Source organism: Sciurus carolinensis, chromosome 12 (assembly GCF_902686445.1).
Source record: "Sciurus carolinensis chromosome 12, mSciCar1.2, whole genome shotgun sequence".
Lineage (NCBI taxonomy): Eukaryota > Metazoa > Chordata > Mammalia > Rodentia > Sciuridae > Sciurus > Sciurus carolinensis.
Genome location: NC_062224.1, coordinates 51,622,526 through 51,689,109, shown reverse-complemented (window position 1 = coordinate 51,689,109; position 66,584 = coordinate 51,622,526). Strand labels below are relative to the sequence as shown.

General features: G+C 38.2%; 1 long non-coding RNA gene across 2 annotated transcripts; it reads left to right on the top strand.

Moving 5' to 3' along the window:
• Window positions 1-17,019: 17,019 nt before the first annotated feature.
• Window positions 17,020-53,253, top strand: LOC124961884 (uncharacterized). 2 transcript variants are annotated; one of them, XR_007104353.1, is made up of 7 exons: window positions 17,020-17,315; window positions 39,160-39,441; window positions 40,084-40,284; window positions 41,641-41,794; window positions 43,119-43,246; window positions 49,082-49,242; window positions 50,450-53,253. It is a non-coding gene; the product is annotated as an uncharacterized LOC124961884 (long non-coding RNA). The 2 variants fall into 2 exon arrangements; XR_007104354.1 differs by lacking the exon at window positions 49,082-49,242.
• The last annotated feature ends 13,331 nt before the right edge of the window (window positions 53,254-66,584 follow it).

Below are 66,584 nucleotides of genomic sequence, written 5' to 3'. Positions count from 1 at the left end.
AATTACATTCATGCAACTGAGAATAAAATAAAAACCAGCACAGGATTTTAAGGAGCACAGTATGAGATAGCATCGCTTGCTATGCCCTCACAGGGAACCTGATGCTTTCTCTCTCTCTCTCTCTCTCTCTCTCTCTCTTTCTCTCTCTCTCTCTCTCTCCATTTCTCCCTTCCTCCATACACATCACTTTTAGATTCTTAGTGATGTTGAAACGATAGGTGTTGGCGAGGATGTGGGGAAAAAGGTACACTCATACATTGCTGGTGTGGTTGCAAATTAGTGCAGCCACTCTGGAAAGCAGTGTGGAGATTCCTCAGAAAGCTTGGAATGGAACCACCATTTGACCCAGCTATCCCACTCCTTGGCCTATACCCAAAGGACTTAAAATCAGCATACTACAAAGATGCAGCCACATCAATGTTCATAGTTGCTCAATTCACAATAACCAGAATGTGGAACCAACCTAGATGTCCTTCAATTGATGAATGGATAAAGAAACTGTGGTATATTTATGCAATGGAATATTACTCAGTCATAAAGAATAATAAAATTATGGCATTTGCAGGCAAATGGATGAAATTGGAGAATATCATGCTAAGTGAGATAAGCCAATCTCAAAAAACCAAAGGAAGAATGATCTCGCTGATAAGCAGAGGATGACACCTAATGGGGGGCAAGGGGACAAGAATGGAGGAAGGAGGGACTGTATAGAGGGAAAAGAGGGATGGGAGGGTGGGGGGGAAGGGAAGAAATAGCAATGAATCAAATGATATTACCCTATGTAAATGTGTGTTTACACAAATGGTATGCCTTTACTCCATGTACAAACAGAGAATCAACATGTATCCCATTTGTTTACAATAAAAATAAATTTAAAAAATATCAACTTTTGGTATTATGCCAACATATGGTTTATAATTATCAATGATGCCCACACACACACACACACACACACACACACACACAGAATCACATAAATAGAAACTTGTATTGGTACTAAAAATTAGGGAAGTGTGTAGAAGCAAGACAGTCAACGACTAAGCAATTTACCCAAGATGGGGTCAGATTGCAACAGCCTCCGGAAAGAACACCACAGTAGTGAGAATGCTCTTGGGGTTATTAATGAAACCCTAAAGCCAGAGTAGGAAGGGTAGAACTCAGGAGGGAAGGCAGCACATCACTTGGCATCCAGTTCATTGCAGTGGATCAACACCACCTGGAGTTGGGCTACACCAACAGTAAAACTGCCAAGTATGCTTTCCCCTCTCATCATGGAGAGAAAGCACCACAGAATATACCAGGAATGGCCACATCTTGCAGGAATCTGGGCAACTGAAAAATACAACATAGGATAGAAATATGTCCCAGTGAAATGAGTCAATCACACTGAATGACAATATATCATGATGGGAGACTGAGGTTAGGAATGCTCACAGCGCGAGCAAACTTTCACTATACATAGTCAACAAGTTAATGTACCAATGAAAATTTATATTCATCAGTAATCCAACTCAAGCTGCAAAAGGGGTAAACTATGGCACTGTATTATAGGAGGAGAATCCTCTCTTCCTCCCAATAAGTAAACATCAGTCCTACATAGAGTTTCTCATGTTTGAGAGGTGGTAAGTGGGAAAAAATATTCACAAAACAAATTTGCAAACATTTCTGAAACTTAAAATTATGTGAAGTAAATTTATGACTGTATCTGCCACGTGCACTTAAAATTGTTAAGTGACAATATGTAATAAAAGAGACAAAAGAAAACCTTTACAACAATACACTGTGATTGGATTATAATTTGCTATATGGTAGGTAGAAACAAAATACTTGAAAAAACAGAAAGGTGATGGAAGGGTAAATATGCAATAGAAAAATTCTGTTAGCATCAGTAAAGAGCTGAGTTTCTGGTGAAGAAAATTAGTGAATGCCACAATGCAAAATATATTAATCTATACTACAGAAATTTGGGGAAAAGTTAAGAAAATAAAGAAAAAATTATAATTGAGGTGTATAATAAAACACATAAGTAAATGTTTCAAAAAATTAAAGCAAGAAAAATAAGCAGGCAAATAATTGGTTATAGTTGCTACAAAACTACAAACATAACTACAATTGTTAACATTTTCTCTTATATAAAGATGCAGTAATAACTATTCCATATATTTATTATTAAACTCTTAGGATAACATTAATTAAGACACTCATATAGCCATTTTATAAATGAAGAAAATGAGGCTTCAATAACAAAATAGAAATTTTTCTTCAACTGAAAATAATTGAATCAACACACTTAAAAAACTGAATCATCAAATATAAATGCACTATGAAAAACAATGAAATGGCCTTCAAAGAGAAAATTAACAAAGTTTTAAAAAGTGTGTGTATGTACATATACAGTCATATAAGAAAAATCAACATTTTTTCATGTCATTTTCATTTGTCAATGCTTCTCCTTTCTCTTTCTACTCCTCTCCTTCCTCTACTGTTTTTCTATTTTTAATTGATATATAATAATATGCATAAAAGTACTATTCATTGTGATATAGTCATATATATAGTATAATTTGGTTAATGGAAATCTATTTCTGATTATACACTAACTAATTATATGGCAAAAATAAAGGTGACATGGAAAACATCTATTAACTGCCAATAGCAGAGGCATCACCCTGAAAGAACAAATGCCAAACCCACTTCCAATGAAAAACAGTTATAAACATTACAGACATCTTTACCCTATGTACATGTATGATTACACGAAGGGTGTGAATCTACATTGTGCACAACCACAGAAACAAAAAGATGTATCCCATTTGTGTACAATGAATCAAAATGCAGTCTGTAAAAATAAAATAAATAAATAAATAAAAGATTAAATCAGCTTTCTTCATGGGGGAAAAACATTACTTGAAACAAACCAGGTTATCTCTGCCATTGTACCTGCTCCTGATCTGTAAAGGCTGTTAAGCTATTATAGATTGGGTATGTCAGTGTAAATTGCTGTATTCTTTGCACCTTAGTAGTGCTTGACATAAAGCAGCCTCTTATTGAGTATGTGAGTGAATATGAATGGGAAAAATCAATCAATAAGCCAATGTTGTTTTTTCTTGGTTTCTAGTATCCTAGTTTTCAGAACCGCTTTTTAACCTAAGTTGGGGGCAGTGTGAAATTTAAGGAAGAGTAATCTAACACTTTTTAGTTCAGCATTAAATCATATTTGTTGCTTTTCTAGTCCTGATACTGAACCTCAAATTCTCATCTTTGTCATTCTTTTGTATCCTTAGGAAAGGGAGTGATTCCTTCCTCTCCTACTCTACCTCTACCCTCTGGTTTCTTTTTTAAGGATTAAAGTATGCCCCAAACATAGAGACTGGGAAGTTTCCCTAAAACCTATAAATTGATATCCCACACTTGGTGCAACTTTTTGATTTCCTAATTCAACAAATGTCTTTTGGCAAACTCTTGGAATGGAATAATGTATGAGTCACGCTCTCATTCTCTTTGAAAGCTCACTTTATATTGGTGAAGATAACACTCAGATGAGTCATTTAAGTAAATAAGTGGTGAAGCTTTGTTGTCCAAAGGCAGCCTAAACTCAGCATAGCAGAGCAATAAAGGACATCAAATTAAAAAATGAGAAGAGACTGAAAGAGTTGATATAAAGGAGAAAGAAAACAATAACCAGTGGATGTTTTATTGACTTTCATAACTTTTATGTTGTCCTTATTTTATATTCTAAATTATATAACTTTATTTTAATTTATATTGGATGTGGGTTACAGATTAGCATTGTGCCCTCAATGAAAGGACTCTCTACAGATTTAACCTATTTCTAATATGTGCTATGTTAGAGACATGGGTAAGATGCCATGGGAGCATACAAGAAATAATTAAATCAACAGAGGCAGGTGACTGTAAGAGACAGGAAAAGGGAAGGCATTTCAGAGGGAACAGTGCCTCAGTTAAGTCTTAAAAGAAAATTAATCCGGGTAAGGCTTCAGAAGGTGGGAAGGTAAACCATCCCTTTGGTGGGATGCATCCATCACCTAGGGTTAGGTTCCCAATACTTCCTGCTAGCCTAGACCATCATCTGTTATCTCCCTGTTATCTATTTAATCTGTTGCACTGAGTCTTCACACTCAGTCTGATTCTGTCCTGTATTACTTAAGAGGTATAGCTAGCTCCAAGTCCCAGGCTTGATTACATCCCAACATTCAAGATTCATAGCCTGTATGTTCCATCCTGGTAAGACCAGTTTGCTCAAATTTCCTAGTTTTGCTCTTCCATCAATAATCACCTGTACTTCAGTTAGACATGGAATAATAATTGGCTTGCGCAATAACCATCTCAATACTTTATTCAAAAGTTATCTTCTGTAAGAAATCTTTCCTAATGGATAAAAACATGCATGGAAAGGACTTCCTTGTCATTTTTTAGAATGAACTTTCATAAACATAGATCTATTCCATGGAAATAGCCATCTGTATGGCAAGTCATAACTAAAGTCATTTTACTATGATGGCATCATCTCTGCTGACTGAATTCCATCTCTGCTTTGCAATGACCCTTATCATTTCAAACGCTTACCATGAAATGCCCACAGTGCACAGACACCAAGCTTCCTTGATTCTTTGTGTAGTTCGTATTTAGCCTTATTCCTTCATAACTTATCACTGGTGAAAACTTTTTCAGAGTGAGTGAGGTAGGAGAGCTGTAAAAGTTTTATTAAGACACACAACCACATTTATTCATTGTGAATTGCCTGTGACTGATTTCATGGTATGACAGCAGAGGTGAGTAGTTTGTGTCTCTAAGATGAAAGGACTCTCTACAGATTTAACCTATTTCTAATATGTGCTATGTTAGAGACATGGGTAAGATGCCATGTCTAAAACTAAAATGCTTTCTATCTGGCTCCCTAAGAAATCTTTGCCAGCTCCTGAATAAATCTTCCTTTGAGTTTCCTAGTCCAGCAAATATTGGGAGGGGGAGAGGAAACTCTGAAAGCTCCTGGCTTGAGTGATGTTCTCTTAGTACAAGGTACCTTCACTGTCACAGCTTCCCAATGCTACACTTCTCCTGGTTCTTGAGATAAGGGAAAGAAGGTCACAAGAAATACAAGTTCCATCAACAGAACTGCATACCCAGCAGAAGGATAAGAAAAGGAAATCACGACAGAAAAGTTGGGCTTAGTCACCCATTTTAATGAAAGTCCATCATAGAAATTCAAAATGAATTCTGAGTCACCCAACACTATTTGCTAAATGGGTGATAAAAAGTACCTGTTTCTGAAAGCCAAATTAATATCCGAAACACCACGTCTTCTTATATGAGAAAAAGCAAAGTACACCCTCCTTTAAAAGGTGTGACTGCCACAGATGTGTCTTTTAAAAATTCATTTTTCTGAACTTCAATGAACTTCATGGTTGGGTAACCTTTTAAAGTCCATACCAGTACTGAATGGCTGCATTTCCTGAGCTCAGAAAATGTTGTGGTGAGAGAAATAAAAATAATTACCATTACTACTTCTGCAATGACACTTTTTGGTTCTTGTTCTCAGATTGAACACAGGACCTCACACATGCTAAGCACATGTGCCACTTAGGAATAAGAATGCAGTAAGATTTCTAAACTGAACATAATGCAAAAGATCACCTATTTTCCCTTCTGAAATAAAATACACAAAAAGCAGCATGTATTAGAAATTTATTAAATCACATATCAGATCAGAAAAATACTCTCAAAAGAAGCTTAAACATAGTAATCTCAAAGTATAGTTAAAACATATTCTCAAACACATATGTAAAAAAACTTGAGACTGGGATTGTAGCTCAGTAATAGAGTGCTTGCCTTGCACATGGGAGGCATTGGGTTCAATTCTCAGTACCACATAAAAATAAATAAATAAAATAAAGGCATTATATCCATCTAAATCTAAACACACACACACACTATATATATATATATATATATTTTATATATATATATAAAAATTTGGATACTAATTGCTATAGAATTCAGTTACATAAACATTCACTTAGTGGTAACAGGACAAATTATAGAGATAAAAAGAAACATGACAGTAATTTTCAAAATCATAGAATCCAAAAAAATAATAATTTTTAATATATATAATAAAAACTCTATTTCACACTGAACTATCTAACTACAAACACAGAGGACATAATTTGGTAGCATACAATCAATCAATCCTGTGGTTAAAAGCAATTACTAGGGGCTGGGATCATGGTTCAATGGTAGGGCACTTCCCTCACATGTTTGAAGCACTGGGTTCAATCCTCAGTACTATATAAAATGAATAAAATAAAGTAACGGTATTGTACCTAACTACAATTAAAAAAACACTAATTAAAAAAAAGCAATTACTAGGCAGGCACCATGGCACACACCTATAATCTCAGCTACTAGGAGGCGAAGGCAGGAGGACTGCAAGTTTAAGGCCAGCCTCAATATAATTTTTGAAACCCTGTCTCAAAAATAGAGAAAAAGAACTGGAGATATAGCTCAGTGATGGAGTGCCCCTGAATTCAATCCCCAGTACTCTGAGGAAAAAAAAGGAAGAAAGAAAAGAAAGATTGTTTATGAGAGACTACTTTGCTTGACTATCTTTGTTTAAAAAAATATTAATACAGGGAAATTTTTCCAAAACCATGTAAGTGGTAAGTGTACAACCTTCAAAGAATGAGGTCAAGTTGAAATGTCTTAATATATATCTACTTATATTCTTTACAAAACAAATTAATTTTATAACTAAACATGAAACTAGATGAAAAATGGTTCTTGGAGAAAACTTAGCAAATTTCTTCCTAGAGATATTTTCACTTGTTCCCATCAGTAATCTACCCCATGAGAATTATCCAAATAAGAATATCAAACTTATACCATGTAGAAGAGTTCTTTGAAAGAGAAGAACAATGCTACATAGGAAGTCAATCTCCAGGCCATTCTGGTTCCTCTCTATGTCTTAGGAATTCTGGATGAAAGAAATGTCTTTATTTTTGGGCGAAGTGTTATAGAAAACAGTATATTTTGTTCCTTCATGCCATGTCATCTAGAAAGTATGCCCTACAGACATGCATACATAAAGCTACATAAGTTAGTCATATGTCAATATTTGAGTTGTTACAATCTATAGGCAAAACTAAGGAAGTTGGTCACTATGGAATGTCATGAAAATGACTTCAGGGAGGCAGGCATGACAGGTGTAGCCTTCACAATTTGCAGTTACTTCCCCATAGATTTTCTTATTCTTTCCATTTCCATTCTACTCTCTCCATAAAGATGTGGAGGAGAAAACACTGGGGCAAGAATGTGGTAATTAGAGCAGAAAAATCAAGAATAGTAAACAGAATAAGAAAGAAGGATGGCAATGAGCCCAGAAGTAGAGATCCAACAGAGTCAATTCTCAAGCCAACTAATTCCCAAGCAAATTCACATTCCATCACATCTTCCATCTCTCCCTCCATGGGTTTTCTTGATTATTAAACATAGGTAAGCCTTGATCATTCAAGACAAGGCACTCTATCGATCTCCAGTTTCTCCTTTCCTTGGCTGCCCTGGATTCTGGGTAGCCCTCTTCTTCACAAAATAAAGACATTTGTTGAATTGCTATGCGAGATTCTGTGATAGAAACTTTGAAGACAATAATTAAAAGTAATAATTGTTAATAATTGCATGCCACTTATGTGCCAGGCATTGTGCTAAAGGTTTGCTTGATAAATTAATTTCATTTAATCTTCAAGATACCCCCAGAAGTAAACATTATTATTATACATAAAAATTTTACTGTGACCTTGGATAAACATTCTAACAGCTTACCTAAGTAGGAGAAATGGGATTGGAACACAGCCTAGGACTAGAATCTGCTCTTAACCACTCTGAGGAGACCTGTCAGTTAAACACAGGGACTCAGCATTGCACTGTTCAAGGGGACACCTTTACACAAAATTTAATTTATGTTTGGGTAAACAGTCAATTGTAATATGTGCAATAGGTCCTTTGAGAGAAACAGTGTAGAGTTAGATGGCTAAAGAAGTTGTCTGAGAAAGAGGATATCTAACTATGAAAAGCATCCTATGAAAAAGAATATAACTTAATGGAGAAATAACAGAAGCAGTTGTGAGAAAACACGGACAGTCAGGAAAGCCGATAGCACTTCAGCATGGTGAAGGACAAAATCTGTAGGAGTAGAAAGGGGAGCAGGTCAGAAGCTAGAAAAGTAGAAAGGGTTGGAGGCAAGAGAAAGACCGTGAGATCCAAGGAATTTGGACTTTATTTAAACAGAGAAACCATTGAAGGCTTTATGAATAAAAAAATGATATGATCAGATATAGATTAAAGGGTTTCTCAATCTCAGGGCTATAGCCATTAGTACCAGATAAATCTTTGCTGGGGGATGGATGGAGTATCCTCTGCATTGTAGAATGCTTCACAGCATCTCTGGCCTCTGCCCTCTAGATGCCAGCTGCAGCCCTCCCCACACTGTGACAATCAAAAATGTCTTCTGACATTGTCAAATATCCTCTGGAGGACAACAGGGCCATGAAATGAGAACCACAGGAGATTAAGGAAACTGGAGACTAGGCAAACCCAAGGAGACTAGGTCCTGTGTGTGCTTCACAAGCTGACTCTTCTACAACTCAATGGAATGTTAAGCTCCAGTCAACACTCCTGAGTGTCCTAATGACAGTGAGTATTCTCTCTACCATGAAGTGGACTTCAGAGTCAGTGGAACACCTACATCTCTGAAATCCTTAACAACAATACCATCCCTCTGGACACAAGCTTCAGTGAATCCACTTGCTGTATATTCTCACTTTTTTTTTTTTTTGCAGTGCTGTGGATTGAACCCAGGGCCTTGTGCTTGTGAGGCAAGCACTCTGCCAACTAAGCTATATCCCCAGCCCCTCTCACTTATTCTTCATTGTCTTCAAAAACTTTAATCTTGGGGATGAGGAGATGGCTCAGTGGTAGACCACTTGCCTACCATATGAGGCCCGCCCTGGGTTGGATCCCGAGTATCACACACACACAGACACACAACCCCAAAAGAAAAAAAAAAAAATCTAAGGGACAAAGCATTTAAATCTTTTGATTCATTAACTTTCTCTTAATCTACTGATTCACTTATTTTTTTTAGCACATAACCTGTGGTATACTCCAGCAATATCAGTTTCTTTGCCCTCTATCGACTGACACCATGATGTCTCAAAGAATAAATTCTACATGTCCAGAAAAGAATTATCACCTTCCCTAAAACCTATTCCCTCTTTAGCATTTTGGCTCTTAGTACATTATCTCAGAATGCAAGTCAGAAACCCAAAGAAATCATCTATTCTACTTCCCCACATCCAATCAAATGGTAATTTCAATCAATCCTAAATATTCCTCATACCAATCTTTTCCCAGTCCCACTACCTGTTTTCAGTTTAGGTTCTTTTCTGATCACCTGGATGCTAATTTTAACTTTATTCAATCTCTTTTATACTCCGCCACCACCAAAGTAATATTTTATAAATACCTATCTGTTTATGACTTAACAATTCAAAGTTATTCAAAAGCATCCCCAGGGCGACATAAATGTTCTTGTTTGCATGTCTGGCCTTCTTTCTTCCTATCATTCTATCAACTTACACTTGAGGAAATAAACCATGTTCTCATGAATCTCCATGACTTCACATGTGTTGCTAGTGCACAGACTTCTCCTTTTGAAGCTGCTCCCTGAAGTAAATGCCCATGTTCTTCAAGTCTTGCCCCAAGAATTGTCTCCTGAGCTACCAAAGAGACCCTGCTAATGTTTCCCCTTTGCTCCTGCTGGTGTACATATCTCCAGTGGGGTCCCAAACATGAGCAGGATCTCTGGTGATGGCAAACACAGTGAACACTTTATATATGCCCTGGAGTATGCAAAATGCTTGACTTATATCATGCTTCCTTCTTACTCAGAAACTACTATATTATTCCTCACTTTACAGAGAAGATATAACTTTGAGAAACTAAGCCACTAAGTTCACAGGAAGTGGGATATCCAGGATAGTCTATGAAGCCCACTTCAACAACTGAGCTACAAGAATTATTTTGTATGTCTTATTCTATATAGTATACTATAAGCCAGTGGAGAACTGAGCCTTTCTTTTCATCTGTGTCCCTAGTAACTGGAAAGGTGGGATGGAAAGGGCAGGAAGAGAAGGAAAGAGGTGAAAAAAGGAAACATCAGTGAAAGAGTGCCACCCAGAACTCACTTTGCATGCTAGAGAACCTGGGTTGGTTGGGGGTGGTGGGGTGGTCCTGGTAAGGAATTTCATTAAATGGAAACTCAAAGACATCAATCATATGAAAGGAGTGGTGTCATGTTTCTTCTCCCCAAAAAGAAAATAAGAGGCAATCAAAAACTCGGTTCTGCCAAGTGCAGTGATCCATGCCTGTGATCCTACCTGTTAGGAAGGTAATTTAGCAAGACCCTATCTCATAAATAAAATAGAAAGGATTGGTGCTGTAGCTCAGTGGTAGAGCATCCTGGGTTCAATTCAATTCCCAATACAGGAAAAAAAAAAAAACCCACAAAAAACAAAGAAGAGGAGAGGAAATGCAACAACAAATTCTTGTGCCAGGTGGGTAATGCCTGCAGAAGAAAGGGGCAAGCTAAATGTAAACTAAACTAAACACAGAATACCCGGAACACTTTTGAGCAAGTGATTGTTACAAATATAAAATTCATTTGAACTTGATCTGAAAAATAACTCTTTTGAGTGTCATCTATGATATTGGAATAGTGAGAAGAAAACAGAATCAGAACACATTACCTGCCTCTGCAAAGCAATATTTAAAAGCAGTTCATGTTTCCCAACTTTTAGAATAAATGTATTGATAAAACATTAACCTTAAATGTATGCCCTAGGGCTGGGAATGTAACTTGCTGGTAAAGCTCTTGTTTATGATACAGGAAGTTCTTGGATCCATCCCTAGCACTGCCTCCACCCAATCCCCCCCACCCCCTGCCAGATAAAAAAGAGTATCTGTTAGAAACTGGAAGGCAGATGTGGCTCAGCTTCAGGAGAGCAAAAGATGAGGTATAATTGCATAAGGTAAGTGGGAGAGCAAGAGATATCATCCAAAGTTGATGGACAATAGCAAAAAACTATAGGCATATAATTAAAATTCAAAGAAAGATTGCTAAAGAGAAACTAAAGAAGCAATATCAACTGTATTATAAAGAACAGGGAGGGATTATAATGGGATTACAAAGAACATGGGTATAAGTGAGCTAAATCCTCACCTGTGACAGCCAGAAGGCAATGGCAATGCTAAGAATGGCATCAGCGAATGTAAATACCCCAGGTCCACAGGGTTACACAAGAGCAGGGAGCATAGGGAGTCACACTAAATGGAGCAGGGCTAGGGCAAGGAGCAGGGCCTGTGGCTTGTCATGCAGCTCACTTGCTCTTTAACCATGTGGATATAGGAATCAGGAATTTTTCTAAGTTCTTAAAATTAAAACCTAAAATAAAATGAGTCAATTTGAAGGAAGGTTTTCAGTTTAAATCTATTTTTGTCACCTCATTAACGCAGATCTTGGAAACCTACCTAATGGAATAGATTTAATACATGTTTATAAAGTGAATTCCAATAAATAAAATCTTAAATTTTACTAGTGGCTTCTATGCTGACATTAGAAGTATATTTCAAATAACAATCTTTTCTAATAACAAACATCACTGACATATACTTAACAAAATATTTCTGTATAAAATTATCACAACTTCCTAATTATTTAAATTGGAATAACTATTTAAATTTATCAATACATCATCCTCCAAATTTTTTTCAGTTGAATTCAAATTAAATATATCATAGATGATATGTAAATACCATAATTCTCATATGCCCATCTTGACTGACTTTCTACTATTCTTATGAAGGTGACTGGTAAGTAAAATGGCCAGAAACCACATACACATACGTCTACCACTTTGGCATCAGGATTCTAGATTCGCCCTTTATCTAACCTATACACCTTGCTGTTTCATCATTTGGGGTCATAAAATAGAAAATAAAACATACCATTATAGTTTACATGTTGTTAAAGTTTACTGAGTTTTTGTGATTTGGACATTATTTAATTTTTGTAGAATTTGTTCTAGCTCATGCTACTAATCTACCTTCTGCTCTTAGGCTCACAGTAATCAATTGATCTTTGTTTATTCTGTCAAAGTTGGATCATCCAGATAGCCATTGCCTTTTCCTCAAGGGAGCAATGGCGGCTTTCCTTAATGATGAAATTTGGAATTTATCAAATTTACAAAAGGGAAAATACCTTTATATCCTTTTTTATGTACTTGAGTTTCTGGCTTGAAATTTACCTTGTACTCTACTTACAAATTCTTTCATTATGATAATAAGAAACAAAAATTAACCATTAACTCTCCTCGAGTATGCCAGTGTTCCAAGTGTCTTGCAGGTATTTGTTTAAATGTTAAAACAATCTATGAGATTTAAGTAGTATTATCCCTGTTTCACAGTTGAAGAAATTAAAGGATAGCAAGTGGCAGAACCAGAGTCATACCCAGAAAGTCTCCCTCCTTTCAGAGTAGGAAATAAACCATAATATTATATGGAAGATGGTTTGGTTTTCTCTTTAATTGGACATTACACACATCGCCTTGAGAGGTTGTACACTTTACTCCTATGACAGTATCATTGCACAAAATGTTTCACAGTAGAACAGTTTTTTTTAAAATAAATATTGGTGCTAAGAAATTTTCATCAAATGAGGATGCATCTGGATTTTTTAAAAATAGAAGTCATTCAGTTGGGCATGGTGGTGCATTTCTGTAATCTCAGCTACTCTGGAAGCTAAGGCAGGATTGCAAGTTTGAGGTCAGTCTCAGCAACTTAAAAAAAAAAGGCTAGGGATGTAGATTAGTGGTAAGTACTCCTGGGTTCAACCCCTAGTACCATCAAAAAAGAAAAAAAGACATTATAGACAAATCTAGTGAATGAAGCCAGATCATTCCAGTTTTGGTGAAAGTAATTAGAAGTTTCTCTTTGAGAATGAGAAAGCAGTTCCAAAAACAAATGTCCAAAATTCTCTCAAGCAGGGTCAACTTCTCTTAAGAATTGTTTTTATTTCTAAGATGACTGTTTTAAATGCAGTCATGCTTTATATGTTTCAATGTGTTGTATAAAAAAATTCTTGTATGATAATTTTGTGTGAAGGAATTTATATACCTTTACATTTGTATCCACTGATCATTATACTTTACTTTAGTCAAATGTGTGCAGTTATATATGTTTGATGTGTGCAAAGGTCAGCCCCTTCTAGGAGTAATGACAGATTTATTTCAAAGGTTTAAAATAGTAATATTTAAGGCTTGGGGTGTAGATCAGTGGAAGACCACTTGCCAGCATGTTTAAGGCCCTGGGTTCAATCCCTAGCACTCCAAACAAAAAAAGAAAAAAAATTAATATGTAATGAGAGCACTAAATGTGTTGCATGTTAAGGAGCTTTTAGAACTCTTTCGTGTAGTAAATGTAGTAGTCTAAAATATTTTGATTTACCTATTTTTCTAATAAATTTTTTAGTTTCTTATTTAAAAAGTTATGTCCCACATCACAATTACCTAGGGTAACGTGAGATATGAACAGTAGAAAACACCATAGAGCTATTACGAATAATAGCCAGGCAAGGTGGCGTTCACCCACTCTTTGGGGCTCAGGGAGGCTAAGGCAGGAGGATCACAAGTTCAAAGTCAGCCTCAGCAAGTTAGGAAGGCCTTATGCAATTTATTGGGTCCCTGTATCAAAAAAAATATTAAAAATACTAGGGATGTGGCTCTATGGTTAGGTGCCCCTGGATTCAATTCCCAGTGCCCCCGAAAAAAAAAATACAATTAGTTAGCATGTTTTGAATCATACATGTTAGAATCTAGGCTGACTGTCCTGTGTTAATTCTCTCAAACCACCTCTACCCATGACAAGATGCTTTTAATCTATTTGACAAATCCCTGGATCAGGTTGAAATATGACATGTTTATATGAAATATTTTAAATTTTCCAAAATAAAAAATATATGCTATATACAGACAGTCTCCAACTCAACAATGGTTTATTTTAAGATTTTTCTACTTTATGATGTTGCCAAAGCAACAGGCATTCAGTAGAAAACATACTTTGAATTTTTACCTTTTCCTTGTCTAGCCATATGCAGTACAATACTGATATTCTCTTGTAATGGTGGGCAACAACAGCGAGATACAGCAAGATCATGAAGAGAAGCAACCAATACTCTATTGTACTGTACTGCGTTGCTAAATAGGATATTTGGTAGGTATTCAGTGCACTTTGTTTATGCTCTGTTTAAGGTAGAATGGTTTTATTGGAACGAAATCCCATCATAAGTCATGGAGCATCTATATGTACACACACACACACACACACACACACACACACAAATAGCAATTTCATTTATTTGTTTGGCAGTACTGGAGACAGCATCCAGGGATACTCTACCACTGAGCTACATCCTGTAAACTCTGTTTTTTGAGACAAGGCCTTGTTAAATTGCCCAGGTTGCTTCAAACTTATGATACTCCTGCCTCAGCATCCTTATCTCTGGGATTACAGGCATGAGCCACTGAACCCAGGGCAATTTCAGTAAAAGAAATATCTAGAGACTTTGCAGGGATGTGAATATGTGAATTAATGTTGTTTAGCTCATTCCTCTTTAACTTTTAAAAAGACTTATGATCATATTTTCTAATTTACATTTTCTGAGGTCCTGAATCAAACTTTAGTTCTCACTTGTGCAGAGGCCCCCTCACTCGTTTCACACAAGCTTGATTTAACCAGATGTTTCCTTCTAATTTTTTGATCCTATGCCTTAAATAAATCTTCAGTATTAGCAATTACATAGACATTTGATCTTAATTTTATAATTTCACTTAAATTTCCAACGAAAATTTTAAAATTTTACATAATTTTTATTCTGGTAGTGATACATATCATGCACATACTTTGGTCTGTTACCAACCAGATGTAAGAGATGTAAAGTAAGTGCTAAATATATCATTCTGCCTTCATTCATTGGGTTAAAAGTGTTCATCCCTTAGTTGCTGCTCTTATCACTTGTGTTTAGAAGTTTAGGCTTAGTTATACCAACTCTCTCAAATCATTCCTGTTTTAAAGTTAAACTTGACAGCTTACAGAATTTCTGTAACAACAATTTGAATTCTGAGAGTACAAACTTGAAAGAAAATTGACCTGTACTGTATCTTCTGCCGATTGAATGTTTTTAAACCTTTTTCTTTAATATTGTCACCTTAACAATCCTTCCAGCTACGCATTTTAAAAGATGCGATGGAGAAGTTATCAGCTGGTGTTTTTAGGTATGCTAAAGTAACGAAATCATTTTTAAAAATTTTTCTATTCTCAAGAAAATAATGTGGGCATTTCCATTTTTGTTTCAGCTTTTACAGTACACATATTGCCTCCATAATTTATTTAGTTTAGATAAATAGCTGCTGTTTAATATTTCTCAAAGTGTATCTTGTGGTATAGCACCATAAGTGTCCTGTGAGTTTCCTGCCCTCCATTCCTTTCTGTGCTTCACTCTTTGCTTTTTTTCATCTCCACTCCCCAAAAAAATCCATGGCTCGGAAAGAGGGGAAAATCCAATATGGTTATTACTTAGAATGGATAAACTTGGCATTTTTCCCCTTGAAAACTTAACTACTTTTAACAATGGAGATATTAATGAACAAGTTTTTAAAAGTAATATGGCTGAACTATGGCAACTGTCAACTACTGCCCAGTATGTTCTAAGCATCTGTGACATTTGTAATAATTTTTTCTGTCCAGATCTCAGTTGGATGAACCTATTCCACTGTATGAGGCAGAAGTTTCCATGAAAGTTGTTCAGAAAAATCATCGAAGAAAAAAGCAAGTTGTTCAATTTTAATCTTCTTTTTCAGACCTCAGCTGGATGAATTCAAATCCTCTCCCAGGATTTGAAGCCAGAGTTTTTCTTGGAAATTGGAAAAAGAAATCAAGGAAAATAAAAGCAAGTTGTTCAGTTTTTAAGCATGTTTTCTGACTCACAAGATGTTCAGTTATTTGACATATTTGAAAAACATTTTCCAAATTACTGTGCAAAAGATCAAGATAATTCTGTAATTGACATTTGAAAGGATATTCTGAAAGCCACTTTTAGTAATTTTTTTCTACACATCTGCCTCTCTTATGAAATTCTTACCATGAGGACAACTGCTTTCAGCAAAATCCACACCATTCTATTGATAAGTCTGTTACAGGTCTTGGTATACTGTCAAAATAATTTTATTAGTTATGTGTCAATTCCATTTTGAACATCTTAACAAGTCTTTGCTGTCAGAATTTAAGCATTTGAATATATTTTGAGGTCCCAAAGTATCTAACTCATTCACACTTAAATTTTGTTTTGAAATATTCATTTACTTCGAGTTTCTTCAGGAACAAGGATCACAGTAACTTGTCCTGTGGGAGCTGCAGAGCATTTGCGTGAAGGGCTGGGACGGTCTGGTATTGGGAAATGGGGCCTGAGCTTGAAGTGTGCTATCTCCTGAGCTCTCTATTGGGTAAGGTGGGGTTGGGGTAGGCCCTGTCCCTGTCACCACCTCTAGATGTCACCACTGCTCCCGAAAGCAGCCCAGCACCAAGGCTCAAGAGTCCAAATGCGTCCCCGCGGTGATGACATCCCTACTGCAGGCCTAGCAGCGTTCAGCCATTTCGATGCCCAACGGGGTAGTCCACACCCGCCCTGGACAAAGTGCTGCCCACAGCCGCCTCATCTCACGACAGGACCACGGCCAAGAGCCTGGCAGAGGGCCAGGACCGCCCCGCCCCGCCCCGCCCCGCCCGAGCCCGCGGTGCGCCCGCAGGAACGAAGCCGGGGTCGGGACCTCCGCCACGCACGCTGCGCGGGGGCGGGGTCACGTCGGGGCGGGGCCATGCGCGCGCCGAAAAGCTGTGGTGCGGTTGGTAGGCCTCAGACGCTTCGTGTCCTGGTGGTTTCAGTACTGGGCTAATAGCCCAGCTTCAAAAGGCCGCCGGACATAGTGCGGCTCAGACGGAAAAAGTCCCGGAGCCATGAACCCGCTGCCTTCCGGTCTCTTGAGCTGCGGGAGCCACGCCTCGCCGCCCTGGCTGCTCCTTGGACAACGGCCCACAGGAACCCCTTCGCCCGCCTGGATAACCGGCTGCTGGTCGCCGCGGAGGCCCGGGACGGGCTGCTCCGCGGCCAACAGGAGGTGCGGTGCTCGGTGAGTGCCTTCGTGTCTGCCGGGAGAAGGACTTTAGTCTTTCATGGTCGGGTCAGCTGCGAGTTAGGGATGGAAAGTTCTAAGATACGGGGCAGGGAAATGGGCGCGAAGAGTTCTGGTCGCCGTAGCCTCAGGGTGCCCTGAGCCTTGGGGACGGCTGCTCCTGAAAGGTGGGGTTTGTGGAAGCTCCCCGGCTCCGGGATGTGCTGACCGCTGTGCGCCGCCTCAACTCGGCGTAGACGTAAACTGCAGACAGCGCTAGATACCCATCCGCAGAAGGCATCCCGAGGGCGGCTTGGACGGACAAAGTCCGTACCGCCTTCCCACCGTGCTTGCACACAAAGCTGCCCCGAGTGGAGGAATGTTGAGGATAAATTTCTTCAGACATCATGAACATTTTTCTTACTCTGAAGCTTTCTGGGTCTCTCAACTTAAGGTTTGTACGGTCAGATACTAAATGCGCAGAACTGACGTTTTTCCCTCTTAAAGTTCAGACCCAAAGTGAAAAACTGGTGGGATTGATTTGGGTGTGTATGAATTTGTGTGCACTGGCATTTACTGAGAAGTAGTTTGCCAGGTGAGCCTGTCTACACATTTAAAGCAAAGTTCAGCATCATTTGCGTTTTGAAAGGACAATTTTCTTAACCTGTTTTTAGATACTAATCAAGAAAATGATTTGCCATGGGAAGAGACTTTATCTGAAAGAACAACAGTTACTGAACTACCCCAGTAATACTTTTTAAATATCATTAGCATGTGTATTCGTATGCTTCTCAGAAGCATTTTGCTTGAAAGTAGTTTTGCAGAGAAGCTTGAAAATGATTATCTTTTATTATGATTATCTTTACCAGTTGAATAGATGGCATCAGCCAAAATAAGGACTTGGTATGTTACAGTAAGAATTGCTGTAATGGTCACCTGCAAGAAAGTAGGCATAGTAGATGAGAGTTGTTGGTTGCCCTTTACCCTCATAAGTTTTTTAATACACTTTTTTGAGCTTATCACTCAGAGGAACCCCTCCATACTAAGCTACTTCTTCAACTTGATTCTTTAGTAAATCTTCAAAACAAATCCTCCAATTACCTCCACAATTTGTGGCATAGCACTGACCCTTGCTGTCCACTTCCCCAACAACACCTACAAGTACTTCTGTTGTGATCATTTGGTAAAATGTGTGATTGTTCCTAATGGGAACAGGCTATCAAAATGCCACAAGACTCAGTTTCCCCTCTTTGCCTAAGAATACCTTACCTAAAAAAATTCTTGTAATGTGAATAATACTGACTTGAAAAGACAACAAAATAGGTTAATGGCAGATTTTTGAGATCAGAAAATGTTTCTTAAATATGGCCTTTAAAGGTCCTACCTAAAGTTACCTGCAGGAAGAGCATTTTAGCCCAAGTTCCAGTTTCAAAGGCTTTAGGTACCTTTTCAGACATTGGGAGATTTCTACCTTGATAGTAACATCTGTAGTACTATATAAAGTGTTAGTTTTTTTTTAGTAAAAGCTAAAAAGTGAAATATGCCCCATTCCAACAAGTTTTTGCCTCTTATAGGAAACTACTAGTAATAGATTAATTTAGCTCCTTCCAGAATTTTTCAGTATGTAGTATAGTTTTAATGATATTTAGTATACAGTTCATATAATTTTGCTATTCAGGGACTGTGAATATGTTAGTTAAAAAAAATCTTTAGATTGAAGGGTTTTTCTTGAAACTTGTTTTTGTTGTTTTCGTTTTCTTTTAAAAGGCTTTACACCTATCATTCTCTGAATGGGGTAGTCTGTCCTCAGAAAATACTGAGTTACCTGTGAATTGGAGTATTAAAAATAACCCAACTCCTTGTAACCTCTTCTCAACCCTTTACCTGGGCAGATCATTTGAAAGTGCAGGAAGAGGCCCAAAGTCTTGTCCAGCATTGTAGAGCAACAGAAGTTACTTTGCCTCACCGTTTAAAGTTAATTCTGAAATAAAATAGCTCTGTTTTAAAGTAGTAGATTGAAGTATAAAATGCTTCTGTAAAATATTAGATTTCTTTCCATTAAGTTTTTCTTCTAATATCTAAAGACAAAGAATTGGGGAATTTTGTTTCTTCCAAATGAATGTTCTGCTTTAATCATGTTTGTTTTCATAATGAAGAGTAGGTCAAATGAAATTACTGTTCAGCATTGCCCTCCTGGATGTGGTTGGTCAGGTCCCTCTGACTTGACAAATGACTTAGTCATTACTGTTCAGCTGAATTGTGGGAAGGTGACTAAGACATTTTTCAAGTCAAGGGACCTGACTGACCACGTCCAGGAAGCCCACCTTTCCTGGGCCAGGCGGATCAGGGTCTTGCTGAACCTGTGTGCCTGGCCAGGCGGGTCTCTTGGCCAAGTGATAGCTTGGCATGCAGGGCTACGAGCTGATAGTGAGGCTGAGGATCTAAGAGGGAGAGCAGTGGGCCTGGTTTGGGGACTGGAGGGTTGGGAGACTGGGGAGGGGGTGGCCTAGTGGTGATGAAATTGGCAGGTCCTTAAGACCCTGGCACCAGTGATTGTTGGACTGGGGAAGGAAGTCAAGGAAACAAATGCTTATGCTGGAACACTTTTCAAATATCACCAGTCTCATGAATTTTGTCTTTTTTTTTTTGATTCATCTGTTTACATGATTTTGTTACATCATGTAATATAAAACCATGTTGCCATTTGAGCATTTCAACTAATATTCTATGCATTTGTTGTGCTTTCATAGTTATAGCTTTTCATTTTTTGTCAAAATATTGAAAGCATAATTCCAATAACTTTACATATTTAGAGACAACCATATATGCTTCCCCATTTAAAAAAAATCACGTACATTTTTGAACCAGCTATTTACATGGTGTTGTTATAAAAAGTTAGGTAAGTTTACACATGTGTGGTTTTATCACATTAGGAGCACACACCCTTAGTCAAACATTTGGTACATGACCCCAAGTTAGAAGACAAGGTCTGAAGTATTGATAGAAACACAAAAACAAAGAACAACCATTCAGAGATATTATGTAAGAGATAACTAGATGAGGCTTCCTATTGTTCTCCAATACATTCAGTTACTTTAACTAAATTGCACATGTAATGTATCTGATGGGATGAAATTTGTCTGACTAATTTGATGAAATTTCTGCCCTAGCATAATGGAACTGATGAAATCATTTCCTTAGTTTTTTTTCCCATAAAATGCTAGGTCGTGACACTTAAGAGCATGGAAGGGATCGTTTAAACTTTCTTGGTTTTTCCCATATTATAAGTAGAATATCGGGCTAGTGTTGGTAAATATTTCCACATCCTCAGGCCGTACAATTCTATTAATGGTTATTGATTGTGAAATCAGAAAACAAGCTTATTTTCCAGTATTGTGTATTAGCAACTCCACAGTTTGACTCTGTCCCTCATTCTGTGGTAACTTTAGCCTTAAACTTTATTGACAATCATCCCCATTTTTGAAACCCCAGAATCCAAATGAGAAAAGTGTTAAAAGCAGTAGTGGAAAGAGTAGCTTAGTGCGGGAATGGGAACACTGCCTGTAGCTCCTGAAGCCCCATGAAGTCATCTTCTCTAATATGCCTGTTGAATGTTAGATCAGGTAATAAAGACAGAAGATGACAACAGTCGTGTTCTTCTCTTTTTCCTCCTGCCAGTTACATAGGGATTGAAAACATTAGGTGGCCAAGAGAGGATGAAATTAAAGCATAGTATGAAAATGTCCCTTTTTACCTTTTGGATCATGGTTTCTTTCACTCAAAGAGAAATGAAGCAGAATCTATAAAAATTTCATTGAAGGGTAGTTAGAAAATCAATCACCTATTTCCCTTTTATATAATGAAGACATGACAGTTCAACAAAACCAGGTTCTAATCTCAAAGAAAACAGAAGTGTGCCTTTTGTTGAAAAGTATCATCTCTCTTACTATCAAACTTTCCTGAAAGGATGAAGAACAATGCAGGGGACCTGGAAATAAGGAAACTGAAACCCCAGAGGAGATATGGGATGGTGGTGGTGCTTCTGTTGCTGGTTCTGATGAGCTAATTAAAAAAACCAATCAATAGCTGTTAGCTTTTGAGGATAAAGAAGATCATGATCAGTAAGACTATGGACATATTTCCCAGTAGATAATAGTTATCAATAGTTGTTAAAATGAATTCTAAATTGGGCTATGTTTATGATTGTCAAATTTTATGCCTTCATTAGGGCTAGTCATCCATGCATGAGTATCAGAACAACGTAGCCAAACTGGGAGGTACCAGTTCTTTAATTATATTAACAAGTAGTTCAACTACATTAATAAGTAGTTAATAATTATTTTTATTTAATCATTAATAATTTACATAGTTGCCTCACATGTTGGCAAATGTGAGGAAAATGACATTCTTATGCACTGTTAGTAAATGGAATTTGAAGAATCTGTTTGGTGATTTTGGAACATGTATCAAAATTTCCAGTATATCATTCTTTCCTTTTAGAGGCTTTACTTCTGGAACTGAATCCTTCCAGGTCAGATTAATGTGACTTTGAATCATTACATGCATGCATATGATAAGGATGTTTATTATATATTATATACTACAATGGGTGACCATCCTTTAGATATATCATATGTACCTGAATGATAATATACATGTTAAGGATATTTATATAAACATGTTAGGGGAACCTATCAACATTTCATAATGGGTGTGTCATACTGTAAATCAGAAATTGGAAAGCCTTTTTTGTCAAAACTCAGGTTGTTGCTATTTTCTGCACTTGTCTGAATGTCTACCCATGTGTTGGGATAATTATCTCTTAGACTTTTATGCAAGGGATTACTTAGTGAGCTCCTTCCTCTTTAGTGCGCTGGACAGGGCAAATACCCAGGTGTTGTTCTCCCATACTATCTGTATACTTAGCTGTTCCCAGTATCAGCACGACTTTGTGATCACATACTAAACTCTTGTTACTGCAGTCACATCAGATCAGAGTACTCTAACAACAAAATGTTGGGGGGAACATGTAGAAAATGCTTCCATGCTTCCTTTCATCCAGGTATAAAATTATAGTAGTAGTCTGCAATAATTCAGTAAATATGTTACTAAAGATAGTAAAATTACTTTTATAATATAGATGCCAGAAAGGGAAGGAAAAATTTGGAAATACAAAGCAGAGAAAGAGAAAAGATGTAAAAGTGTAATAGCAATAGAAATCAAGGTATAAGAAAGGAAAAGATGGGAAGTGTGGATGTGAGGCAGGAGCAGCTAACTCAAGAAGGAAAAGAGGGAGTATGAGGAGAAAATGTAATAAACCTGAGCTAGAAAAGCAGACAGAATTATTTCAAGTAGAGATAAAATTCTAGGAGGCCCTCTCTTGTCCTTGGTATATCTGCATACCTACTATGTTTCTGCTCAGTTACAGGGATGGTGCCTGATTTTCTGTGACTTCACAGCCTGTTTAATTTTTTTCTGTAAGGGAGTGTATTTTTGTGAGCTCTCCTGAAGAAAAACTTGTGAGTCCTGTGAGTCCAGTGCTGTCATATCAAGAACATACTACCCTGCCTATTTTGGTGTGTGTGGGGTGTGTGGTGGTCTAAGTTAGAGACATATCAGTCTTTTTGCTGTGGTTCTGGGTGTCTCATGGCGCATGCATAAGGATCTGCTACAATCAGGTCACAGGTCAGTGGGTTTCTATTAGGGTACACTGGGAGGTAACTAACACACATGGGGTTCACCTTTATAAACCACTTTGTGGCTTTTACTAGCACTATGTATGCCCTAGGTTTTCTGCTGGCTGCTTGGTGTTATCCTCAGGAGCTGTCTTCTGTGAATCTGAATGAGAGTTGAGTTAACAAGCAACTCTGAGACTTAGAACTTTGTATCCTTCTTGAGCTGGTGGGGCATGTGCACTATTTTCCAGGTTGCTATGTTTTTCTCACCAGCTATTTTTTGTTCTTCAGTGCAGGGACCTGAGCCTGGGTGTGTTATGCTCCATCATCTGACTATTTATCTTGGAAGCAGGAATGCAGGACGCAGGGTTCATGTCTGTCACTGATGGCTTGGAATGCTGAGCACCCACTCCTCTGCACAGGGTCTTATTTCAAATAGCACAGAATGTTGTGACTGTCCTCAAGTGTTTGAAGGCTTTTTGTGTGTGGTCTGTGGCACAACAGCTCCATCCTGGTTGATGTAGAACATAGGGATACCACCCTGAGTCTGGGACAGAGCATCAATTTTCCTGCCTGTGTTTGAGCTCCTGTTGCCACTGGTGGTATTTTGTTGGAGCCAAGTCCCTTTTGCTGGGACTTTGTAGAGTGGCTCAAATTATTTGCTGTATTTCTGCCTCTGTGGAACCCCTGGCTGTGTGATCTCTGTGGGCTGTGGATGTCGTAGAAACCTCCATTCTGGCTTGTACAGCTCTCCATGGATTTTCCAATCACCCTGATTGGGGGTAGCATGCCTGTTGATCCCTCATATACTGAGCTCCTGCAGAGTTTGGGGAGAGATCTGATTTGGGTTTATTCATCCTTTGGTTTTACTTCTAGAGATTTATTAGTCTTTATAAGGCCATCAGTGTCTTCCTCAATATGTTGGAATGTGGAGCTTATATATAGTTCTAGCAGTTTCAAAGTTCCTCTCTAATTCCTAGGTCTTTGATCCACTTTGAATTTAATTTTGTGTACGATGAAAGATCTAATTTGTTTTTTTGAGTGGACAAATGGTATAATCATTACAGTGGAAAAACTACAGAATCCTGTAAGTGTGCAACAACTTGATATGGCAACATAAGTACATCTACAAGCATTATTGAGGGAAAAATAAGTTTTAAAATGATGAACAGAATAAGTATGTATAAAGAAAAAATTATGCCTAAAACATACAAATGTATATAATTTAGTATTACATTCTTGTTATACTATATATGAAAAAACATATTTTAATATACAAAATATATATGAAGACCTAGACATAGAGGAGGTAAATAATCATAAGATTAGTAGTCATCATTAAGTGTTTGGGGGCAAGAAGGGAATGCACTCATGGGGGGTACAAAAGGGACTTGAAAAATTTTTAAACTGTTTTACACTTTAAGGTGTACAGAAGGTGCTTTTGTTTTCATTATGTAACTATACTTATGAGGTATATTCACTTCTGTTTATGCTACTTAGAAATGTAAAACCAAAGGAAAATGGGTGCTGACTCAAAAGGAAAGACACCAAATTGCTTTTCACCCAGATAAAGGTACACAAATGGGCAATAGGACAATTCATGATCCCCCAAAGGTAGAATAGAGTAAATATACTTATACTCAAAATTTCTAACAATGACATGAGTAATTAATGTTTGAAATGTGATATACAACAATATTCTAAGAGAGAGTCCCCTCACCTGAACTATATTCTATTGTATCCTAATTGATGGCATTAACTGAATAAATTGAGATTGTTAATTAAGAGAACCCATCAACTCAGTCCATTCTCTTTGAGAGCTGAATTTCTCATAATAGAGTAGTGTCATAGTCCTTTATTGTTTTTAAAGAAATATAACAGTTTATAAGGTTTGATTTACACATAGTAAGTCTTTCATATTCTCAGTACAATTCAGAATGTTACAAAATATTTATGTCATGTAACTGTCACCACAAAACATACATTTTTCTTACTCTTCAAAGATTTCAACCTGTTTATTTCCTTCTAGTCCTAGGCAAGCATTGATCTTCTTTTTAAAATATATTTGTTTTTGTTCAAGAATGTATTAAAAAATCATAAAAGTATGTGCTCTATGTCTAATTTTTTTTCTTGGAACATTTTTAAGATCCATTCATGTTGTTGCAGTTATCAGTGGTTAGTTTCTTTTCATTATTTTTCATAATTTGCTTATACGGAAACCCAAAATTTGGTTATTCTGTTTATGGACCTTTGCGGTCTTTCCAGTTTGAGCTCCTGTGTAGAAAGCCATAAACATGTGTACAAGTTTCTGTATCCATCACTTTCAGATCCCTGGGGTAAATACATCGGGTAGCTGCATATTTAACTTTGTATTCATGCCTGTGTTCTAAAATTGTTGCTCTATTTTATATTCTCATTAGCAATAGCAGAGAATTCTCTGCTCTACATCTTTTTCTAGATCTGATAGAAATTTAAGCCATTCTCCTTATAGTTTTAATTTGCATTTCCCTGATGATTAGTAATGCTGACCATATTTTCTTTTTTAAATTTTTAAATTTTTAATTTTTTTTAATCCATTGTACACAAATAGGGTACAGCTTTTCATTTTTCTGGTTTATACATAGTAGTCACACTGTGTATTCATACATGTACATAGGGTAGTGATATTTGTCTTATTCCACTATCTTTCCTTCCCCCACCCCCTCCTCACCCCTCATTTCCCTCTACACAATCCATCCTTCCTCCATTCTTCCCTTCCCCCCTCTGCCCCATTATGTCATCAGCCACTTATCAGAGAAATCTTTTGGCCTTTGTTATCTTGGGATTGGCTTATTTCACTTAGCATGATATTCTCCAACTCCATCCATTACCTGCAATGCCATAATTTTATTTCTTATGGCTGAATAATATTCTATTGTGTATATATACCACAGTTTCTTTGTGCATTTATCTATCGAAGGGCATCTAGTTTGGTTCCACAGTCTAGCTATTGTGAATTGAGCTGCTATAAACATCGATGTGGCTGCATCACTGAATTTTGCTGATTTCAAATCTTTTGGGTATAGGCCAAGGAGTGGAGTAGCTGGGTCAAATCGTAGTTCCACTCCAAGTTTTCTAATGAATCTCCATACTGCTTTCCAGAGTGGCTGCACAAATTTGCAGTCCCACCAGCAATGTATGAGTGTACCTTTTTCCCCACATCCGTGCCAAGACCTATTATTGCTTGTATTCTTTTTTTTTTTTTTTTTTTTTTTTTTCATTTTTTATTTATTTATTTATTTATTTATTTTTTTACGTTTACATAGGGTAATGATGTTTATTATATTTTTCCCCTCCCCCCCACCCCTCCCACCCCTCCCACCCCTCCCACCCCTCTTTTCCCTCTACACAGTCCTTCTTTCCTTCATTCTTACTGCTCTCCTTAGCCTAACTCTAAACCTAACCCTAAACCTAATGCTAGCCCGTCCCGCACCCATTATATGTCCTCATCCGCTTATCAGCGAGATCATTCGTCCTTTAGTTTTTTGAGATTGGCTTATCTCACTTAGCATGATATTCTCCAATTTCGACCATTTGCCTACAAATGCCATAATTTTATCATTCTTCATTGCGGAGTAATATTCCATTGTATAAATATGCCACAGTTTCTTTATCCATTCATCAACCGAAGGACATCTAGGTTGGTTCCACAATCTGACTATGGTGAATTGAGCAGCAATGAACATTGATGTGGCTGTATCTCTGTAGTATGCTGATTTTAAGTCCTTTGGGTATAGGCCAAGGAGTGGGATAGCTGGGTCAAATGGTGTTTCCATTCCAAGCTTTCTGAGGAATCTCCACACTGCTTTCCAGAGTGGTTGCACTAATTTGCAACCCCACCAGCAATGTATGAGTGTTCCTTTTTCACCACATCCTCGCCAACACCTATTGTTGCTTGTATTCTTGATAATCGCCATTCTAATTGGGGTGAGATGAAATCTTAGGGTGGTTTTGATTTGCATTTCCCTTATTACTAGGGATGTTGAACATTTTTTCATATATCTGGTGATTACTTGTACATCTTCTTCTGTGAAGTGTCTGTTCATTTCCTTAGCCCATTTGTTGATTGGATTATTTGTATTCTTCGTGTAGAGTTTTTTGAGTTCTTTATAGATTCTGGAAATTAGCGCTCTATCTGAGGTATGGTTGGCAAAGATATTCTCCCACTCTGTAGGCTCTCTCTTCACATTTCTGATAGTTTCCTTTGCTGAGAGAAAGCTTTTTAGTTTGAATCTATCCCAGTTGTTTATTCTTGCTTTTATTTCTTGTGCTATGGGAGTCCTGTTAAGGAAATCTGATCCTGAGCCAACAAGTTGAAGATTTGGACCTACTTTTTCTTCTATAAGATGCAGGGTCTCTGGTCTGATTCCGAGGTCCTTGATCCATTTTGAGTTGAGTTTTGTGTAGGGTGAGAGATAGGGGTTTAGTTTCATTCTATTGCATATAGTTTTCCAGTTTTCCCAGCACCATTTGTTGAAGAGGCTATCTTTTCTCCATTGCATATTGTTGGAACCTTTGTCTAGTATGAGAAAATTGTATTTATTTGGGTTTGTGTCCATGTCCTCTATTCTGTACCATTGATCTACCTGTCTATTTTGGTACCAATACCATGCCGTTTTGTTACTATTGCTTTGTAGTAGAGTTGAAGATCTGGTATTGCAATACCCCCTGCTTCGCTCTTGCTACTGAGGATTGCTTTAGCTATTCTAGGTTTTTTATTCTTCCAGATGAATTTCATAATTGCTTGCTCTATTTCTGCGAGGTACATCATTGGGATTTTAATTGGAATTGCATTGAATCTGTATAGAACTTTAGGTAGTATAGCCATTTTGACGATATTAATTCTGCCTATCCAGGAACATGGGAGATCTTTCCATCTTCTAAGGTTTTCTTGAATTTCTTTCTTTAGTGTTCTGTAGTTCTCATTGTAGAGGTCTTTCACCTCTTTTGTGAGATTGATTCCCAAGTATTTTATTTTCTTCGATGCTATTGTGAATGGGGTAGTTTTCCTAATTTCTCTTTCTGAAGATTCATCACTTATGTATAAAAATGCATTGGATTTATGAGCATTGATCTTGTAACCTGCTACTTTACTGAATTCACTTATGAGTTCTAAAAGTTTTCTGGTGGAATTTCCAGGTTCCTCTAAATATATAATCATGTCATCAGCGAACAGGGATAGTTTGAGTTCTTCTTTTCCTATTCGTATCCCTTTAATTTCTTTGGTTTGTCTGATTGCTCTGGCTAGAGTCTCAAGGACGATGTTGAATAGAAGCGGTGAAAGAGGGCATCCCTGCCTTGTTCCAGTTTTTAGGGGGAACGCTTTCAGTTTTTCACCATTTAGAATGATATTAGCCATGGGCTTAGCGTAGATGGCCTTTATAATGTTTAGGAATGTTCCCATTACCCCAATTTTTTCTAGTGTTTTGAGCATGAAGGGATGCTGTATTTTATCAAATGCTTTTTCTGCATCTATTGAAATAATCATGTGATTCTTAACTTTAAGTCTGTTGATATGGTGAATGACATTTATTGATTTCCGAATGTTGAACCAACCTTGCATCCCTGGGATAAAACCCACTTGATCGTGGTGCACTATCTTTTTAATATATATTTGTATGCGATTTGCTAAAATTTTGTTGAGAATTTTTGCATCGATGTTCATTAAGGATATTGGTCTGAAATTTTCTTTCCTTGATGTGTCTCTGTCTGGTTTAGGTATCAGGGTGATATTGGCTTCATAGAACGAGTTTGGTAGGGTTCCCTCCTCTTCTATTTCATGGAATAGTTTGAGGAGTATTGGAATGAGCTCTTCTTTAAAGGTTTTGTAGAACTCGGCTGAGAACCCATCTGGTCCTGGACTTTTCTTTGTTGGTAGGCTTTTGATGACCTCTTCTATTTCATTGCTTGAAATTGGTTTATTTAAGTTGTGTATGTCCTCCTCATTCAGTTTAGGTAATTCATATGTCTCTAGAAATTTGTTGATGTCTTCAAGGTTTTCTGTTTTGTTGGAGTATAGATTTTCGAAATAGCTTCTAATTATGTTTTGTATTTCACTCGTGTCTGTTGTGATGTTTCCTTGTTCATTCCGAATTTTAGTAATTTGAGTTTTCTCCCTCTTTCTCTTTGTTAGTGTGGCTAAGGGTTTATCAATTTTATTTATTTTTTCAAAGAACCAACTATTTATTTTATTAATTTTTCCGATTGTTTCTTTTGTTTCGATTTCGTTGATTTCGGCTCTGATTTTAACTATTTCCTGTCTTCTACTACTTTTGGTATTGGTCTGCTCTTCTTTTTCTAGTGCTTTGAGCTGTAGTGTTAACTCGTTTATTTGTTGATTTCTACTTCTTTTTTTGAATGCACCCCATGAAATAAATCTTCCTCTAAGTATTGCTTTCATAGTGTCCCAGAGATTTTGATATGATGTGTCTTTGTTCTCGTTTACTTCTAAGAATTTTTTTATTTCCCTCCTGATGTCTTCTGTTATCCATTCATCATATAATAGTGTATTATTTAGTCTCCAGGTATTGGAGAAGTTTCTGTTTTTTATTCTGTCATTTATTTCTAATTTCAATCCATTATGATCTGATAGAGTACAAGGTAGTATCTCTATCTTCTTGTATTTACTAACAGTAGCTTTGTGGCATAAAATATGGTCTATTTTAGAGAAGGATCCATGTGCTGCTGAGAAGAAAGTGTATTCATTCTGTGTTGGATGGTATATTCTATATATGTCCGTTAAGTCTAAATTGCTGATTGTGTTGTTGAGATCTATAGTTTCTTTATTCAATTTTTGTTTGGACGATCTATCCAGTGGTGAGAGAGGTGTGTTAAAATCGCCTAGTATTATTGTGTTGTGGTCTATTTGGTTTCTGGAATTGAGAAGGATTTGTTTGACGTATGTGGATGAGCCAATGTTCGGGGCATAGATATTTATGATTGTTATGTCTTGCTGATTTATGCTTCCCTTAAGCAGCATGTAATGTCCTTCTTTATCCCTTCTGACTAGTTTTGGTTTGAAGTCCACATTATCTGAGATGAGGATGGATACTCCAGCTTTTTTGCTGTGTCCGTGTGCATGGTATGTTTTTCCCCATCCTTTCACCTTTAGTCTATGGGTGTCTCTTTCTATGAGATGAGTCTCTTGCAGGCAGCATATTGTTGGATTTTTCTTTTAATCCAATCTGCCAGTCTATGTCTTTTGATTGATGAATTCAGGCCATTAACATTCAGGGTTATTATTGTGATATGATTTGTATTCCCAGTCAATTGACTCATATTTGTTTTTGACATGATTTGGTTTCTCCTTTATTTGGCTATTCCTTTAGGCTAGCGCCTCCTGTTGCTGATTTGCATCGTTGTTTTTCATCTCTTCCTCATGGAATATTTTGCTGAGAATGTTCTGTAATGCTGGCTTTCTTTTTGTAAATTCCTTTAGCTTTTGTTTATCATGGAAGGATCTTATTTCATCGTCAAATTTGAAGGTAAGTTTTGCTGGGTATAAGATTCTTGGTTGGCATCCATTTTCTTTCAGGGCTTGGTATATGTTGTTCCAGGCCCTTCTAGCTTTTAGGGTCTGGATTGAAAAATCTGCTGATATTCTTATTGGTTTCCCTCTGAATGTAATTTGATTCTTTTTTCTCGCGGCCTTTAAAATTCTGTCTTTATTTTGTATGTTAGGTATTTTCATAATGATGTGCCTTGGTGTGGGTCTGTTGTAATTTTGTATGTTTGGAGTTCTATAAGCCTCTTGTACTTGGTTTTCCATTTCGTTCTTCAGATTTGGGAAATTTTCTGTTATTATTTCATTGAATAGATTGTTCATTCCTTTGGTTTGTTTCTCTAAGCCTTCCTCAATCCCAATAATTCTCAAATTTGGCCTTTTCATGATATCCCATAGTTCTTGGAGATTCTGTTCATGATTTCTTACCATCTTCTCTGTTTGTTCCACTTTGTTTTCAAGGTTAAATATTTTGTCTTCAATGTCTGAGGTTCTGTCTTCCAGGTGTTCTATCCTATTGGTTATGCTTTCTATGGAGTTTTTAACTTGGTTTATTGTTTCCTTCATTTCAAGGATTTCAGTTTGGTTTTTTTTCAGTATCTCTAACTCTTTATTGAAATGATCTCTTGCTTCCCGTATTTGGTCTTTTAACTGTTGATTGGTGCGATCATTTAATGCCTGCATTTGCTCTTTCATCTCCTCCTTCAATGCCTGCATTTGCTCTTTCATCTCCTCATTAGCTTCCCTGATCGTTTTAATTACGTACATTCTGAACTCCCTTTCTGACATTTCTTCTGCTGTGCTGTCATTGGGTTTTATTGATGTAGTATCTAGGTTTGTTTGGGACATTTTCTTCCCTTGTTTTCTCATAATGGTCAGTTGTCAGTGGGACCCTGAGATATTGCAGTTTTCCACTATTGGCTTATAGTGTCCCAGTAGATTTCCAGTGTATCACCTCCCAGCCTTCAGTAGCCTGATGTCTTGGAGGAATCTGATAAAGCAGCTCATTCGAAGAATACTGCCCCTAGCCCCCTACTGGTTCCACGTTTTGGAACTGGCTCTGTGCGGAAATGCTCTCACTGTGGGCCTGCACCGTGCAGCTGGCCGTGTGGGAAGAGCCCACTGCCGGAGTGTGGAAGACTACCTTGGGAAGACTCAAGCTGCCCTGCCCGGCTCCGATAAGCCACCTCTATCTGGGCCTGCCACCCGGGCTGAGCTTTACCCAGTGGGCAGACTCACCCGTGGCTCCACTTCAGTCCGAGTCTCTCAATGCCTCCCCTTCTTAACTCCTGGGTTGTGGAGTGACCGGGGGTGCAGTCTCCCTCTAGGCCGCCATCTTGGATCGCCCCGTGAAGAGAGCCCGCAGCCGGAGTGGGCAGAGCCGCCTGAAGAGGTCTCCGGCTGCCCTGCCCTTATCCCTGAGGCTGATTGCAGATCGAGGCTCTCCGCTGGTTCTTTGCAGGAGTACACTGCACTGCAGCGGCTCCGGGACTCGGAGCCTGCTCTGTTCAGACAGGCTGTCACTAGCAGGCCAGTTCCGTTCCGAGAACCTGGAGAAGCTGGCTGTGTGGGCGGGGCCCACCGCCGGAGTGCGCAGGACTGCCTGTGGATGACTCTAGCTGCCCTGCCCGGCTCCGATAAGCCACCTCTATCTGGGCCTGCCACCCGGGCCGAGCTTTACCCAGTGGGCAGACTCACCCGTGGCTCCACTTCAGTCCGAGTCTCTCAATGCCTCCCCTTCTTAACTCCTGGGTTCTGGAGCGACTGGGGGTGCAGTCTCCCTCTAGGCCGCCATCTTGGATCGCCCCGTGAAGAGAGCCCGCAGCCGGAGTGGGCAGAGCCGCCTGAAGAGGTCTCCGGCTGCCCTGCCCTTATCCCTGAGGCTGACTGCAGATCGAGGCTCTCCGCTGGTTCTTTGCAGGAGTACACTGCACTGCAGGGGCTCCGGGACTCGGAGCCTGCTCTGTTCAGACAGGCTCTCACTAGCGGGCCAGTTCCGTTCCGAGTGTATTCTTGATAATAGTCATTGTAATTAGAGTAAGATGAAGGCTTAGAGTAGTTTTGATTTGAATTTCTCTTATTACTAGAGATGTTTTACATTTTTTCATATATCTGTTGATCACTTGTAGATCTTCTGTGAAATGTCTGCTCATTTCCTTAGCCCATTGATTGGGTTATTTGTATTCTTGGTGTAAAGTTTTTTAAGTTCTTTATAAGTTTTGTAGATTAGTGTTCTTTCTGAAGTGCATGTGGAAAAGATTTTCTCCCACTTTGTAGACTCTCTTTTCACATTATTTTTTCCTTTGCTGAGCAAAAACTTTTTAGTTTGAATTCATCCCAGTTATTGATTTTTACTTTTATTTCTTGCCACAGAACACTAAAGAAAGAAATTAAAGAAAACCTTAGAGGATAGGATGATCTCCCATGTTCTTGGATAGACAGAATTAATATTGTCAAAATGACCATACTACCAAAAGTGCTATACAGATTCAGTGCGATTCCAATTAAAATCCCAGTGACATACCTAGTAGAAATAGAGAAATTAATCATGAAATTTGTTTGGAAGAATAAGAGACCAGAATAGTCAAAGCACTCCTTAGCAGGAAGAGTGATGCAGGAGATATCACAATACCAGACCTTCAACTATACTACAGAGCAACAGTAACAAAAATGGCATGGTATTGGCATCAAACTCCACAGGTAGACCAGTGGTACAGAGTAGAGGACAGAGAGACAAACCCAAATGAATACAGTTATCACATATTAGACAAAGGTGCCAAAAGCATACAATGGAGAAAAATAACCTCTTCAACAAATGGTGCTGGTGAAACTGGAAATCCATATGCAGTAAAATGTAATTAAACCCCTATCTCTCACCCTGTACAAAACTCAACTCAAAATGGATCAAGGGTCTAGGAATTAGACCAGATACCCTGCACCAAATATAAGGAAAAGTAAGCCCAAATCTTCATCATGTTGGCTTAGGACCAGACTACCATAACAAGACTGACCATGTTTTCAATAGCCATTCATGTATCTGTGACTGCCTATTCAAATCCTTTGCCCTTTTTTGTTGAGTTGTCTTATTACTGAGCTTTAAAAATTCTTTTTCTTGAGGTGACTTCTTTGTCAGACATAGGATGCATAAGTATTGTCTCTGATTTTGAGTTTGTTTTTTCTTTCCAATACACTGTGTTCCAAAGAAGCTTTTTCATTTTTTTCATTTGTTTTTTTTAGATAGACTTGATAGTAAAGTGTATTTTGACATACTATATATACATGGAATATATGAATTAGGATCCCATTCTTGTGGTTTTACATAATGTGGTGTTACACTGGCTGTGTAATGACTTATGATCAAGGAAAAGTCATGTCTGATTCATTCTACTGTCTTTTCTATTCACAACACCCTACCCTTCCCTCTTAGACAGTCTTTGTCTAATCTAATGAAGTTCTGTTCTTCCCCTCTGTACCCTTCCTTGTGGTTTAGCATCCACACATCAGAGACAATATTCAGCCATTGGCAAAGCATCTGACCATGTCCTGGAGGCCTAACTAGCCTGGCCAGGTGGGTCAGGGCCTAGTGCTGGGTCCTGCCTGCCTGCAGCAAAACGGTGTGCTGGGCCATTGGGTCTGGTGGCAAATCTGAATTTCAGGAAAGCTGGGTTGTGGGTGGGTGGTGAAGGGCTGGTCACATGTGGGATCCAGCTCACGTGTATGAGATGGGTCAGGGCCCAGTGCTAGGTCATGAGGGCCAGCACCACAGCTGTCTGCTGGGTTGGGCAGGTCTGATAGTGAAGCAGCAGGCTCACATGCAAGGAAATTGGCCAGCAGCAAAAGTGTGGGTCTAGTAGTCTCTAGTTTCATTCTCCTACCTATGGATATTGTTTTCCCCAGTGTCATTATTAAGGAGGATATCTTTCTACCAAGATATATTTTTGGCACCCTTTTGAGTACCAGATGAATATACCTGTGTGATATTCTCTGTCTTCTCTTCTATGCCATTGGTCTCCTGACAAACAATTGATGTCAAACAATGTTGTTTTTGTATTGGGGGTTCTTTAGCATAATTTAACATCAGGTATTGGGTTGCCTCCAGCATCACTGCTCTTGCATCCATTTTCACAAAACATGGCCATTAGTTACTGGGTTATGAGTTTTTTTACTCCTTATAATTCATACAATCATCTGTAGATTTTGGCTAACAAAAAGAGGAAAATGATGACTGGATTGTCACCTTCCAGTTTGGAAATCAAACTACTGTTATCTTAGAACTTGCAGTGAGATCCTCTTTCTACCTGGCAGCTGGTTCTTGTGCTTAATCTTCTGACTGGTCTTTTACATGGCACAGATCTTACATTTTCAGAATACAGAGTTCTCTGTATTCCCTGCTTTTTCCTTCCACACAGAGACGCAGACTTACAGTTTAGAGTATTCATTAGGTAAATATGTCACCACTTACAAGAGAAAAATATTTCAGGGTGTAGCCCTTAAAAATCAGGTAGTGATCAGGCCACCTATGAACGCTAAAATCAAAGTAATAATTTGAATTTCAAAGTGTAAAATACACTTGATATACTTTGTAGAGGCTTTGTGGTATAATAGAATTTTGAGAAGGCTTCTCCATTCAAAGGAGCTCAAAGTAAGATCTATGAGATTGTGCATTCAATTCATTTACATTCAGAGACATTACATTTGCTTCGTGGCTGAAATGATTGAAGCTCGTTCCCTAATTGTCTCTTCTTTGAGGAAACAAAAGGAAGATTTAATACTAGATTGGCTAATGAATATTCAAAGCTGCCCCTCTCCTTTATAATCAGCCAAAGAAAATCAAGTAAAAATATTTGACTTGGATAATTTAAAAAATTTCCAGTTTTCATAAACAATGATGCTTCTCATCACAAATTTTTTGCTTCTCATTTTTCCTTTTCCCTTAACTTGATAGTAGTGCTTTCTAAAGTGGTTCAGATGTGTACTTGTATTTTGCACATGCCTGAGTGTACATGGAAAGAAGTGTCATGTAGGAGGAATTTTTGGTTTATGCATTTTTCTGTTTATTTTGTTTGTAGCAACCTAGGCAAATCAGTACAGGTAATAAAGAAGAAGGAATCAGAAGTAATCTGTGATAAGAATCCACATAAGCTTCATGAAAGAATATCTTGAAGAAAGTAGGCATAGAGGAATAAGCATCCACATAATAAATGCTCCACCCAACAGACTTACAGTCAACATGGTACTGAAGGTGCACAAATTGAGAGTATTTCCTCTAAAATGAGAAACAAGATGAGGTGTCCACTCTGCACACTACTATTCAATTTATGGTTCAAAATCTTAACCAGAGCATAGAGAAATAAGTGTAATGCAGTTGGGAAAGAAGTAGTCACAAGTGCCTGGCTTGCAGATTATATTGTTCCATATTTGGAAAACCAAAGCAACTCCACCAAAATACTCAGAATTGATAAGCAAATTCAACAAACAACAGGAAAATACACAGTGAATAGCTATTCTGTACACCAATAATGAGCTCCCTTAGAATTAAATAAGGAAAGCCATCCCATTCACATTAACATCACAAAAAATGAAATAAATGAATTACTGAGGAATAATCTTAACTCAGAGGTGAAAGATATCTAGGATGAAAATTGGAAAACACTGGAGAAAAATAAGACACTAAACATGGACAGAACTCCCATGTGCATGAATTGTGAGGCAGACAGTGTACAAAAGACAGTTGTATCAAAGTCAAAATCAATTAGATTGCATGCAATCCTCCACAAAATATCAGCGTCATGTTCCCCTCACCTGGAGAAAACGATGCTCAAAAAAACTTCGGACCACAAAGGACCCTAAAGAGTTCAAGGCATATAGAACAAAATTACTATGAGAGAGGCATCACAACACTTGACTGACTTCACATTAAACATGCTAAAAATACAGAGTGTATGTGGCATTAAAAAATCACATTGAGCAGAGAAATAGAAGAATGGAGCCAGAAATAGATTCATACGTACACAGATATCTGAATAAAGGTGCCAAAAACTTCAGCTGGCAGAAAGAGAGCTTTGTGAACAAATTATACTTGGAAATCTGAACATGCAAATTCAGATCACTGGAACAAGATCCTTTTATTTCACTTTGAAAAAATTCACAAAATGCATCAGAGATATTAAAGGAAGATGTAGGACTTTGAAATTTTGCAACAGTTTTTGAAGGGTACTCCAATAGCTCAGGAAATAACAGCAAGAGTTTATAAGTGGGAGTACATCAATTGAAAAATCTTCTTCAGAAGAAAGCTCTGTGTTGGATCTCACTGAATGAAGAGAGAACTCAGAATGGGAGATAATCTTTGCCAGGTAATCATCTCCTGATAATATCCAGAATATATGAAATATGGAAAACAACTTACGTCAATGAAAAGTAATCCAATAAAAAAAGGGGGATATGATCTGAGCAGACACTTCTCCAAAGAAGAATCACAAATGTACAATAAATTCATGAAGGAAGTCTCAGCATCTTTACCCATCAGGGAAATGTCACTCAAAATCAGGTTGATTTCCTCTCACCCCAGTCAGAAAGACTCTTACTCAAAAAGCCAAAAACATTGGAGACAAAGGAGCTCTTGGACACTGTTGGTATAAATATCAAGTGGTGTAACCACTGTGCAAAATTATAGGTGATTCTTAAATCAAAATGGGAATGACTCTGTGATTCAGTTGTAGCACTTCCAAATTGACACCTGAAAGAAATAAATTCAGCATACAGAGGAGATCCCTGCAATACTGTCACTATTGTGGCACTGTTCACATTAGCCAAGTAAAGAAATGAGACCAGGAGACAGTGAAAAAAACAAATGGATGAGAATGAGTGGAACTTATGTACCCATGGAGTATTATGCAGCCATAAAAATGGATGACATTGCATCATTTTCAAGCCAATGGTTAAACTAAAGATTATCATTGTAAGAAAAATAGGAAGACAAAGAAAGGAAATGATTGAATGTTTATCCTTATCTGTGGAAGTTTAAAAGGGGATGGAAAATAGAGAGGTGACCTAAAAGTAGAAGAAGTATTATGCATTGGAAATGAGACTAGGGGAAGAGAGAGAGACCAAAAAAAAAAAAAAAAAAAAAGTAGGAGGGAAGGTGGTTATGATTAGCACAGTTTATATGCATGTACAGAAATGCTAGAGTGAGACATTTACTTGTAAAAGGAATGTGAGTTTCTAAGTATTACAGAAGTTTTTTAAAAAGTTTTTGTACCCTTAAGACCTTGAATGGAATTTGAGGCAACATTTTCATTTTTTTTTCTGAAACCTTAATAAGGGGTTTTAGAGTCATAATGTCAGCTTCAACTGCAGACCGTGTTCCAAGAAGTTCCTGGATTTGATCTTATTCTAGAATATGTTTATTCAGCAATATTGACAAATCAACAGGTAGAGTGGTTATCAATGGGAAAGAGGCTCTTGAATTCAGTAAACGCTAGTTTCTTTAAATTTTATAGTCTCTTATCCCCTTAGCTCTGACTCCAGTGATACTGCTGCTCCACAGCAGGGGTCCCCTTTTCTCCACATTATGGTATCATCTAGATCACTGACCTTGAAACCCTTCCTTTCAGTCTAGTTAAGGACCACCAAAATTTCTCTTAGGGTTCCATCAAATACCTTTTGATTCTATTTAATCAAAATCATTTGGCTTCCTCTTACCTCTAGTCCAAAGGTATCCTAAAGATGGTTGTCGATTTTTTTTTAATAAAATGTTTGCAATAAGTATTTCTAACAATACCAGTGATAGATATTGCTATTACTTGGCGGTGCTTGGGATCAAACACAGGTCCTTCCTTGCTCCTGATAGGCAGGTACTCTACCTGAGTTACATCCTCAGCTGTGAATCACTTTGTAATCAGATGAGTTAGAGAATAACACAATTGGTTCAAAATCCATTCCTTGAAAGCAATGTTCATTTTGTTCATGATCTACAGTTTAGGCAAGGGTCAGTGAGGCCAAAGTCTTCTCTTCTAGAAATCATCTCTGTGAGTGCAGTCTGGCTTTGGGGACTAGAACCACCTATAGTCTCCTAAATCCACACGTCTGTCTGTTGAAGCTGGCTCTGGTCTGGTCCATCACCATGGTTGTCACCTAGAACATGTTATAGGTGGTCTCCCTGAGCTCAGAATATGGCTTATGATGTTTGAATCCATATTTACAAAACTGTTTAGCTGAGAATACTCTGTTCAAACTCCTGTTATAGGAACCATCTATTGGTGCAGGTCTGAATAAGCCAGTATGATGCCCATAAAATGACTTTAGAAACTAAGAGGAGTGAAGATGGAATTAAGAGGTACAAGTATTCCACCAAGAGGTAACATTCAGTTTTGGATAAAGAAAAATCAAAAACAGTCCAAGAAAAATAAAGGTCCATGTATCAACTGTGATGGGCTGTGAAAAAGTGATGCATGTTAGGAATTGGTTTCTGTGACTGCAATATAGTTTTCACTTTGCTGATTTTCAGTGACTCACTGGAACACATTTTCAGGGACTAGATTACATTGTATTTCATTGCAACTGAGTGTGAATCAAACTTTGTTATTTGATTTTTGTGACACTGTTCCCAGCCTACTGTGTTCATTAACACATTATTTTATTTATGCAGTTAGATGATCTTAAGGAACAACTGGAATATTCATCTTCACAGTGTGTATGTCTAGATATGGAAAATCAATTCCTGAGGCAGGAGGTTCTATCTGTGCAAGAAATGAAAATGACATGTGAAAAACTGGAGGAGGAGAAAAAACAATTGGAAGAAAAAATATTAACCTTTCAACAATCTAGAGAGAGTGATTTGGTGGAAATTCATCTTATAGAACAATATGAAGCGATAAGTGAATAGAGGGGAAGAAAGAAAACATTGGAGGAAATGGTGCAATTTTTACAGGTAAATTTTTCTGTGATGTGCTTTAGTTCATTCATTGCAAAGTGTATCTTGGATGCCTATGTTGTATGTGGTTCCTCTATTCCCTTACAGAAATTCGTTTTCAAGGTGTCTAGAAAACAAGAGGTCATGGGTTGTTGTCCCTGGAAATTTTGTGCTCATTACTAGAACTAAATTGATTGTTCAGAAAAATGATTTTCAAGAAAATCATTGGTGGCATAAAGTAAGAATAGTATGAGGAAAAGAAAGGATAGTGATATAGAACAGGTATTTGCTGACAACCTTATATTATTAAATTTTGAACCAATTGTGTTATTCTCTGACTCATTGATTACAAAGTGATTCACAGCTGAGGATGTAACTCGGGTAGAGTACTTGGTTATCAAGAGCAAGGAAGGAATTGTGTTTGATCCCAAGCACCACACAATATAATAACATAAATGAAACAACTAAAAGGGAACTAGAAGAATGGTTTAAATCTTTTAATTATGCGCATTTAATGCAGTTGCTATAAATGACTTATCTTTAAAAAAGCATCTTTTTTCACATTTAAAACAAATTCTTATTCACTGCTAGGAGAAAAAATGCGCAATAAATTCTTGTATGATACTTATGTCTAAAATATATCTTTTTAAATGACTTCAGGCACAGAAATATTTACATCAATCAAGAGAGCATTATGATGCTTCAGTGAGAAGTCAGATGAAGCTGAGAATTCAAGATATGAAGTCCAAACTTTATGAAATGAACACTGAAGCTTACTTTCATAAAATGGAGATGGAAAAGTATAAGAAACTCTTTAGAAGAAATGGACATTATATTATCATTTTCAGATGAACTTAACTTGTGAGTAAAATTAGTGTCATGGGAAATACATTAAGCTGATATGTTTGTCTGTAGAGTATAACATTTCATGAGTCACATTCATGAGATGAGTAGAACATGCAACTCGGCAGCCTAAGTTTATACCATATTGGTGGTAAATGAACTTATTTTCAGAATATGAGTGCAGGGCACTTTCTATATCTCCCCCCTTTTGGGGGTTTATGTTGTTTACATCTTTTTCAGTAATATAATTATATTGCTAAAATGATCACTGAATCTTTAAGTATCTAATGTTATGTTTAACATCTTATGAGTGACATGGTTATAAATTTTCTTGTTAGCATTCCATCAAAGAAATATATCAATAAGTGTAACTACGTGAGAAAGATTATAACTGAAACCCAAGGAATTGCTAACTCTTAATCCTCCTCTGGGTGCATTCTGGTACTTACTTGGTCAATGAATTTTCCTTGTTTGAGATCTTTCGTAATATCCCTAGAGGGACACTGGAGACAATCTATCCTTTTGAGTTTTTCAAGTCTATGTAAAGGCATGCTTGTGATACAGGAAATGGTTAACACAGGATGAAGAAGAGAGTAAATCCCAAAGTGGTTTAAACAAATTTTTTGGCCAGTGAAAGGGTCTGAATGGAAGACACAAAGGGTTGGTCCCACTTCTAGTGCCTTGCTAAGTATATTATAAGCTAACTGCCTTACAGGTTGCTTCAGTTCTTCTGATCAACAATGGGTTATCTGGTTCTCCCCTAGAGGATGCTGCTCTGAATTTTTCTGGTGGACCCAATGCTAATTTTCTTCCATCTAATTTGTGGACAGTAGAGAGCATATGTTTGACAATGCCTTTGAGGGATACATCATAAAAGGCATAAACAGTTTTCACTGAATACAAGTATTACTGCCCTGACTTTTTGAATATTACTTTGCATATATTTAGGCAGTGTATCATGGTGTTTTAATTTACATAGTATTAGAATAGGCCGTTAGAATCACCTAAATCAGCATATGCATCATCTCAGTTACCCTCTGTATAGTGTACTGCTAACAGCATCTTGCAGGGTCTTAGGAGTGGAGAGCTTCCAGAGGGCTGAGGTGTCACCTGTTGACCACACATCTTTGATAGTGATTTCTCTCCTTCCTCCTTTGTTTGAGTTATGAGTTAGTTTGAACTATTAGTTATTCTCCTTAGGAATATATGTAGTTCATTTGAGCATTTTCAAACTTAAAATTAACTGCATGGGACACATTTAGGCTTAAAACACTGTTGAATAGAAAATTTCATTTACTCTCATGACATTTTCTTAGGATTGCTATTCATTTAGGGAAAATGAGAAAATGATGATTTTGTTTTCAATCTCTGCAGGACAAAGGAGAGGCTAGCGGACTTTAGTAATGAACTTGTAAGAAGTCTTAATGTTCTGGAAACATCAGTGATCAAATAACAGCCATGTTCAAATAACAGCATGTAGAAAGCATTGCAAGATGAATTGCATCCTCTATTTTTCTTCAGGTCTCAGGTTTGTGATAGAATTTTTTGTTTCATTTGGTAAATTACTGAGTTATTCCGTGATTTGTGCATGTGAAGTGAAGGTAACAATAATCCATGTGATTGAAGGAAAAAAACAAGAAATTTGTCAGATGTGCCAACATAGTGTGTAAAAAGATAAGGGTGGGTTTTAGGGTGAGATGTTACAAAACATGAGACTTGTAAAGATTTTTAGCTGTGACTCCAGAAAACAATATATTCCTAATAGTATGAATAGAGAATTTGTTTACCATGTCCTTTATTTACAAGGTTAGTCATTCTGGACTGCTTCCATCATGAAGTACTATCTTAAAATCATTTTGTTGTAATGTTAAGGAAAATGAGCGTAATGATTATTGTTCTAGCCTGGGATTTCAACCCCACTGTTTGTTAAAGCAGTTTTTCTCCATGTTCACAGCATGAAGCATTTATTGCATTTCTTAGCATTATGTGAAATTTATACCCGTCATTTAACAACTTTTTTGTATTACTAGATTACCACATATAGGTTTTGTTAATTTGTACTATAAGGATGTACATTATTGAAAAATTCAGGGATGCTGCTTTATTTATGGGGAGATATCATAGATATCTCTTTATTCCTTATTGATTTTTATGATATATAAAAATAAAAATTAGCAGGAAAGATATATCTCTCATAATTTTACTGTACATAGAATTGTTTTCTGATAATATACTGTTTTGACAACTGTTAACACTGAGAACTGACCCTGGGGCCTTGTATGCACAGGCTGTCACTGATATACATACTATACTCTGATAATTCAAATCTTTAAAAAAGTACTCCAGTTTCATGAAAGGTAACATTTGATGGTTTAATTATTTTTATGTTCCAGTGCTTTGTGCCTAACAAATTGCAAAAAAAGAAAAAAAAGCAATACAAATTAAATCAATGTTTAAATTGTGTTCTTTGTGCTGGGGAGGGAGCACAGGTACTCAAGTTGGGTAGTGAAACTCAATTGCTGAGACACCTCCAGGCCCAAGAGTACATTTGACAGTCATTTTTTTTTTTTGGAATAGCATTACAGACACAAAAATTTTGGTGTTCATTTCAGTAATTTTTTCTTATTCTCAAATATCATTTTTGGTTCATATTTTCTACCATAAACATGACAAACCAGGTACAACACAGCCAAAGCCACATGCCTCAAACTTTTAACAGTTTTCATGATGAAGTATCATACACAACAGATTATTGATTGGTACTTTTCCTCAACTGAACAGACTGGTTTACATATTCAAGGCAGTGCCTGTCTAATCTGAATTTTAATTCTAGCATAATGCTTATTACTCAGACATCAAAGATTGAGCTGAGGCTGATCCAAGATGGTGGACTAAAGGGTGACTGCATCTCCCATCACTCCAGAACTCAGGATTCAAGAAGGGGAGGTATTGAGAGACTCGGACCAACATACAGCCGCGGGTGAGTCTCTTCCACCGGGTGAAGTTCGTCTCGGGCAGGAGGCCCTGACAGGGGGCAGCTTCTTGGACCAGGGCAGGGCAACTAGAGACTTCCCCAAGCAACCCTGCTCCCTCCGGTGGCAGGCCAATCCACAGCCAGCTTCTTGGAGCAGGCTGCCACTGAGAGCTTTTCTGCAGAGCCAACCCCAAGCCCTGAACCTAGCGGCGGGCCCCGGCCTGCAGGCGGCTTCTGGGACCAGGGCAGGGCAGCGAGAGACTTCCCCAAGCAGCCCTGCACCCTCCAGTGGCAGGCAGGGTCCACAGCCAGCTTCTTGGAGCAGGCCGCCAGTGAGAGCTTTTCCCCACAGAGCCAACCCCAAGCCCTGAACCCAGCGGTGGTCCCTGGCCCGCAAGTGGCTTCTGGGACCAATTTTTGCACGACAGGGAGAGGCACTCCCGAGCAGCCCGGCTCCCTCAGGCAGGGGCAGGCCCTGTCTATAGCCAGCTTCTAGGAGCAGGCCCGCCCAGTAAGAGGATTTCCACGCAGAACCAGCCCCCAGCCCTGGACCCAGTAGTGTGCTAGGGGCAGCTTTCTTCAGAAGCACTGCATTATCAAGTTCCTCCAAGACTTCAGGCTACTGAAGGCTGGGAAGTGATATACTGGAAATCTACAGGGACACTATAAGCCAGTAGAAGAAATCTGCAATATCTCAGAGTCCCACTGATATCTGACCAATATGAGAAAACAAGGGAAGAATATGTCCCAAACAAACCTAGATACTATATCAATAAAACCCAGTGACAGCACAGCAGAAGAAATGTCAGAAAGGGAGTTCAGAATGTACATAATTAAAACAATCAGGGAAGCAAACGAAGAGATGAAAGAGCAAATGCAGGCATTGAAGGAGGAGATGAAAGAGCAAATGCAGGCATTAAATGATCGTGCCAATCAACAGTTAAAAGAGCAAATACAGGAAGCAAAAGATCATTTCAATAAAGAGTTAGAGATACTGAAAAAAAAAAAAAAAAAAAAAAAAACAAATCCTTGAACCAAAGAAACAATAAACCAAGTTAAAAACTCCATAGAAAGCATAACCAATAGGATAGAACACCTGGAAGACAGAACCTCAGACATTGAAGACAAAATATTTAATCTTGAAAACAAAATTGACCAAACAGAGAAGATGGTAAGAAATCATGAACAGAATCTACAAGAATTATGGGATATCATGAAAAGGCCAAATTTAAGAATTATTGGGATTGAGGAAGGAATAGAGAAACAAACCAAAGGAATGAACAATCTATTTAATGAAATAATATCAGAAAATTTCCCAAATCTGAAGAATGAAATGGAAAATCAAGTTCAAGAGGCTTATAGGACTCCAAATACACAAAATTACAACAGACCCACACCAAGGCACATTAGTATGAAAATACCTAACATACAAAATAAGGACAGAATTTTAAAGGCTGAAAGAGAAAAGAATCAAATTACATTCAGGAGGAAACCAATAAGAATATCTGCGGATTTTTCAATCCAGACCCTAAAAGCTAGAAGGGCCTGGAACAACATTTACCAAGCCCTGAAAGAAAATGGAAGCCAACCAAGAATCTTATACCCAGCAAAACTTACTTTCAGATTTGACGACGAAATAAAATCCTTCCACGATAAACAAAAGCTCAAAGAATTTACAGAAAGAAAGCTGGCATTACAGAACATTTTCAGCAAAATATTCCATGAGGAAGAGATGAAAAACAACGATGCAAATCAGCATAGGATAGCCTAAAGGAATAACCAAATAAAGGAGAAATCAATTCATGTCAAAAACCAAAAATGAGTCAAATGACTGGGAATACAAATCATATCACAATAGTAACCCTGAATGTTAATGGCCTGAACTCATCAATCAAAAGACATAGACTGGCAGATTGGATTAAAAAGAAAGATCCAACAATATGCTGCCTGCAAGACACTCATCTCATAGAAAGAGATACCCACAGACTAAAGGTGAAAGGATGGGAAAAAACATACCATGCACATGGACACAGCAAAAAAGCTGGACTATCCATCCTCATTTAAGATAATGTGGACTTCAAGCCAAAACTAGTCAGAAGGAATAAAGAAGGACATTACATACTGCTTAAGGGAAGCATAAATCAGCAAGACATAATAATCATAAATATCTATGCCCAAAACATTGGCTTATCCATGTATGTCAAACAAATCCTTCTCAATTCAGAAATCAAATAGACCACAACACAATAATACTAGGCGATTTTAACATACCTCTCTCACCACTGGATAGATCTTCCAAACAAAAATTGAATAAAGAAACCATAGATCTCAATAACACAATCAATAATTTAGACTTAGCGGACATATATAGAATATACCATCCAACAAAGAATGAATACACATTCTTCTCAGCAGCACATGGATCCTTCTCTAAAATAAACCATATTTTATGCCACAAAGCTACTGTTAGCAAATACAAGAAGATAGAGATACTACCTTGTATTCTATCAGATCATAATGGATTGAAATTAGAAATAAATGACACAATAAAAAACAGAAACTTCTCCAATACTTGGAGATTAAATAATACATTATTATATGATGAATGGATAACAGAAGACATCAGGAGGGAAATAAAAAAATTCTTAGAAGTAAATGAAAACAAAGAAACATCATATGAAAATCTCTGGGACACTATGAAAGCAGTACTTAAAGGAAGATTTATTTCATGGAGCGCATTCAACAAAAGAAGTAAAGATCAACAAACAACTTAACACTGCAGCTCAAAGCCCTAGAAAAAGAAGAGCAGACCAACACCAAAAGTAGTAGAAGACAGGAAATAGTTAAACTGAGAGCTGAAATCAACGAAATTGAAACGAAAGAAACAATTGAAAAAATTGACAAAGACTTGGTTCTTTGAAAAAATAAACAAAATTGATAAACCCTTAGCCACACTAACAAAGAGAAAGAGAGAGAAAACTCAAATTACTAAAATTCAGAATGAATAAGGAAATATCAACAGACACCAGTGAAATACAAAACATAATTAGAAGCTACTTGAAAATCTATACTCCAACAAAACAGAAAACCTCAAAGACATCAAGTTTCTAGAGACATATGAATTACCTAAACTGGAGCAGGAGGAAATACACAACTTAAATAAATCAATTTCAAGCAATGAAATAGAAGAGGTCATCAAAAGCCTACCAACAAAGACAAGTTCAGAACAGATGGGTTCTCAGCCGAGTTCTACAAAACCTTTAAAGAAGAGCTCATTCCAATATTCTTCAAATTGTTCCATGAAATAGAAGAGGAGGGAACCCTACCAAACTCATTCTGTGAAGCTAATATCACCCTGATACCTAAAGCAGACAGAGACACATCGAGGAAAGAAAATTTCAGACCAATATCCTTAATGAACATCGATGCAAAAATTCTCAACAAAATTTTAGCAAATCACATACAAAAACATATTAAAAAGATAGTTCACCACGATCAAGTGGGTTTTATCCCAGGGATGCAAGGTTAGTTCAACATTCAGAAATCATTAAATGTCATTCACCATATCAACAGACTTAATGTTAAGAATCACATGATTGTTTTGATAGATGCAGAAAAAGCATTCGATAAAATATAGCATCCTTTCATGCTCAAAACAGTAGAAAAAATCGGGATAGTGGGAACATTCCTTAACATCCTAAAGGCCATCTATGCTATGCCCATGGCTAATATCATTGCCAGAGCAATTAGACAAATCAAAGAAATTAAAGGGATACGAATAGGAAAAGAAGAACTCAAATTATCCCTGTTTGCCGATGACATGATTGTATATTTAGAGGAACCAGGAAATTCCACCCGAAAACTTTTAGAACTCAGAAGTAAATTCAGTAAAGTAGCAGGTTACAAGATCAATGCTCATAAATCCAATTCGTTTTTATGCATAAGTGATGAATCTTCAGAAAGAGAAGTTAGGAAAACTACCCCATTCACAATAGCATCGAAAAAAATAAAATACTTGGGATTCAATCTCACAAAAGAGGTGAAAGACCTCTACAATGAGAACTACAGAACACTAAAGAAATTAAAGAACACCTTAGAAGATGGAAAGATCTCCCATGTTCTTGGATAGGCAGAATTAATATTGTCAAAATGGCCATACTACCAAAAGTGCTATACAGATTCAATGCAATTCCAATTAAAATCCCAACGATGTACCTTACAGAAATAGAGCAAGCAATCATGAAATTCATCTGGAAGAATAAGAAACTGAGAATAGCTAAAGCAATCCTTAGCAGAAAGAGCGAAGCAGCGGGTATTGCAATACCAGATCTTCAACTATACTACAAAGCAATAGTATCAAAAACGGCATGGTATTGGTATGAAAATAGACAGGTAGATCAATGGTACAGAATAGAGGACATGGACACAAACCCAAATAAATACAATTTTCTCATATTAGATGAAGGTGCCAAAAATATGCAATGGAGAAAAGATAGCCTCTTCAACAAATGGTGCTTGGAAAACTGGAATTCCATATGCAACATGCAATATGAAATTAAACCCCTATCTCTCACCCTGCACAAAACTCAAAATGGATCACGGACCTTGGAATCAGACCAGAGACCCTTCATCTTATAGAAGAAAAAGTAGGTCCAAATCTTCAACATGTGAGCTTAGGATCAGACTTCCTTAAGAGGACTCCCATAGCACAAGAAATAAAAGCAAGAAGCAACAACTGGGATAGATTCAAACTAAAAAGCTTTCTCTCAGCAATGGAAACTATCAGTAATGTGAAGAGAGAGTGTACAGAATGGGAGAAAATCTTTGCCACTCATACTTCAGATAGAGCACTAATTTCCAGAATATATAAAGAACTCAAAAATCTCTACACCAAGAATACAAATAATCCAATCAACAAATGGGCCAAGGAAATGAACAGACACTTCACAGAAGAAGTACAAGCAATCAACAGATATATGAAAAAATTTTTAACATCTTCAGTAATAAGAGAAATGCAAATCAAAAGTACCCTAAGATTCCATCTCACCCCAATTAGAATGGCAATTATCAAGAATACAAGCAACAATAGGTGTTGGCAAGGATGTGGGGAAAAAGGTACACTCATACATTGCTGGTGGGGTTGCAAATTAGTGCAGCCACTCTGGAAAGCAGTATGGAGATTCCTCAGAAAGCTTGGAATGGAACCACCATTTGATCCAGTTATCCCACTCCTTGGCCTATACCCAAAGGACTTAAAATCAGCATACTACAGAGATACAGCCACATCAATGTTCATAGCTGCTTAATTTACAATAGCCAGATTGTGGATTCAACCTAGATGTCCTTCAGTTGATGAATGGATAAAGAAACTGTGGTATATACATACAATGGAATATTACTCAGCCATAAAGAATAATAAAATTATGGCATTTGCAGGCAAATGGATGAAATTGGAGAATATCATGCTAAGTGAGATAAGCCAATCTCAAAAAATCAAAGGAATGGTCTTGCTGGTAAGTGAATGATGACACATATTGGGGGGTGGGAGGGGTTAGGGTTAGGTTTAGGGTTAGGGTTAGGGAGGGTGGCAAGAATGGAGGAAGGAAGACTAAATAGAGGGAAAAGAGGGGTAGGAGGGGTGGGGGGAAGGAAAAAAATAACAGAATGAATCAAACAACATTACCCTATGTAAATTTATGATTACACAAATGGTATGCCTTTACTCCATGTACAACAGAGAAACAACATGTATCCATTTGTTTACAATAAAAAAAGAAAACAAAAAGATTGATCCGAAAAGCTTTCTTATTTCCCTAGATAAATGCTCTGTCTTCCTTACAGAATTTTCAGTGGTAGAAGCCACTACTCAACTGGTGTCCCAGAAACAGGATGCTCCCCGCAGACATGAGTGCACAACCACATATTATCATGGGCAGTTATATCTTTCAAAGAGAGATGGAGAGGCAAGCCAGTGCATTCAATGTGATCCATCCAGCCACTAGGTAAATCTCTCCTCTAATGAAGAAGTTTGAGAGTCCAAGTCCTTACATGGAAGCTTGAGACCCAGGAAATGAATTTTCTGCTACCATTTCTACCTGGATTTAAATTATACTTGAAATGAAGGCCTTGTCTGTGTATATCTGAACACATGACTAGAAGTATGGTAGATGGTAAAGAGATATTTGTTTTGTGCTTTAAATTTTGCTCTCATTGATTCACCACATGGATAATTCATTTGTGGATTCATTTTGGGAAACTGTCTTACATTGAATAAATAAAAGTTCTTGAAAAAGAGAGCTTTCTTATTTTCAGCTTGTGTGATTCAACAATAGGGGTACTTTAATGTAGCTGTGCTTGATAAATAGGGAATAAATGATTGCTGCTATTAGAGTTCGTGGTATTTGTATTCCCTTATTTTATTAATAACATTAAAATATGTATTGGAGAGTTAACCTTTTATATCTCATGATTGAACATTTTTGACCCTCAAGACAAAATTTTACATATACATTTTCTCACAACTATGTTTAGAAATCCTTTTTCTTCACTGAGTATGATATTAGTGTCACCCTGGAACTATAGGCTCACTGAGTCTAGATCCATTTGGCTTTGTGACCTGTCAAGCTGTCATCCCTCTGAGCCTCCATTGGCTCTTGTATAAAAAGAGGTTCTGTACAATATGCTTTTTTACAGCTTAATCATTTTGGTCTTCTGTTTAGTGCTATATTTCAATTGTGGAGCCTCATTTTATTTGTTTATTCTTTAAGATTTAATGCTTATTTTTTTTTATAGGTAATAGTGAAATCTACAAACCAAAACAAGAACTTTTAAAACTGGGATATAAGTTGAAGATCACATGCACAAAGCAATGTTTTCTTGTGATATAATGAATCTATTGGAAATTCATATTTGTGGTAGCATTTTATTGATCTTACTAGAGATGCTTCTAGTAGGCCTTAATAAGTTCAACCTTTGAAAATGGGTAGATGGTGTTCCCAGATTCTATTCTGAATAGATACAAATTTAATGCCATTTGTGAACTCCAGGGTGATCAGTTACCCAAGCTGCATTTTGCTGATAAATATGCATGTGATTTTTAATTATTTGAAGAAAAGAATAAAGTTAGGACTTCAAACAATTCACAAAAAGCTTTTTTGAAAGCTTGTCACAGTGGCACAAATTTTATTGCTTTTTTGTTTTTGCTTTTAGGAGATGGCAAAGAAACCCATCTTTCAGGATGAAATTGAAGTTTGGTCTTCTGTTGATATGATTATTTTGTAAAAGACTTTCTAATGTACAAGACACAGCTGTGTCCAACTGTATATAGTTGGCAATTATTTTGTTTTTACTTTCTTGTTATCTGTGTTATGTACTTGTGTTTATACAAATTTTATTTGTATGATTTCACTGTAAACCTCAAATATATGCTTCCTTATGTGAAAAAAGAGGTACTGTGATTTTCATACCTTTCTAAATTAAAAACAAATAGAACAGTGCTTTCAATGTTTTGATGGCATGAGATTATGTTACATAAACCTGAAGTAGAGCTATCTGAATAAAAAAGGTGTGGCAGCTCTGAATCCATGAGTCCTTATCCCTTCAGTTTGCATCACTCTGTGGGGAAGCTTAGATTTCTGTGGACATTCTTAAATTCAACCACTTGTGACAGAATTCTTCTAAAAGGATAACAATCATAGTATGTTCTATTGTCTATTTTTCTTACCTCACATTTTTAAAAGTAGAAAAGTACAAATGAAGTTACTTATGTGATCTATCTGTTGAGGTTTTGTGCTGGGCTTCCTCCATCCTCTTAAACTTACTGTCTATATAGAGTGAAAGGGCACAATTTGATTTTCCACTTAAGGAACTGATTTTGCAGTAGTATTGAACATAAAATGAAGTTCATCAGTTTGCTAAACATTCTTATTCCTCCAAACAACATTGAGTTTCCCTTAAGCTTATGTGTTTTTCACCACTCATACTTCGGTGACATCTTTATCCAACAGAATAGGACAGTGATGAATGTTGCCAAGACATTTTTCTCATTTTTTCCCCCCACATAACCTGTTCCAGGAACTGTATTAAACCATTCCATTGGGAACACTTCTGAATTTTTATTAAAGAAATAGTTCAACTTAATGGGATAGCAAGAATTGGATGAAAGGAACTTTAAAATATTCTTTTCATGTTCTTAAATTGCCCTGGTGATACAAACCAGTCTACCCTGCCACCAGGCAGGAGAAAACTAAGACTTCAGTGCCCAACACACTTAGGTATGCTCTTGGGTGTCCCTTTGCAGAGCAGCCCCTCCCTTAGCTTGTCCCTGCTCTCTGTGAGCTTTCATTTCTTGCTGTCTCTTTCCAGAAAGGAGTTGCCCTCAGCTGTCATGTATCCCATGTCCTGTGAAAGCATGGAAGAGACAGTATGCTCTTTCAGAGTCAGGAGAAACAATTTCATTTTGTTTTCCTCTGAGAAATTTCTATCCAGGGAGCTAAGATTTCTTCCTCCAGGGTTGAGAGCATGTATAACTCAGTTTGCATTTGTAGATCAATTAGAATTGTTGATTGAATCAAAATTATCTTAGTAGCTTTCCATATTATATGTCTATTCTATTATCTAAATTTAAAAAACTGGAAGTTTAATTTTATTCATGTGATTTTTTTCAAAGCAATCCTCAAACTAGATCTAGGCTCCGAAACACTTTTAAGACCACATCTTAAAAATGACATTCTCACAATTATGCCTCCCTTTTAAATTTGCATTACAAATACTGTTTTTATTTCTTCAGATGTGACAGGGGTTGCGATGTGGTATAGTCACAGAACTCAAGGTATTTTGTACACATAATGGAGCAAATTTAGATTAATGTATTAATTTCTGAAATAATCTATGAATAGCAAATATCCCTTTTTTGGTTAATATATTTTATGTTAAATATGTTTTGCTTATTTGTTTTGTTAAGTTTGTTTAGCTCATTTAATCAAATTAGAAGCATGACAACATAAACATTATTAATGAAATAAACATCCTTATTTATTTATGCTCTCTAACATGTAAAATCTCAATTGTTTTAAAATTCTGAGTCGATGCTCTCATTACTTCTGCTATTGTTGTATGTCATCCCCCTGCATATGGTGTTAGAAAACAAAGGCATCATCCAATTCTCAGTTTTATGGCACCAAAATGCAGACTCCTGAAGAAGAGTCAAGCATATTTACTTCATCAGTTGTCCCTTGACCTGTGCCAGTGTAAGGAGCAAATTAAATGTGTGACATTTTGTGTGCTGTGTGTTCTGTGAAACATAACTTGTGAAAAAAGAACTTCAGTAATGTGTGCTGTGATGATGTAATGATGTAATGTTACCCCAAGATAAGAAGATAAGACTGACATTGCCCCAAGTAAGATAATCATATGTGACTGACCCCTGCCAAGACTGGCTGGCAGAGTTTGATAAGAAGGATTTATAAGGACTCATGACTGAGCCTTGCTCAGTCTCCAGCTGACATCGATAATGCCAGTTCTGCACCAAACCTGGAGGAGACTCACTGACTTGCTGGTGTTGGCCAGCTGGAACATCTGTCATCCTGATTGTGACTGAGACATTCCTGTGGAGGTGACTTTGGAGCTGCCTCACCCTCGTCTTCCAAGACAGCGGAGCTGCCCCGCGTGCATCCCGCCTAAGAGGTCTCTGCCCAGCCTACCGGCTGTAACCTCACTGTCCTCCTTCACCTTCAAACCGTCCTCGCCGATCAGGACTCCAGGCAGAGGGAGCTCCTCAGCGAGATCTCCTGAGCTGTGTTCTTGACTGATCTCCGGGAGTCGCTGCCCTTCCGACTTAAGACACGTGGCATAGGAGTGGACCTCAGGAAAGGGTCTTAGTAAGGAGTAAGTCTTGCTTACTTGGGTCTTATAGTATTCTAAGTTAGTGATTAAGTAATGTGTGATATTGGTGTGATTAGAGTTAAGATAATTATAATACTTGTGTGTTTAGCATCCAATAAAAGCCAATTGATTTGGACCAAAATTATTCTCATTGACTCCTCCTTGCTGCTCATGACAGCCAGTTTAACATATTGTCATTTACTATGCAATGGGACTACCTTTTATCCTCAGAATACTCCAAATAACTTCTCCTAGAATAAAAAAATATATATCACCTGGTTGGATCCTTGTGAATTAATTCATCCTCTCAACCACTTAACCTGCTTAGCTCCTTGCTCTAGCTTCACTGCTTAAAATTCCTTAAGAGTTCTCCCTTGCCTCTGCCTGTTTACATGTGCTTCTTTGTTCTTCTGACTACCTTCTCCTTACCCTTGAGGTTTCCACATACACATTACCTCCACCAAAAGGCTGCAATATTGATGGGAAAATGGTTTCCAGTTTCCATGAGTGTTCCAGTGTCCTCTTTTCAGATATTTTCATAGTGTCTATGACTTTGTTTGGAATTTGCTGTTATAATATAGGACTCTAGAGCAGTGGATCATATCACCTCCATGTGGTCACTCCAGCACTTGTCACACTGCCTTAGCACGTGCTTGTTGAATGAATGTACTAAGAATGAGAGAACCAGAAGCTCTGATACAGAGCTACAAGGATAATAAATCCAGTGTGCAAACATGGGTGGGTGAATTATTTTTAATCATAATTTTGCATCTTTTTCAAACATACATGTTTCATTCTTACTCTTTTGCCCTTATCATTGCCTCATGCTAATTATGAAGTGTTTCAGACAAACAATAGTATTCTCTCTCTTTCCAGTTGTTTCTGATTTTGAGTCTAACGTCATTAGAGCTTCTCTCCAGTGATGTAATGGTAAGTGAAGATATGCTTTTGGAAGCATTACAAGAATATGGCAAAAATTTGGGGACAAGAATGTATGATCTGAATAATATTACACTTTGATATAGTATTTAAATTTTTCTTACTAAAATATGACAAATTATAGGAAGAATATATTTATGTGACATGTTATTTCCTAATGTAATTTAAAACTGAAAAGAAAAGCTGGTGGCTTTTGGCCCCTCACAGTTCCTCTTGCATGTGTATTGGGTTGATTTATGTCCCATCCAATCACAGTTGGGTAAGGACATGAGGGCACAGGCTCTGGCATTTGGCTCAGTTGCTTGGCAATTACCTTTTTTTTGGTGGACAGCAAACCCTGGAGCTCCCTTTTTGTGGCATTGTAGGTAGACTTGGGTGGCTCAACTCTTAAACACTAGTGGCTTGCAGAGGTGGATTTAGGGAAGGGGGAGGGAAAGTGCCTCTGAGGCTCCGGCCTCTGCCAAAAGGACATTTTTGGTGTGTGGATACAGGACCAGGAGCCCTTGGGGTTCATCCACAGGCCTGAGGATGAAGTTCCTGCTTTGGGCAGGGGAGGTCCTATGGGTCCAACTCCAGTAGATACACCAGGTGGTATCTGGATATTGTGAGCAACATCCAGAAGGCTATAAGGGAGGTAATGTAGTCAAAGGTCAGTATTTCCATACTCCTGGCAAAAGTGGCATGAACAACAGACATGAGAAGAAAGGCAACAGGGCTGGACCTAGAGGCAAGGGGACTGAGATGCTGGCAGGGGGTATGTGGGAGAGGCAAGCAACTTCCATGCTGTGCCTAGCAGAGGACACACACAGGGTGGATCTCTCCTCATCAAGGTACTTGGCTTTAGTGCCTATAGAAAAGCCTAATTCCTAGGAACTAAAAAACTTGGAAGGTGCCAGCGTCCAGCCCTAGCAGTAGTCGGGGGTCCTAGGTGGATGAGAGGTGTCAGCATGGTGGAGAAACAGCAGAGACACCAAGTGTTCTGAGGCTGAATCTGAATCTTTATTGTTCACAGAATCTTTTTGTATGTTTTTTATTTGGTATTGATTACATCATTTCATGGTTAATATAAGGAAATGTTAAGTAAAAAACCTTCAAGAGTATAATGATCTTATTTAAGAAACACGTTCTTACTGTATGATAGCTTAAAACAACAACAACAACAACAACAACAACAAAAACCAGTTCCCAGCAAGGTAGAGGGCACCATGCTCCATTTAGTTTTAATTTCCCTGAAAGAATATGTCATTAAGTTTCTATAGAAATTACCCTTTCCATGAGCTCTAAAGTTAGTTATTAACAGTGAAAAGTTTCTGCTTTTACTAACAGAGAATAGGGGAATCAGATTATAGTTAATATTTATTCTATATCATGTACTCAATGACTACAATTGAATTTTCTAACTCCAGTTATAAAACTATTTTGATCTTTAAAGAACTAGACATAGGAAGAATACAAATTGTACTTATTTTTAACCTTTTTATTTTTTATTAAGTGGGAAAAATATCCTTAAACTTAATCATAAACACCAAGAAAGCAATGAAGACCAAACACCACATCAAAGCTCAGAGGAATACATTCTTATATACCTATATATAACTTTTAGAGAATTTTAATACTACAGAAATCACAGGCTCCTTACAAATTTGAGCAAATCATAATTGCTTATTTATGATTTTAAGTATTAATTTTAAACTTTATGTTATTTTGTGTCCCAGCAACATGAAATCTCCCTAGTATTCTCTATAATCTGAATCTAAGGACATATTGATTATTAGTATTAAAAGCAACTGCACATGGAGACAGGCCATGCCTATGGCCCCCAAGAGGAACGATGATCTGTCAACAGAACCATGTCAAGTGTTGGATCTTCTACTCCAACAGAACCCTGTCAAGTATTGGAGTGGTAGGAAATAGATGCAGCAGGAAGGGGCTAGTGCATAGCCAGTCTTGGTAAGTAGCAAGTAAAAACTGGGTTCCCACCCACTAATCATTCACCTGATTGGGCACTTCATTGACTAAAGTATGCTACCTAGTAAAATAAACTATACACAGCACCTCAATTTGTTGAGGGCCGTCTTGGACAAGATGGCGCCTGGCAATGAGCCAAAGGGCACTGGGTACCAAAATAAGGAAGTACCCATAAAGATTGCTTGCCTACTAGTTCCTTGGAGACTTATGACGTGTTGACGCCAGGCTCAAGGATTGGCTATCTAATATCATGCCGCGCGTGGACAGCTCGTGATTCATATAGTGCTATGCTGACATTCCTCTGCATGCTCTCCTGTGTGAGAGAAAGCTTTGCTATAATTGGCTGATAAGCTAGGAGCCTGGGGGAGGAGAGAGGGAGAGGGAAGAAGAGGGGAGATAGTGGCAGAACAAAGGAGGCAGAGAAACAGGGAGGACGCAATAAATCTGGTCAACTAAAGATTGGTGGTGTCTCCTTTCTCCGTGCTGGTTCTGCTGGACGGAACAAGTGGTGGCCCGTACGGGGAGCTTCTTCCTCCTTCTTCGTCCTCCCATGTAAGTAACTTAAGGTAAGCTATAGGAAAACTAAGTAACTTTAGGTAAGCTATAGGAAAACTGCAGCATAACCCCGGTAAAGGGAGGCCACATAACCCCGGTAAAGGGAGTCTGTATCACCCCAGTAAAGGGAGGCCACATCACCCCGGTAAAGGGAGTATGCATAACCCCGGTAAAGGGAGGCCACATAACCCTGGTGAAGGGAGTCAGTATCACCCCGGTAAAGGGAGGCTACATAACCCAGGTGAAGGGAGTCTGCATAACCCCGGTAAAGGGAGGCCACATAACCCAGGTGAAGGGAGTCTGCATAACCCCGGTAAAGGGAGGCCACATAACCCCGGTGAAGGGAGTCTGTATCACCCTGGTAAAGGGAGGCCACATAACCCCGGTGAAGGGAGTCTACATAGCCCAGATAAGGGAGGTCTCGTAGCTCCAGGATGGGGTCACAAGTGTCTAGAAATCAAATGACAGGAATCATACAAGATGTACTTAAGGCTAATGGAACTGCTGTGAAACGATCTACTGTAACAGCATATGTAACTACACTGGCCAAGGTTAGTCCTTGGTTTTTGGAAGAGGGAATCCTAAATATTCCACAATGGGAATATCATAAAGAGGATCTTATTAAAGCAGAAAAGCAATCCCCGTTACCTAGAGGTACTTTTCCCATGTGGCAGCCACTCATTAAGAAATGTCTAACATCTAAAAAAGGTAAAATAATAACTTTAGTTAAAAAAGGAAATATGTGTCTGGAAGAGATAAAGAAACAACTAAGTGTAACTTCTCCTGAAGAGGAAGAAGAGGAGGAGGGGCTTACTGGGAAGGAATTAGAAAGAGCATCAAGGACACGGTCGCCCCCATCAGTTATATTGGGAAGGAATACCAATCCCTTCCTGGAGGCAGCCGCTCCCCCTCAAGCAGCCTGCCCCCTATATCCTCCAAAGTACCCTTGGGAAGAGTTAGCTCATGCTATAAATCAGATGAGTTTTTCACCACGGGGAGAAGAAACCCCCCTTAAGGAAACCTCAGCAGTCCCACAATTCTTTCCTGTACTAGAGGACCAAAATAGACAAAGATTCCACCAACCTCTGGATTTCAAAACAGTAAAAAATTTTAAGGAGACAGTGGCTACATACAGTCCACAGGCCCCATTTACAATTAGTATGTTGGAATCAGTAGCGGGGCTGAATCTAGTGCCGGAAGATTGGAAAAGGCTATGTAAAGCTGTGCTATCAGGGGGCAGTACTTAGTGTGGAAAACTGCATGGCAGGAAGCCTCACCAGAAATGGCACGACATAATGCTGCCGCAGGCTTTCCCCAAAGAAATGTAGAAATGCTAACAGGAGAAGGAAACTATGAAGGTATTCAACAGCAGATTATTTACGATCCTAGGGTGTATGCACAAATTGCTGCTGCTGCCACTAAAGCCTGGATGTTAATTCAAGGGTCAGGAGATTTACAGGGGCAGTTGTCTAAGGAGATTCAGGGGAGTAACGAACCATTTGCAGATTTTGTTGATAGACTAATCCAAACGGCTGCTAGAGTGTTTGGGGATTCAGAACAAGCTATGCCCTTAATAAAACAATTAGCTTATGAGCAAGCAAATAGGTGGTGTAAAGAAGCTATAAGACCATGGAAAAATAAAGATTTAAGTACATATATAAAGGTCTGCAGGGACTAAGGGACTGGGTTTTCTGGAGGGGCCACTGAACCATTAAAGATAACATGGAAATCCAATAATCCTATCTGGGTCCCCCAGTGGCCCCTTTCTAAAGAAAAAATAGAGGCAACCCAGGAAATAGTTAATCAACAATTGAAAGAAAATCATATCATTCCTTCCACTTCCCCTTGGTATACACCCATTTTGTCATAAAAAAAAAAAAGTCTGAGAAATGGCGACTCTTACAAGATCTGAGAGCCATAAATTCCAGTATGCAGATTATGGGCCCAGTGTAACTGGGTCTCCCCTCGTTAACTGCTGTTCCAAAACATTGTCATATCATTCTCTATAGACATAAAAGATTGTTTCTTTTCCGTTCCTGTGCATCCCGAGGATGGCCCTCGATTTGCCTTTTCCATTCCCTCTTTGAATAATGAAGGGCCTAATACTAGATACCCATGGGTGGTCCTTCCCCAGGGAATGGCAAATAGTCCCACTATGTGTCAAATATATGTTGGTCAGGCTATATCACAGATTAGACAAAATTGTAAAGGACTTTATTGTCTCCATTATATGGATGATATTCTTTTGGCTCATAAGGAACAGGAGACCTTATTAGGGGTATTTGATGATATTATCAAAACCCTAAAAAAAAATGGGGATTACATGTGGCCCCAGAAAAGGTGCAAACCCACAGCCCTATTACCTTTCTAGGACATCAAATATTAGATACCTATGTTAGGCCACAAAAAATTTAATTAGCCACAGGAAAGCTTAAGACTCTAAATGATTTCCAAAAATTATTAGGTGATATAAATTGGGTAAGACTAAATTTGGGAATCACCATTGGTCAACTTAAGCCTCTGTTTGATATTCTCCAAGGATATTCAGACCCTACATCCCCCAGAATTTTAACTCCTGAAGATAAAAAAGCCTTAAGGTTAGTAAAACAAGCTTTAGAAAATGCTCATAGTGATAGAGTTGATCTATCCTTGCCTTTTAGCCTCATAGTGTTAGATTCTGAATATACTCCTACAGGTCTGGTATAGCAAACTGGACCCCTGATATGGATCCATTTGCCAGTATCCCCCAAATATGTTGTTTCCCCATATCCTGTGATGGTAGCAAATCTACTTACATTAGGACTTAAGACAGCCCTTCGAGTTTTTGGAGTTCATCCTCAGACAGTTACTGTCCTGTTCTCGGCAAAACAGATTGAAATACTAGTTAACAGTAATGAAGATTGGGCAACTTATTGTTCCACCATGGCCACCTTTAATAATCACTTGCCAAGTTCACCTATTGTCAGCTTCTTCAAAAAACATCCTGTTATTTTCCCTCAGGTTGTTAAGGCTCAACTATCCCAGCAGCAAATACAATCTTTACAGATGGCTCCTCCTCCGGCACAGCTACAGTAGTTTCTGACATAGTACAGACTATTATTACTTCTCATAAGTCTGCTCAAAAAACTGAACTAGAAACAATTATATCTACCTTACAACAATGCTTTCATCAAGCATAAACTCTTCTGTGCGCTTGCAAAGAACCTTTATATAGAGGCCATATCAGAGCACATTCAGGCTTACCTGGGCCTTTAGCTCAAGGAAATTCTACTGCAGACTCAGCTACTCGAGATCCTCATGTGTTTAACATTGTACAAAAATCAATTAATTTCCATAAAGATTTTCATGTCAATGCTACTATTCTCAAAATAAAATATAACATTACAAAAGAGCAAGCCAGAAATATAGTAAAACAGTGTCCTGCCTATGTGCCTCATTTATCTGTTCCTCATTTTGGAGTCAATCCTAGAGGACTCCTTCCAAATCATCTATGGCAGATGGATGTCACCCATATCCCTGAATTTGGTACTTTAAGATTTGTACTTGTAACTGTAGATACCTACTCAGGATATATATTTGCTACCACCCATACAGGGGAAAAGACAAAAGATGTAATCAGTCATTGCCTTCAAGCCTTTGCTGCTATGGGAAGGCCAAAATCATTTAAAACAGATAGTGGGCCTGCATATACTTCTTCTTCATTTCAACAGTTTTGCTCAAAGTTTAATATCTATCATTCTACAGGATTGCCCTACAATCCACAAGGACAAGCTATTGTGGAAAGGGCTAATCAAACATTTGAAAGTCTGCTTAACTAAACAAAAAGGGAGAATAGGGGAATTAGCCCCTCCCAAGAACAGACTTAACCTTGCTTTATTCATCCTCAACTTTTTAACTTTGGATGCTATGGGCTGTACTGCGGCTGATAGACATTTTAGTGGAAAGTCTGGTGGCCATCCACAAGCAATGTGGAAAGACATCTTGACTGGGTCCTGGAAAGGACCTGACCCAGTATTAATTTGGGGGAGAGGATCTGTTTGTGTTTTTCCTCAGGACCAACAACAACCTATCTGTGTCCCGGGCGCTTGGTAAGAACTATCCATGAGAAAGAAAATGGCACCGAAACACAAAATGATGGTGATGGTGGTAAGCCTGCTGTTGTTAGCTCTTCTTAAAACTTTTGGGGATATGGCACACAAATTTCCCTCAATTATTTCCTAGTACAGAATTTCTAGGTATTCCTTACCTACCAGCTGGTTCCACTGTATAGTCACTTATTACTAGTCTAAACTTCAAGTTAAGAGGTAGTCTTTGCTTCCTCTGGTTAGCCACCTCAGAAACTGCCATAATATAGGGAGGCAATCTCTCTCTCATTCATTAAAGGTACAGTCTAAAGCAAACCTATATAAAGGGAAGTAATACACCTGTTTATAGTTATACAGGGTGCGAGGCCAATTACTCTTCCTTTTATCAGGTTTTCCCCCCTACTCCTGTATGTGTCACGTCTCCGTTTGTGTTCATTCTAAGAGTTCTAAGTTTGATATTAACATTGCTAATAACAATGATAATGATACTGAGGTCCTTAACTGTGTTATGTGTTAAGTGTTATGTGTTATGTGTTAAGAGTGTTATGTGTCTAGTTGTTGGGATGCTTCAATATTTCCTCTGGCTGTGATTGCCGGGATTCCAAAATTCATTCCAGTCCCAGTGACCTTGATACATAGTGAGTGGAATTTCCTACCCGTGAAAGCAAAAAGAGATTTTGGTATCTCAACCATTATAGCCATCACTGTTGCTGTGGCGGTTGCTGCAGCTGCTGCCACTGCTGCTGGACTTGCCCTAGGAACTGCTATTCCTACTGCTCACTGCTCAACAATCTGTCACAAGCCACTGCCAAAGCATTGACAGCGCAGGAAAGCATCAATGTGCATCTCGCCATGGGAATCCTGATTCTAACCAAAGAGTGAGCTTACTACAAGAACAAGTGGACATGTTGACTGTTACCACACAGATGGGCTGTCTAGTGCACGCCCAAGCACTATGCATTACCCGATACCCTATTCTAATATTACTGCTGCTGCCAATCTGTCCAAACAGCTTGGTAGCATGCTTAATGGGACATGGACTAAAGAGTTTACTAATTTGACTACCCTATTGAGAAATTCTATATTTGTGGTAAATAGTACTCAGGTCAAGGTCCCGGGTATGCCAGAAGCCATTAGTTTCTTATAGTCAGCGTTACAATTTGGTAACAATGGATGGGAAGTTTTGCTATGATGGGATTGTTGTTCTTGCTGTTATTATTGCTGCTCAGATATCTGTTGTCTCTAAGGAGTCATCAAAGAAGGCAAGCCTTAGTGGTGCGGCAAGCCCTTATGGCCATGGACCAAGGCTCTGATCCTCAGATTGGCTCTCCCAATTACAGGACTGGTAGTCAATGATGGGTAAGCACAGGGTGGACTTTATACCAACCTAAGACAGGGATCAAAGCATGCCAACAACTCTTTGACTCCCAATGATGGGTAAGGATAAAGTCTGACTCTGGCACCTAAGACAGGCACAGTCGCTGTCCTTTTCTTTTTATAACAAAAAGGGGGAGCTGTTGAGGGCCGTCTTGGACAAGATGGCGCCTGGCAATGAACCAAAGGGCACTGAGTACCAAAATAAGGAAGTACCCATAAAGGTTGCTTGCCTACTAGTTCCTTGGAGACTTATGACGTGTTGACGCCAGGCTCAAGGATTGGCTATCTAATATCGTGCCGCGCGTGGACAGCTCGTGATTCATATAGTGCTATGCTGACGTTCCTCTGCATGCTCTCCTGTGTGAGAGAAAGCTTTGCTATAATTGGCTGATAAGCTAGGAGCCTGGGGGAGGAGAGAGGGAGAGGGAAGAAGAAGGGAGATAGTGGCAGAACAAAGGAGGCAGAGAAACAGGGAGGACGCAATAAATCTGGTCAACTAAAGATTGGTGGTGTCTCCTTTCTCCACGCCGGTTCCGCTGGACGGAACATCAATTTCCATGTCCTCATTTACAAAATCATGTTATATATATTGTAGAAAAGTGTCTGAAAAAATATTCTGCATATAATACAGCAAGTTCAGGACTAATTTTCATGATTAAAACCAATATCTATTAGTGTACACCCATTATATATATTGTTTACCTTGGAAACTTATGAGATATCTAGGAAACAGGTATTTGTTTATTCAAAATTTGCTTCCCACTGGCTTAATTGGGGCTCCTTTTTCTGTCCTCAGTTGATTCTCTTAAACCTTCGGATGCTTTCTCTCAGGACTGACAATGGGGCCCTTTACCACTTCAAAACATCCCAGCCCTTTTTGAGACAGGGTCTTCATAATATTCCCAGGCTGGCCTGGAACTTGCCAACCTCCTGCATCAGCATCCCAGTGTCTGGGATGATAGCCCTGTGCCACCATGGTCACAAGCTACCTGCCCTTTTATATCACAAACCTGAAGTGCCTATGAAACATAGATTGAAAAGGAAAGGAGGAAAGTGCCAGAGGCAATCGCAAATGCCTTCTACATGTTTCTGTGTAGCAAAACCTTTGCTAACAGGACCTGAAAAGCAAACTGGTCACTGTGTTTTTGTCTTCTTTTTGGAAAATGGAGAATTGAACCCAAGGATTGGCATGCTAAACCCAAACATGAAGCTGCACCCCAAGGGTAAGACCAAGTATTCTGAAGTTTAGTTTACCAAAATAAAAAATCAAAACACCCTGTATGCCAGAAAAAATTTAGCTAAATCAAAGTACTTTCAAGATATTTACAATGTTAGGCTGAGATTGTGACTCACTGGTAGAGCACTTGCCTTGCATGCATGAAGCACCAGGTTCAATCATGAGCACCACATGCAAAACTAAATTAAAAAATAATTATAAAAATTCCACTTTTGAAAAACTATGTAGATAGGCAGTGGAAGATTATATTGCCACATTCTGCATGATGGTTAATTCACAAAAACAGATGAGAGGCAATGGGGAATTAGGAAAGACAGACACACACGCACGAAAAAAATCTGGGGCCTGGTAGATATTACAGTCTGGTGGAGTGCACGAGCAGCATAATTATTATTATTATTGACTTGTGCCCATATTTTCCACCCCCAGGCAGCTGTTATTGGAACTTCAAGGTCAAGAAATTGGTAGTTTCATGGCTTCCTTTTGAACAGGGTGCCATCACAGCAACTGAGCAATCTTTAAACAGCACGTTGGCCCTGAATGTTCCTGGGAGAGGCATCGCCTCTCTCGCAGGACAGTTCAAGAACCATAATTCAGTCACCTCTCCTGATATCTTCCCTTTTTGAAACATTTTAAGTGCAAATGATAGTCTATTATTTTATGTTCTCATATTTCTTCTCAGAAAATGCAGCATCCTATTGTTATAACACAAAAGAGAATTAGTAACAAACATATGATTCCAACAATGTGACATATTGAATGTTTTAACATATCCTCAGGATTAGAATAATTGAAATCATTAAGTATTTGTTCAAGCCATGCAAGGTCCACAAGGTCATTCCTGCTTTCCTGAATATCTTGAATATGATGATGTAACTCCATATGGTCTAGACTGTCATTATTTCTCTGACATTAAATGTTTTTAATTATTCCCAAATCCCATTGGAAAGTGTTATATTTTTAAGCTGTAACACAAATTTATAGCCAGTATGGCAATGAAGTCATTGCCTAAATTTAAGCATGGCAAGCTCATATACTATACTATCACTGTAGCTTACAAAGCATTTAATTTAGTCTCAAGCTTTTCATAAACAGTTACCTGATTTTGTAGGGCTTTCAAAGTATTTTGAGCTAAATTAAGAAAATGAGCATTTTTGAATGCTTTTGGATAAGGCTTTCACAATGTCATGGCAGAGACCAAAACAGATATCTAAGTGACTATTCCAAGTGCAATATAACCAATAATAGTCCACTGGGATCTATTTAGCTGGGCATGTCACACTTGAACTCCAGCACCAAAATACCAGTGTTCAGAAATTTTAGCTGGGATTAAAACAAAGGAGGGTTGAAGTATCACAGGCACTCCATGTCCTTTATTATACCTAGTAAAGCAATTAGAGTACATCTGCAACAAGTCACTTGATATTTTTTTTTCCAATTCTCTTTGCTTTTCTATTTCCAGAAATTAAAACATAAGGACATTGAACATAGGCCTGCAGGCAATAGCATGAAGCCACTTTACAGCTCCTACTCATGAGGTCATTTAGGGAGTTGCTGGTGAAATTAATGAAAGCTAAGGCAGCTATCAAATGCCACAGGTCTTTTTGCTTGCCATCATCACTGAAAGTCAGAACATTACTAACAAATCCTCCAGGAGTCATAGATTCCTGACATGGTTGTTTCATCAGTTCTATGAGACCAATCCAAAATATATCCACTACTGCCAGGGATTTTATGTCACAATGGCAAAATATTAGCACATTCCATCCACTTAGATAATGTGCTCAATTCTGTTGTAGTATGATTAGGGCAATAATGTATTGGTGGATGCTACATGGGAAACACAGTTTTGTCATTGGAGAGTCCTGTCGTGTCCCTCGCCCGCAAGAAAGCACGACACAGGAATCTTCCTTCAGCAATTTAATAAGGACCTTATTATTATAAAACCATGGTTTTTCTTCTTCTTTTTCTTGAGCCGAATTCATACACTTTTATACTCTTGCAATAGCCAATCTACTCCTGCCACTTGGCCTATGTTCATAGGTGCTCCCACTTGCAACAGTTGGCTTAACCAAATATGGGCTTGTTTACCTAGAAAGCACTTCAGGAAACCAGCGCCATCTTATCATGGTGGCGAGGTGGCTCGCCACAGCTCCCCCTTCTTTATTTTATGAACACAGGAAGGTAGAGGCCCTATCCTACTGTGCAAAAATGGCAGATAGTGAACATCAGTCCCAGAGTGGCACGTTCTCCGGGCTTTGGGGCACAGGGTTTTTATAGGGTGAAGGGGCAGGTTTCACGCGCGCAGTAAGCAACAGGTTTCTTATTGGCTATTTTGAATCCAGCACATGGGTCACCTAAAGGGTAAGGTTATTTTTCAAATTTTTGCAAATTTTTGCTTGACATCTTCATGGTTCCTGCTTATCAGTGTAACGGCCTCCGGGCAGGGCGTGCTGTTGAGAGCAGGGTGGTATCTGTGCTGCTAACTGTCTCAAAGACAAACAGGACTGCTGGGCCTCTGTGCTTACCAAGGTTGTTAAGAGATATTTGTCCGAGGAATGTGGTTGCCTGGAGACCTTATCCGCCAAGGACGGGAGAGGGGCCTTTCATTCCCCCCTTTTTCTTTATCATGGATAGAATTCTATATCCATTTGTCCATCCTGCCTCGGTTATGGAGAGTATTCATCAGTTTGCTTAATCATTTGGTACTGTTGAGTAAGGACCATAGTCTGGATTGTTTAAAGGGAATAATACAGACTTCTCCCGGCAGGGAGAAGGGGGCCATGGCTGATATTCTAAAAGTCCCAAGAAGTGAGCGCACCCTACATCTTTTATAGGTTAAAGTCTCTTTTGCTCTTCAGTTCTCTCCCCCCTTACCTCTCTCTCCTTCCCGCCTACGTGACTAGGCCTGGTTTTGCATTAAGTGAGAAACCATGGGCAGGGGGAGGGCTAAGGTGATTCAGGCAGGTAAGGGCCCAGGGGGTATTAATTAGCATCTCCTTGCTTGCAGTCCTTGATAAAGGCAGGTATATTTGGTAATCAGTGGGCTCCGGAGATCCTTGACATTCCATTCTTCCAGGGGCAGTCTCCAACTTCCAAAGGCAGATGGCTTCATGGCTTCATTTCCTCGAATTGACCCGATTCCCTATTTCTACACTAACTACCTGTCCTTAATTCTGGCTTCATTCCCCCCTTTAGCTATAGGAACTCCCAACTGCTTTAAGGAAAAGGGGGCACCGATCGTTCTGGCTGCTTCGAAGCTGAAAGGGGGCAGCGAGGGGCAAGCAGTTTGGAGTTCCTT